The sequence below is a fragment of the Delphinus delphis genome, chromosome 9 (genome assembly GCF_949987515.2).
Source record: "Delphinus delphis chromosome 9, mDelDel1.2, whole genome shotgun sequence".
Lineage (NCBI taxonomy): Eukaryota > Metazoa > Chordata > Mammalia > Artiodactyla > Delphinidae > Delphinus > Delphinus delphis.
In genome coordinates, this window is record NC_082691.1 from 38,181,459 (window position 1) to 38,243,882 (window position 62,424).

The 62,424-nt window shown below is 37.0% G+C and overlaps 1 protein-coding gene across 1 annotated transcript; it reads left to right on the forward strand.

Moving 5' to 3' along the window:
- The first annotated feature begins 32,669 nt into the window (after positions 1–32,669).
- Positions 32,670–48,254, forward strand: AGR3 (anterior gradient 3, protein disulphide isomerase family member). Its single transcript, XM_060020415.1, has 6 exons — positions 32,670–34,759; positions 38,762–38,825; positions 44,785–44,837; positions 45,382–45,458; positions 45,702–45,765; positions 46,211–48,254. The coding sequence occupies exons 1-6, from the start codon at positions 34,651–34,653 to the stop codon at positions 46,339–46,341; spliced, it is 498 nt and encodes a 165-aa protein (XP_059876398.1). The 5' UTR covers positions 32,670–34,650; the 3' UTR covers positions 46,342–48,254.
- The last annotated feature ends 14,170 nt before the right edge of the window (positions 48,255–62,424 follow it).

Consider the following 62,424-nt stretch of genomic DNA (forward strand, 5'->3'; position numbering starts at 1 on the left):
CCATTAGGACAGCTCTACTCAAAAAAGTGTTGAAGATGGAGTGAAATTGGAACCCTCCTACACTGCTGGTGGAATGTAAAACGGCACAACCATCACAGAAAACAGTTTGGTGGTTCTTCAGTACGTTAAAGAGAATTACAATATGACCCGGCAATTCCACTTCTAGGTATGTAAGCAAAAGAACCTAGAAAACAGGTTTTCAAACAATAACTTATACATGAACATTTACAGTGGCACTATTCACAATAACTGAAAGGTAGAAACAACACAAATGTCCATCAGTGGATGAGGACGAAAACAAATTTTGGTCTATATGTACAATGGAATATTAGTAATCGATAAAAATGAAGAACGGATACATGCCACAACATGGATGAACCTAGAATACATTATGGTAAGTGAGAGGAGCCAGACACAAAAGGCTACATGTTGTATGATTCCGTTTGTATGAAATTCCCACAGTAGGCAAATCCACAGAGACAGAAGGAAGATCAGTGGTTGTTAGGGGTTGTGGAGAAATGGGAGTAACTGCTCAGCCGGTACCAAGTTTCCTTTGGGGGTGATGAAAATATTCTGGAACTCAATAGTGGGGATGGTTACATGACATTGTGAATGTACTAAATGCTGTGGAAGTGTACGTTTTAAAATAGTTACAATGATGAATGTCATGTGAATTTTACAATGAAGAATATTGGACAATGTATTTCATGTAACATTCATTTATTTGCCACATTTTATAGATAGTCACTTCAACTTACGGCTATGCTGGCAGACACCCCAAATCTTGCTCTGGCTCCAAGTGGCTTTGGGCCTCGGGTTATTCATTCACTCTCAAGGGTCCAGTCTACGATGTATAACACAAACATCTATACGATTTCTCAGAATCGGACCCAGGACTCCTACCACGTGGGCTTCTGTTGTCAGCCTAAAATCTGTTGTTGACGTATCGCTTGTTTTGTAAAAAGGAGTAGAAAGCTAATCAATGGCAACTGGCCAGAGTAACCTGATCCTGGACTAGCCTCTGAGTGAGCAGGAAAAGCCATACAAAATTCAGGCTCACACAGACCTTTTATTTCTAATTTTAATATGAGATCAAGATACCTTAAAGAAATTGATCACGTAGGGGAGGAAAAATCATTTTCCCTCTACACTTCTAGGCTTTTGTCTGAGACACCCCCCACCCCCCGACCACCAATAAAAGACAGATTAACAGGAGAAAAACAACAGAAGTTTAATACCATATATGCTTCCTGGTTGCATGGGAGAGACCCAGAAAAACTGAGCAACTCCCAGAAATGGCCCAAGCCATCACCTTAAGTACCTTCTCCAACTAAAGGCTAAAGAAAGACATATGGATGGGGACAGACAGGCCAGTTATGGGAGGTCACCATGAAAAGCACAATCGACAAGGGTTAGGCTGTCATGCAGATCTAAGTCTGTGCCTTCTCCATAGAGAAGAGTTTCTGGAGATACAGTCATTCTTCTCTTCCAGGTACAGAGAAGGAGACACCCTTATAAACGTAAATATCTCTTACAAAAGGGTAATTTCTACTTGGTTTTCATAGCTTCTCCCTTGTCTGTTGTTTCTTAAAAGTAACCAGGCTAAAATAATCCTTGTGCTAAGGAGGCAAATTTGGGGGTGGTAAATTCTGCCCCCCTTCAATCCCTTGGTAATAAGAGTCAGTCACTGAGTGGTTTAAGAAGTTAATGATGACACCATTAGAGAATCATTTTCTTACAGACAGTGACTGATACTTCAAAAGAATGTTATAGCTATATGTTATCAAGCTCTTCAATAAAATTAAATTTCCCAAGTGAAGAAAATGACAGATTGGCCCACCCTTGTTGAAAAAGATGCAAAAGAAGACGGAATTACATTTCTTGCTTCGCAAAATATTCCAGAAGTGCTTTTTTGATCAGCAGATGGCGCTGCCAACATATTACTTCACTGAAATTAAAAAGGTGACAATGGCCACTTTCTTTAATCCCTTTATTATATAGGAAATTTGGAATAAGTTATTAATTTCTTGTCAGTGTCATGCTTGGAATAATTTTTTTTCACTGTCATGCTTTATCACTCTTGGTATTAGCAAGATACCTCCAAAGTTCTAAAATCCTAAGAAATTTAATTAAATTGATACACAGAAAGGGCCTTTAAAACATTATCTTTATTAGTATAGTAGTATTAACTAACATGGATTGGGTATGTTCTACGGGGTAGACACTTTAGTGGGTCTTCACATAAGTTTCTTACTTAATCTTAACAAACAGAAAGTGTGTTATTTCCATTTTAAAAAGGAGAAAACTGAGGCTTAGGTAAGTTACATTCTTGGCCCAAGGCACACACTGCTTGTAAGAGACAGAAACAGGGTTCAAAGTGAGGTCTCGCCCTTTCAAAGTGCACGTCCTTAAGCACGTTGCCTCCATGCCACACATAGTGCCACAGCGCTATAGTATTGTCAACACTGTGGAAAAGACATCTCAGAGACAGGCTTGCTAGACGAATTTACAGTCAGGTCATCTTAAACCACCAAACACACAAATGACCTAATTCAAACCATTTAAAAAGCTAATTTAACTCCTAAATCCTGCTTGTATCCAGAATCCATTCAAAGCTTAAAACAAGTCTGACCCCATTTCTGTTTTGAGAAAATAAAGAATGAAAAGTGATATCCCACTGAGTCAAAGGGAACAAAGACCTTGAACAGCATTCAAAATAAAAGGCAACCTGAAAGAGAAATAATGCAAACTCCACTGAGTGTGTGAGCAGAAAGGAACTGAGGTAATGAGACAGTCTGTCCAGTACTGAAGAAAAGAGAAAGAAGTAGGTTGTTTGCATACTTAAAATTTGACCTTTTCATGATCAGATATTTTTCTGAACTGCGACAGGGAAAAACCGGTAATTTGCCTGTTGTGACAGTATTGATTACAAAGTTAGATAGGTAATGCCAAAGTTGAAGAAAAAGCAAGCAAGGGGCAAGCATAAGGATTCTATGTTTTTCTAATAGACAAATGTTATGTGTTGATTATAAAGGTTATCTGATAAAAATAAATTCAACACAGCAAGAGACTTTATCCTTCAATCTAAAAAAAATTGTTAGTCATGTCTGAAGTGAAGATAAATTGGGGACTTACACGCTAGTACTCCATAGCCCATTCAGTCACTTAATGCCATCACCCCTCGGGACAAGAAAGGACACTCCAGGGTCATGAACACTATTTGAATAAATTGAGTAAGGTTTTCTCCCCAGGCGCCTGGGATGGACCCTAGTGAGCTAGACCAGAGCCTGTTGTTTCTCTCATTTCCCTGTTGTAACACAAAAACCAAACACTCCCTTTATCAGAAGCTGTACCTAAACACTGGCTCTTGACATATACCTTTTCAGGAGCAAATCAGGACAGATCTGAGATGTGAGAAAACTCTCTTGGGCTTTTCCAGGACAGTAAGGCGCTTCTATGCCTGACAGATCACACAAATTGCTTGGGAGGAACTCGAGGACAAGGGCTCCCGGAGAGCCCGGCACACAAAAACGCAGCTTCTGATGTATTCAGCCTCACACTGTCCTCCCCACGCCAGCCTCAGAGCCCAGCAGTTTTCTTCCTTTCGATACTATTTCTGGTATGTTAACCAAGCATCAATCATGCCGTATTCAAAACACAACTGTATTTTGGGCTCCTTTCACACTTTAACATGTAGTCAGTGGGGATAACCCTTCTCTGCTCCTGGAAAACCAGCAGGTTCCGTGCCGTTTCTGCTCACTCTTCGGTGATACGCAGTTCTGCATACACACTGGAGGTCGCCTACAGACTCATTTCAAAAATTAAACTTTGAATTCAAAATATTAATCAAAACTCTTTTGATGGGCTTCCCTGGTGGCGCAGTGGTTGAGAGTCCGCCTGCCGATGCAGGGGACGCGGGTTCGTGCCCCGGTCCGGGAAGATCCCACATGCCGCGGAGCGCCTGGGCCCGAGAGCCATGGCCGCTGAGCCTGCGCTCCGCAACGGGAGAGGCCACAACAGTGAGAGGCCCGCATACCGCAAAAACAAACAAACAAACAAAAAATCTCTTTTGAATAAACGTCACAGTCTTCGCCCTTCCCCTGGTTTAGGCTAGCTTCTGGAGAAGCCTACACTGGGGGGAAAAAAGCACAGCTGGATTCTCTTTCTCCCTCAGGCACATCTCTCCCTCCTGTCTCCTCCCCGTTTCCTAGCTAGTTTCTTTTTCCTTCTGAGATGGGTAAGCATGCAGGAGGGGGGAATATGCGGACAAGATGAGGCAGTGCCAAGTATAGAAAACGGCTGAGAAATATTTCACTTGAACTGGGACTATTTTAAGCGGGCTTCCCACACTCTGGGGCTGGCAGAAGTTCAGGGCTAACTCTCTTGCAGGGACACGGACGTAGGCTCTTCAGAGGGGCTTCTCACTGGAGACTTCTCTGAAGTTCCCTCGACTACGGCAGGTGCTTCTCCATGCTGGGCTGTCACTCCCAACTCCTTCCTCGACCCTGAAGTGTTGGGTTTTTCTCCCCGTGCACTGCTGCTCCCCTGCGGGCAGCTCTCTTTGAACACAAGAGGTCCCCGTCGGTAAACCCCACACGTAGACCACAGGAAACAACTATGCACCCCATGTCCTTCCAGCAAACCTTGGGGTGAGGCTGAGCCTATTGCAGCTGCAGCTTCATCGTCAGCACAGAGACCCCATCCAGATACTTTATATTCATGAAGATACCAGGATTCCAGAATCACAGAGAAGATTCTGGCTTCTTCTGTACCCATAGCCTATGGTATATGTTACATCATACATTTTAACACTTTGTGACAATGCTTTGGGAAATGTTTTAACCAGTTCTACAATTCTTCACAGTAAATAGTCTTGGCTTCTCAGAAATTGTTGGAGTAACATCGTGGAGACTGAAACCATTCTGGCTTTCGGACTCATAAGTTTTATTTACTTCATGACACAAGCCAGCATCATCAGAGTAGTAAAGGAAACATCTTAATTTCAGCTCAGACAGTAATATTTACCAATCTTAACATAGTTTAAACCCTGTTCTACTTTACAGTATCTTTCATAAACATCCTTCCCCAATAACTTAGATCCTAAATAATCAGAACCTTAAAATAGAGACTTTGAGACTTATTGTACCCCAGGAGTATCTTCTGGTGATTATGGAGCCCTAGAAATGCTAATGCAAATAGCAAAAGGCAATGAACACTTCAGAATAGCTGAGTGGATCTAGGCACCCCAGTTTTCTTGATGAGGGAGACGCTGCTCAGAGCTAGAGGGCTTCTCCCCAACATCAAAAGAGGCTGTGATCATGGAACAACATGTGCATGGGGATGGAATGGAGGAGTGGTGACACTCATATAGTGTATTTACCATTGCTAATCTAGAAGCAGAGTAACAAGTCAACTACGCACAATGGAAGAGAGTCACTGTTGTCCTAGAGAAATGATTAGAGAGAAAACAGAAGGGAAAAAGGAAGACAGACTAGGTTTTTTGTTTTTGCTAGTTTAGCAATAAATCTTAGTTTTCACAGTTTCCCATCTGTAAACTCAAATGAACTTGAACTTGGAGAAATCTATCAAGAGATAACTGATACTGTCTTGACTACTGTAGCTTTGTTAGTATAGTCTGAAGTCAGGGAGCCTGATTCCTCCAGCTCCGTTTTTCGTTCTCAAGATTGCTTTGGCTATTCGGGGTCTTTTGTGTTTCCATACAAATTGTGAAATTTTTTGTTCTAGTTCTGTGAAAAATGCCAGTGGTAATTTGCTAGGGATTGCCCTGAATCTGTAGATTGCTCTGGGTAGTATAGTCATTTTCACAATGTTGATTCTTCCAATCCAAGAACATGGTATATCTCTTGATCTGTTTGTATCACCTCTGAACTCTTTCATCAGTGTCTTATAGTTCTCTGCATACAGGTCTCTTGCCTCTTTAGGTAGGTTTATTCCTAGGTATTTTATTCTTTTTGTTGCAGTGGTAAATGGGAGTGTTTCCTTAATTTCTCTTTCTGATTTTTCATTGTTAGTGTATAGGAATGCAAGAGATTTCTGTGCATTAATTTTGTATCCTGCTACTTTACCAAATTCATCGATCAGCTCTAGTAGTTTTCTGGGGGCATCTTTAGGATTTTCTATGTATAGTATCATGTCATCTGTAAACAGTGTATGGTACTGGCACAAAAACAGAAATATAGATCAATGGAACAGGATAGAAAGCCCAGAGATAAACCCATGCACATATGGTCATCTTATCTTTGACAAAGGAGGCCAGAATATACAATGGAGAAAAGACAGCCTCTTCAATAAGTGGTGCTGGGAAAACTGGACAGCTACATGTAAAAGAACGAAATTAGAACACTTCCTAACACCATACACAAAAATAAACTCAAAATGGATCAAAGACCTAAATGTAAGGCCAGACACTATAAAACTCCTGGAGGGAAACATAGGCAGAACACTCTATGACATAAATCACAGCAAGATCCTTTTTGACCCACCTCCTAGAGAAATGGAAATAAAAACAAAAAGAAACAAATGGGACCTAATGAAACTTAAAATCTTTTGCACAGAAAGGAAACCATAAACAAGACAAAAAGACAACCCTCAGAATGGGAGAAAATATTTGCAAATGAAACAACAAAGGATTAATCTCTAAAATATACAAGCAGCTCATGCAGCTCAATATCAAAAAAACAAACCACACAATCCAAAAATGGGTGGAAGACCTAAATAGACATTTCTCCAAAGAAGATATACAGACTGCCAACAAACACATGAAAGGATGCTCAACATCACTAATCATTAGAGAAATGCAAATCAAAACCACATTGAGGTATCACCTGACACCGGTCAGAATGGGCATCATCAAAGAATCTACAAACAATAAATGCTTGAGAGGGTGTGGAGAAAAGGGAACCCTCTTGCACTGTTGGTGGGAATGTAAATTGATAGAGCCACTATGGAGAACAGTATGGAGATTCCTTGAAAAACTAAAAACAGAACTACCATATGACCCAGCAATCCCACTATTGGGCATATATCCAGAGAAAACCATAATTCAAAAAGATACATGTACCACAATGTTCACTGCAGCACTATTTACAATAGCCAGGACATGGAAGCAACCTAAATGTCCGTCTACAGATGAATGGATAAAGAAGATGTGGCACATATATACAATGGAATATTAGCCATAAAAAGTAACAAAATCGAGTTATTTGTAATGAGGTGGATGGACCTAGAGTCTGTCATACAGAGTGAAGTAAGTCAGGAAGAGAAAAACAAATACCAGATGCTAATGCACATATATGGAATCTAAAAAAACGGTACTGATGAAGTCAGTGGCAGGGCAGGAATAAAGATGCAGACGTAGAGAATGGACTTGAGGACATGGGGGAAGGGGAAGCTGGGAAGAAGTGAGAGAGTAGCATTGACATATATTCACTACCACATGTAAAATGCATGGCTAGTGGGAAGCTGCTGCATAGCACAGGGAGATCAGCGCAATGCTTTGTGACAACCTAAAGAGGTGGGATAGGGAGGGTGGGAGGGAGGCTCAAGAGGGAGGGGATATGGGGATATATGTATACATATAGCTGATTCACTTTGTTGCACAGCAGAAACTAACACAACATTGTAAAGCAATTATACTCCAATAAAGATATGAGAGAGAGAGAGAGAGATAAGTGATAGATTCAATACAATCCCTGTCAAAATACCAATGATATTTTTCACAGAACTAAGACAAATAATTTTAAAATCTGTATGGAAACACAGAAGACCCTGAATAGCCAAAACAATCTTGAGAAAGAAGAACAGAGCTGGAAGAACCATAATTCCTGAGTTTAGACTATCCTACAAAGCTACAGTAATCAAAACAGTACGGTACTGGCACAAAAACAGACATATAGATCAATGAAACAGAGTAGAGAGCTCAGAAGGAAACCCATGATTAATCTATGAAAAAGGAAGCAAGAATATACAATGGAGAAAAGACAGTCTCTTCAACAAGTGGTGCTGGGAAAACTGGACAGCTACATGTAAAAGAATTAAATTAGAACATTCTCTAACACCATGTACAAAAATGAACTCAAAATGGATTAAAGACCTAAATGTAAGATTGGATACTATAAAACTCTTGGAAGAAAACATAGGCAGAACACTCTGACATAAATCATAGTTTTGTTTTGGATCTGTCTCCTAAAGCAAAGGAAATAAAAGGAAAAATAAAGAAATCAGACCCAATTAAATTTAAAAGTTTTGCACAGCAAAGAAAACTATTGACAAAACAAAAAGACAACCTACTGAATGGGAGAAAATATTTGCAAATGATATGATAAGGGGTTAATATCCAAAATATATAAATAGCTCATACAACAACATTAAAAAACCAAACAACTCAATTAAAAAATGGGCAGAAAACCTAAATAGACATTTTTCAAAGAAGATACACAGATGGCCAATAGGCACATGAAAAGATGCTCAACATCATTAATCATCATGGTAATGTAAATCAAAACCGCAAGGTATCACCTCACATCTGTCAGAATGGCTATCATCAAAAAGAACAAAAAAAACAAACGTTGGTGAGGATGCAGAGAAAAGTAAACCCTCGTACACTGTTGGTGGGAATATAAATTCATGCAGCCACTGTGGAAAACAGTATGGAGACTTATCAAAATATTAAAAAATGAACTACCATATGACCTAGCAATTCCACTCCTGGGTATATACCCCAAAACAAAAACAAAAACACTAATTTGAAAAAATATATGCACCCCAATGTTCATAGCAGCATTATTTAAAATTGCCAAGATATGAAAACAAACTAAGTGTCCATCAACAGATGAATGGATAAAAAAGATGTGCTATATATACATGGCAGAGCTGTTAGTCATAAGGAAGGAATATTATGAAGAATCATATATCAATAAATTTGATGTAAATGATGTGGTCAAATTCCTTGAAATACACAAATTACAACGACTGACTCAAGAAACAGAAAACCTGAGTAACATTATACCAATTTAACAAAACTGAATTCATAATTAAAACCTTTACATTCCACTTCTGGAAATACAGAATTAGAAATACTCTTTCCTATTATTTCCCCTAAGCACAACTAAAAACTCTGGATATTATACATAAAATGAAGATAAGATGACCCTGAAAGATGGAGAGATGAAAACAGACAAGCTAAGGAACTCAGGCCCTGAGAAATGACATGGTAATTAGAAGTTTCCTGGATTTTCTTTTTGCCTGTTATATCCCAAACTTAGTGCCAAAGAAGCCAGCAAGCCAAAAATACCAAAAGGTACAGAGCAAAAAGAATCCCAACAAAAGACAGCTCACTCTAGGCAAAAGCAATAAAGGGGAAACCTGGCTATAGAGAAAAAAAAAAAATGTTTAGACAATATCCACTTTACTCCAGCCAAACATCACAGAAAAAAAACCCACAAAAGACTTACTCCTACCAGCAGAAGTTGAGTGAGGAACTAAACCATGCCAGGTTGGAAAGAGGTACCTCACCTCACCTATTACAGTGATGTCAGAGAAAGCCAAAAAGGGACCTGGATTTTGATATCCATGAAGTGATAATGAGGCCCACTCTTACAGTGTTGGTGGATATCACACGGGGAGCATGGACCTCCTTACCCACCAGGTGCTAACACACTACTCTTCCCATTTCCTGTGGGGTTAGTGTCAGAGGCCCAGAGATAGACATTCACTATCACCCAGTGTAATGAGGCCATCTCCGCTGATGCATAAATGGAAGCCATATGGGGGGAAGTAACAAAGCCCTCCTACTCTTCCCAGGCAGAATGGCATTAGTGAAGGCATTGTGGGGAGGTGGTATTCTCAACTCAGTTGTCATTTGGGGAAACTGGACTTCCATCTTTCCCTGGAAATAATGGGCATTATTCCTCAACTCCTGCCCCTATCAGAATGGAGTCAGAGGAGAACAGCTAAAACAGAAAATTTAATATGGTGGAGATTCTCATAAAATACCAAATATGTCCAAGTTTCAGTGTATAATCACTCACCAACAAACAGGGAAATATCAACCTGAATGAAAACAAACAATCTAAGGGTGTCATTGGACGATAGAGATGTTATCTGAGAAGGATTTTGAAGCATTGAAGATTATTCAATGTGCAATAACTAACATGAGAAAACAAGTGGAAAAAGTATAAATCCTTAGCAAAGAAAGAGAAAGTCTCAATAGATAAATAGAACATAGTGATAACCAAACAGAAATTCTAGAGCTGAAAATCATAATAGCTCAAATAAGAACTAATTGGATAGACTCAATAGCAAAATGGAGAGAACAGAGGAAAGAATCAGTGAACTTGCTAACAGAATGAAAGTAACTACCTAATCTGAAACATCAAGAGAAAATGAGCTAGGAAAAAAAATGAACAGAGCTTCAGAGAAAGAGAGTGAGGCTGAAAAAATTTTCAAAGAAACAATGGCTGAAATGTTTCCAATACGGGTAAAAGACATAAACTTGCAGATTCAAGATTCTGAGTGAACCACAAACAGAATAGACCCAGAGAAATCCATCCCAAGACATATTATAGTCAAAGTTCTAAAAACTAAATACAAAGAAAAAAATATTGAAAGGAGAAAGGAAATTAAACATTACCCAAACGTGGAGGAAGAAAAAAACCAACCAATTCAAATAACAGATTTATTACTAGAAACCATGAAAGCCAAAAGGAAATGGACATTTTTCAAGAGTAGAAAAAAGAAAATTATCAGTTCAGAATCCTATATCTAGTGAAGTACCCTTCAACAATTAAGGAGAAATCAAGATATTCTCAGATAAAAGTAAAGTAAGAGAATTTGTTGTCAGTAGATTTATCTTAAAAGAATGGCTAAAGGAAGTTCTTCAAACAGAATTGAAATTATAAAAAATGGAATATTGGAACATCAGGAAGGAAGAGAAAACAACAGCAAGAGTAAGAATATGGCTAAATACAATAGACTTACTTTTTTATACTGAGTCTTCTAAGTTATATTTGAAAGTTAAAACAAATATTTCAATACTCCCTGAAGTAATTCTCAATTTATATAGAGGAAATATTTAAGATAATTATAAGTAAGGGAGAATAAAGGGCCATAAAAGGAGATTAGTGATTGTCATGGGGTATGGATGTAGACAAGGAGAGGGCAGGTTGTGACTACAAAGGGGAAGCACAGGGGAGATTTTTGTAATGATAGATTATTTCTGTATCTTGACTACAGTAGTAGTTACACAAATATACACATGTGACAAAATTACACAGTACTATGCTGCACACTTTATAAGCAATGTCAATTTCCTGGTATTGACACTGTACTATAATTAAGTAAGAAGACGTGACCAATACGGGAAGCTGGATGATGGCTACCCAGAACGTCTCTGTACTGTCTTTGCAATTTCTTGTAAATATACAATTAATTCAAAATAAAACTTTGAAACATTCTTCAAACTTTCCACTAAAAATATTCCAGGCCCAGGTGGCTTTATGTGAGCTCTACCAAACAGTTAAAATAGAAAAATAATACCAGTTGTTTGCAAAGTTTTTCAAAAAATAGAGAAGGGAACACTTCTCAATTATTTTTATGTTTTACTCTATGCCAATACTAAAAAGAAAACAAAATTACTAATCAATATACCTTATAAATATAGATGCAAAAATTCTTTAAAATATATTAGCAAATTGAATTCAACAATATATAAAGACAATAATGTATCATTACCAAGTGGAGTTCATACTAGGAATGCAAGTTTGGTTTAACATTTGAAATTCAGTGTCATTTTTATCATATTAACAGAAGAAAAAAGAAAACACATATGATCATCTCAACAGATGCAGAAAAAGGCGTTTGAAAAATTTCAACACTCATTCATTATAAAAAAATTTCTCAGGGAGCTAGTAATAAAAGAGTAGTTCCTCAATCTGATAAAATGGCATCTATAAAAAATTTATAGCTAATATCATTTTAACTATGAAAGATTATATGTCCTACCATAAGATAAAGAACAAGATAAACATCTCTGCTTTCACTACAAGCAGACAAAATTGTACTGACGACACAATAAGGAAGAAAAAGAAAAAATTGGAAAGGAAGAAAACTATGTTTATTCATAGAATCATAAATACATATGTGGAAAATTGTGAATTATCTACCAAAAACTACTAAAATTATTAAGTGAATTTAGCAAGGTCACAGGGGTATAAGGACAATATCTGGAATCAATTGTATTTCCATATTGTAATAAAAATAATTGGAAAGCTGATTTTTAAAATGTTTTTTCAATGTCATCCACAAATATGATATACTTCATAAGTTTAACAAAATATGTACAAGATCTGTGCACTGAAAACAGTGAAACATCACTCAGAGAAATTAAGGAAGACTTAAAGATATGGAGAGATATAAAATGTTTCTGGATTGGAAGACTCGATTTCTTAAAATGCCAATTCTTCCCAAATTAATCTGTAGATTCAATGCATTCCCAATCAAAATCCCCACAGATTTGTTTTGTTTTGTTTTGTTTTTTCGTATGTGTGGAAATTGACAAGTTGTTATTTATACAAAAAGGTAAAGTTTCTAGAACAGCCAAAACAACTTTGAAAAGAAACAAAACTTACAGTGCCTTGATTTCAAGACTTACTATATAGCAACTGCAATCAAGAGTATGGCACAGGTATAGAGATAAACATATAGACCAGTGGAATAGAACAGAGTCCAGACAGATCCACATCTATACGGTCAATTCAACTGTGACAAATGTGCCAAAGTAATTCAGTGGAGAAAGATTGGTCTTTTCAACAAATGATGCTGGAACAACTAAATAGTCGTATGTAAAGAACATGAATCTCAACACTTCCCTCACACCAACTCGAAAATTAATTCAAAATGGATTATAGACCTAAACATAAAAGTTAAAACTATACACTTTCTAGAATAAATATAGAAAAAAATTTGCAATACTGAAGTAGGCAAAGATTTCTTAGAACACAGAAAAGACAAAAAATTCAAAATGATAAATTAGAATTTATAAAAATTAAAACCAGTTTCATACGAAAATAAAAAGGGAGCTATGCATTGGAGACAGTATTCTCTCTGATGAAGGAGCTGTACCCAGAATATAAAACTACCCTTAACAACTCAATAGTAGGAACACAACAACCTAATTTTTTTTAATGGAGAAAATATTTTATAGACTTTTTACCAAAATAGATACATGAATAACCAATAAGTACATGAAAAGATACCTGACATAACTGATCATTAGAAAAATGAAAATTAAAACTACAATGAGACATTATTAAACATCCATGGAATGTCGAAAGTTAAAGATTCACAAGTGTTGACAAGTGTGTGGAACAACGTGGCGGTGTAAATTAGTACAACAATTTTGGAAAACAGGTTAGTAGTTTCTTATTAAGTTAAACATATACTTATCATACAACCCTGCAATTCCACTTGCAGATATTTGTCCAGAGAAATGAAAACATATCCACACAAAGCCTGGTACTTGGATACTTATAGCAGCTTCATTCATAATAACCCAATGCTAGAAACAACCCAAATGTTCAACAATAGATAAGCAGGTAAACACATTGAGGTATTTCCATATGATGGACTAATATTCAGTGATAACAAGGAATGATTTACTGGTGCATGCAACAACGTGCATGAATGTCAGAACCACTGTGGTTAGCAAAAGAAGCTAACACAAAAGCCTACATCGCATATAAATTTATTTAGAAAAGACAAAACTAATCTATAGTGACAGAAAGCTGACTAGTGGTTGCCTGGGACTGGGGGTGGGAGATTAACTGTAAAAGGGCATAAGGGAATTTTCTGGGCAGTTGGAAATATTCTGTATCTTAATTCTGAGGGTGGTTATATGAGATAAAAGTGTCCTCAAAATATCACTGAAGTGTAACTTAAAAATGGATGCATTTAATTGTTTGCAAATTTACTCTCAATTAAGGTGTAAAAATAGACAAATTTCCTAGGTTCAGATCATGCCATCTTCAGTTATGGCAACCTTAAATCAGTTACCCGTTGCTGACACTCAGACTGGTCCCTCAAGTTTTCTACCCCATACAGATAAAAGCCACTGCTATTTGGTGAGAGCTACTGGTCAGACGTTTTGTCCTGTCTCTTGGATAGAGCAAGCTGACTCTGAGCACCTTCCTTCTGCTGAGTCCCCTTGGCCATCTCCAACTTCAACGATCATAAACCTACCATTAGAAAAAAAGAGTGATACAGTAGAAAGCAGCAGGAAGTATGGATATTGTATAGCACATGATTTAGGTATCGTAGTCCTTTCCTCTCAGTATATAACCCATCCAAGTCATGTTAACCTATGCTAACTCCTTCTGCTTGCTTCCCTCTCTGTTGATTCAATAAACCGTGTAATCTGAGAATCTTAATTTGGTCTGTGAGACTTTTCTTACTCCAACCTCTTAAATAGTTTACTGGTAGCATGCTTGGAGCTACCATAGCATCAGGGTAATTTCACATCATGACAAGAGTACCACTAACTTATACTGTGAAATCCATAAATGTACAATGGGATCAACCTTATGAATTGGAACTGTCAAGACACTGGAACAAACTGTATACATGTATCAACGAAATTTAGAGAAAAACACCTAAGTCAAAGTGGGTAAAGAATGCTAAATGGTGGAATTAAAAGAGAGTAATTTCACATACAGAGAAAAAAATACACTTATTGTGACATCAAAAGGTGCCTGATGTTGGTGAGAAAAAGCCCTCCAACATCATGATAATCATTAATTCTTAAAGTCATAAGGTCAAAGTATATATTCATACTTGCTAAATTGTATGACACATCCACATTTAGGCAGTGAATATAACTGTTGAAACAGCTTGGCAGAGGCAGCATGAGACATCCGTAGATATGTCACACCTTCCTTTTATATAAAACAATCACTTCTAAGGCATGCTAATACAGTATAAAGGTTAATATAACCTGGATAATTTAGTTGTAAGTTTGCTTGTGATTCATCAAGATAATGATACAGGTATCCAGTAATTCAGTATTCAGTAATTATAGCAGATTCCAAACAATACTAGCATCACTGGTCTGAGATATGTCTTATGTCCCTTTCTTTTCAACAAGGACAATCAACAGAAGTATCAAATATCAAATAAGAGTTGGACAACTACTATGGACTCATAATCTAACCACTGCAAATGACACAGAAACACTTTGAACATGACAATGCCTGCCCTCTAAGCCTGTACAATTCAGTCTTTCCTGTCCATCCAATGTGAATGCAACAGTTTGCATATAATGCAAGCTGGTATATTAGCTACCAAGTAGAACAAAGAAAAGAGATCAGTGTTCAAGATACTTTAAAACAAATGAATATGTTACCAATACTGAGAACCTCACCCCTGTCCCCAGTATCAGTGTACCCCTGCAAACGCCAAGGTAATGTAGTTATGTCAGATATTAATGTGGCTTTCTGAATCTTCAGCAATGTTTTCATCATCATGCCATCAGAATCATGACAGAAGATGAATCAAGGCCTCCATCACAGCCTGAGGAAGGAAGATGTTGTAGAAATGAACAGACCAAGCTTTTCCCTGTATTTTTCAGTTTTTCCCCAGGTGTAACTTCCCACCACTAAGGTCATTCTTAACCAAAAATTGGCAGTAGAGACCATTATCAAGAGGGAAACAAGACTGAATTTTGATACTTGTATTTGGAGTCTAAACCAGAGGTCTTGTGGGCCCTTGATAAGCCAAGTTCCATACACACACACAAGGCTGATATTCAATGGTAGGTACTCATACAGCCATCCCAGTTGTTAAATTATTGAAATACTTCTTCCCTGAGCTGATAAATAGGTGCTGTCACCACTGCTCACCACCAAGTCCCCTCCGCCACACACATATGGAGCACCCTTCCCTGCCCTTGGAACCCCAAGCACTAATGTTAGCATTCATTAGATTTGTCAGTACCTACAGTGTATCAATTGTTAAACACTCTGAATCTATTCCAACAGTGTGTGCCAATTCATATACATGGGAAAATACATTTTAGTACACCTCTTGGGAGGATGGACTTTTCAGTTCACAGTGTTGCCTAACAATAGAAGAAAACATTAGGTGGGTACCATTGTCTTCAACTGTTTGTAGATATTTTGCTTAAATAAACAAATGTGAACATACCTGGTAACACAGAAATGTCAGTAATGTGGGAGAAACAAAAATAACTTCCTTCCAAGTATGAAACAAGTTTTTAATTTAAGCCCATTGAATCTCTTGATTTTTCACATCTTTACAAAGCAAAGGGAATTTTGAAACACCTGATAAGTTCTAAATATTTTTTTAAATATTTAAAGTTTAAGCTCATTAGAAGAAATAAACTCTCAGCGAGCAAGTCTGTGAAAATCTCATTTGTAACCTATTGGGATTATTCGGCTTTAAAACTCCTTGGAGGCCACTATCAGTTCCAGCATTTTTAGGGGACGAAATAGCAAAATTGCAAAGTAGTTACTAGTTGTTTCTAATCAACGTTTAGGAAAATGGGTGCTGTTGCCATCCATGTATTAAGATGTTCCTTCTTCACCATGGCAATGTGGATACATCGTTTCTTCTCCAGGTACTTCATACCACAATTTAAATCTGTATCTTTCTCCCTCCAGGTTCAAGGTCCACTTCACCACTCATTTGTTTGCTCTGTTTTTCTTTGATTGTAGTGACACCTAACGTCAGAATCAGAGATCAGCTCAACCTCCGTCAAGCTTCCCAACTGACGGGGCTCTTCAGATTACAACCTCACCTTCTAGTGAAGACAGACTGCACTAGAATAATTTGTTGGGCCATGAAAAACATGACTAAAACTGAGTTAAACTTGTTTAAAATGAAAATAGAATTAGTATTTGAAACTATATAAGAATGATACATTTTCAAAGTGGGCCTTTTCTTGAGGGAAGTCTCCCCTTTACAAAAGTGTACATTTTTGGAAAATAACTAAAATATTACATTAGTCCATCCTATTGATAAAGCATTTTCTTATTTAGTTTCTGGGTTTAGTGGGCTCATTTGAATAATAGTTATAATAATAAGTAAGGGAACTAATATTTATTGGGAATTCATCAAACAGCATTTTAAAATATTTATTTTTTCTTCCAAAAAAGAAAGCAATTCTCTATATTGTCTTATTGCCAGTAACTATAAGAAAGTCTGGTAGCCACATGTTTGGGAAGATACTATTCATTTTCTGTCCCTTTTCAAGTTTTCTCTCATGTAATTCTCACAACTCTGTAAGATGAACATTAACATTATTTCTATTTACATTAATAATTTATCCAGCTACTTATCAAGTATATGAGCTCAGACATCCTGTCCCTAGAGCAGAAGGACAACTAGAGGCTGGCAGGAGAGGACAAATTGTCCCGTGATCATTGTTCCTTAACTGACATCGTTTTGTCATGACAATTGTTAAGGCAATGATGAAAATGTTCGAGGAAGCATTATAAAACATGGGATTAAAATCAGTGGTCCCATTGTGAAGCATATAACAAAACAGAAAATTCCCCTTTCAAGTTCTTGATTTCCCTCCAATCAGCACTGGAGAATCAGTTCTCCATGGTGACCCATCATGGGGACCACCCTTCCAGCTGTTAGAACTTGTCTGCTCCCCTTCGCTAGGGCCCCCACTCTTCACCACCATGTATGATGCCTCCCTGAGTGGGAAAAACACAAAAGTTGTGTTCAAAAGATCTAAGTATGAAACCAGGCTCTGTCATCGTGAGCTTGGGCAAGTCACTGAACCCATTTTAGGCTCAATTTAAAGTGCAGTAAATGGTAGCTTTCAGTTCAAGATGGCAACTTAAGCCCACATGCTTCTAAACTCTCCTTTGAATACAGTAGGAAAAAAATTATACCTCCTTATAAACTACAGAAAGCTATACTTAGCCAAACTGAAAATTCAAAGAATCTCTCTAAGATAGCACAGGCAGGATCACTGTGAGAGAGGACTGATATGGCCATGGTCTAAAATTTATAAAGGAAAGCTTTCAGGGGCATAAATGAAGGGACCCCTCCAGCAGGTTTGCAGGGGGGCCTGAAAATAAGGCTAAGTTGTGGGAGTGAATTTCAATTTTGCTGGAATTTCCAGCAAGTGCAATAAAACTTGGAGCCTTCAAACAGTGGGAGCCACAAAGGCACTCACAGTGTAAATTTGGCAAAGACACTGGCCTAAGAAAGTGAGGTCACTCCCAAGGTTTAATATCTGGATGGACACACTTCTACAAAGGCATCTTGCCTCACATATACAGCAAGACCTGTAGTCATACACAGAGAACAATTTGAAAACAGAAAGGAGGTTTATAATTTAAAAGTGTGACTGCTAACTTTTTAACTGTAAAGGAAGCAATAAGTAATAAATTCAATACTACAAGAATCAAATCAGTTAGAAAACAATCTTGAGAAATTTAGGCCTCTGAGGAAAAGCCTAAAGAGATGAAAATTATCAAGGACACACAGATAATAGTGTCTGAAATCCAATATATACAAAACAAGTTTTCCAGAAAGAAAAAGGTGAACAGAATGAATATCAATAACCAGCTACACAGTAAGAGAAAACACTTCTAGGAACTGAATGCAGACTTGGGTGTTTACTTTAAACAAATTCATCGAGTTCTAGGCAAAATTAAGGAGCAGAAATTTATACTTTACAATATCTTGATTAATAGTTTTTATTTTAGGAATAAGCAAAAGACTCCCATAAGTATCTGGATAGAAAAATAAAGTCACATAGTAAAGAGTCAGATTGGCCTCGAATCTTTCTTCTTCACTAAACAGAAAATACTGTATACTAAACAAGCAGAACACTAAACAGCTACATCTAGAATTTACCACAAATAATTCAACATCCAAACTCTCACTCCCATGAGAGTGAAAGACATTCTAGATTTACACAGATCAGTAAATATCACCCACGTACCCTTGCTCTAAAATTCCACAAAGTAAAAAAATTCTGATGAGAAAGATATGACAAAAGAGAAATGTCAATAAGAAATGAAACCAATGTAACTAAATGCCAAAATGGTTGAAAGTTTAATTACAAAACAAGCAAATGCTAAAAAATTTTATCAATTAGGATGCTGTTGACTAAAAGTGACAGAAAACTCTGACTCAGCTGGCTTAAACAATAGGAAAAAAATTTTTTTTTTGTATAACAAGCCCTAAATCATGATGGTTCCAAGACGGGTTAAAACGGTGACTCTGATATTTAAACACACACACAGGTACACGCACTCTTTCCATCTCTCTATCAGGCTCTTTAAAGTATATCCACTTTGTCCTCCTTAACCACCCTCATGGTACCAAGGTGGCTGCCACAGTTGCATATATTACATCCAGCGATGACACTATACAATGGGAGAAGGAGCCATTTTCTTTACATTTATTGATGGCATTAATGAGAAAAAAAACTTTCCTTAGATTTCCCCTCACAGCTCATTGGCCAGAATCATATCACACGTTCATGCGTAAACCAACACTAATTTAGAATGGAGCCACCATGACTGGGTTAAAATAAACCAAGAGTTCTCTACCTCAGAACTACTGGCATTTAGGGCTGTATAATTTTTTGCTGTGGGAGCTGTCCTGTACATTGAAGCATGTTTAAAATCATCTCTGGCCTCTACTCACTAAATGCCAGCAATACCCTCTCCAGTTGTGACAATCAAAAACGTCTCTAGACGTTGCTAAATGTCCCCTGATTGAAAACCACTGGAATAGACCAATCAAGATTTCCCTTTAGGACTAGCTATGAGGCCCACCTCCCCTAAATATATAGCAGCACAGAGACAAGGGAATATCTGAACTAAATCCGTGTCTTTCAGAAAAGAGACGTATATGAAAGAAAAATAGTCTTCAGTAAGCAACCAGTAGTATTTAGTTCAGTAATTCTGTAAAAGGGATATAAGCAAATGTAAAATATGAAATTAAAATCCTGTATTGTCTGAAACAAAACAGAGAGAAGGTGAATGAAGAGCTTTAACAGGACTGAGGTCTGCTACTACATTGTTTACTCATTAAGCACACAAAGTATCAGTCCGTATTGAGAAGAATTATAATATGCAATTTACTTGATTTATAGGAATTTGTCTTTAAACATTAATTTTCATTGTGGGTCTGTATGTACAATAATTAGCCCCTAAGAACCCTGACCAAGAACTGCATTTGGCTGTGTGAAGGGGAAGATCAGCTGCAAGAGCAGTATCCTTTTCAGGGAACACTCCTCTGTTAATATCTTTTGAAGATATATACAAAGATGTATCATTCCCCTAGAAACATAATTTATTCTGTGTCTTGGTGCTTTCACAACTGCAGCTTATGAATATAATTTACTTTTTTTACAAATTAAACCATAAGCTTTGAAACTCAAATTTATCTCATTATGAACATTATAGATACCATCTTAAGATTCTTCATCCTCCAATCTCATGATAATAAGGCCATATCCACACTCTCTCCACCTATTTAAACAGAGCCAGCTGTCCTAACATCATCCGAGAGCCCTGTCCCCATTTATCCTGAGACCCACTGCTTTCTCCTCTCCTTTCCTCGTTCTGTGACTCACTGGCTCCGCTTTCTTCTTCCTACTTTCTGTATATGTTCTTCATCCATTTGAAAACTATTTTTAAATCCCTCTGAGGACTTGCCATGGCTGCCTCCCAGCTCTCTACATTCCATTTGAACGTCACCCACAATTTCCAAAATAGGCTCTCCCCAAACTGAATCTGGGGAAACTGAGTGGCCAGTCTAGGTCCCAGATCTCCCTCCATCAGAGGAAAAATGTGTTGCCTATTTGTAGGCATAGGAACATTTTTACGGATAAAAGGGAAAGGCTACAGGTAAGAGTCTAAATGAAGGACCGAATCTGTAGTCCAAAAATGACATTTGTAATTCTATTTAATCTTATGTAGCCACAGGGCAAGTACCAAGGAATAAATCCCATTTTTATCCATGTTGTGAAAATACTGCACATTTATCAAGTGTTTACTTGTAGTATCCTGAAAGTTAAGAGACTTAAGATACTTACTGCAAATGAAAGGGCTATTGTTTTGCATTGGGAAATGTAACCATTCGTGACAGAGCAAGAATCTGTAGGTTGCAGACCCTGAACATGAGAAGCTTATAAAAAAAGACTACGCTTTTAAATGTTTGACATAAATTAACACGGCTCAATAACCAATTCTGGAGATACCGATTCCTTTAAAGCAAAGACTCTCTTTTTTCCCAAAAATCAATATTTTTAAAATAAATATTTGCCTCTACAGGATTTAGAAAATAAAGATGGATAAACATTTTCTACAGTATATTCTTTCTCTTTCATTTACTAATAGTTTCAAAAATTCTTCTTCTTATGTGGTACAATATTTAATATTATTAAATGAAAAAGAGAGGATTAGAAATATTGATAGAATGGTGCCATTTGTTTTAAAATAAAAAATATAATATGTAGGTATATACAGAGATGATAGATAGATAGATAGATAATAAATGGATAGTGTCCTGTTTGAATATACAGAAAGTATTTCCTGAAGAAAGCTCAAGAAGTTGATAATCATTATTGCCCTAAGAAGGAGACTCACACACTGGAAGATAGAGGGATGCCTACTTTCCACTGTCAACTTTTTTGTACTGTTTATTTTTTGTATATTCTCAGTGAGAAACAAATTGAAACACAGACAGACAGATGGACAAATACACGTGTGCATGCGTGCACACGCGCGCACACACACACACACACACACACACACACACAGAGTGGATAGGTAATCCTAAATTCAATTTATGGTTTATGTGACCTATTAATCTTGTAAAAATATGGGTCACTGACCTTGAAAGAATTAACAAGTGTGGACTACCTTGACTTATTAAAGGAGTCTTTAATTAGATAATTTTGTATTCTATTCCCAAATGGAATGAAATGTTGAAGAAATGACTTTAAACAGAAACTAAAAGAAAGTATTTGAGGGCTTCCCTGGTGGCCCAGTGGTTGAGAGTCCGCCTGCAGATGCAGGGGACACGGGTTTGTGCCCCGGTCCAGGAAGATCCCACATGCCGCGGAGCGGCTGGGTCCGTGAGCCGTGGCCGCTGAGCCTGCGCGTCTGGAGCCTGTGCTCCGCAACGGGAGAGGCCACAGCAGTGAGAGGCCCACATACCGCAAAAAAAAAAAAAAAAAAGAAAGAAAGAAAGTATCTGAGAGCACTTTTCAATAAGATTAAAATTGATTATAAGATTAAAAATATTATTCTCCATTGAAATAAATTTTCTTGAATTTAGCAGGTAACTAAGCAACTACGGAAAGAGTATTTTATTAATTAAAAATAGTATGGTCTACAGAGGAATACCAATTGAAGCTGATGACAATTCTAAATATATTAACCATAAGGACAACTTTGAAGATGATTGCATGCAATTTTATAAAAAAATAATATAAGATCACACTGAAAAATAAAAACCAATAATACCAGAAAAATACCAACCACCTGGTATAAGAGACAAGTATAGTTAAGAAATTGATTAACATTAATATAGATACAAAGAATATTTTTTTAATTTTTGCCAAAATGTACATGAATATATTTTAAAGATTTTTATTCTTGAGAATAATCTTTTTTTTTCAACAACTTTACTGGAGTATAACAGCTTTACAATGGTGTGTTAGTTTCTGCCGTATAACAAAGTGAATCAGCTATACCTAAACATATATCCCCTTATCTCCTCCCTCTTTCAATTCCCTCCCACCCTCCCTATCCCACCCCTCCATGTGGACACAGAGAATAATCACTAATAGAGCTATTTGTGATCTATTATAGAATAAAACCAATTTTGGCTGACAAATATATATTTCAAAATACTATCTAAAATTACATAATTCCAATAGCTTTTACTACCTTCTTTTACTCTCAAAGTTGTCCTGGTTTACAGGATATATTACATAGTCACACTAGTGGGAAAAAAACCAATGATATTGACCAGTGCAGACACATTGAGACCTAATTTAACTACACCTTAAGTACTTGACTTTCTTATTCTCACTCACTATCTATTAAAATAGATAATCTGGAAGATGGCGGTGTGGGAAGATGCTGAGCTAGCGTCTCCCCACAACTAGGGCGCCTGCCAGCCACTGGTGGGGGGACCCTGATGCCCAAGGAGACAGGAGGAACCCCCAAGTGAACCAGTAGGACATACGGGACTGAGGGAGGAGGAGAAGTGGAGGCCAGACAGGATCGGCATCCCTGAGGCTGAGGAGATCAGGAGAGGCAAGCAGGAGGGGGCCTCTGGGAGGAGAGGAACAAAGGGCATCTGCCCTGCCCACTTGGACATGGGGAGCCTGCTGAGCTCCCAGGCTGATCTCCTGTCCTCCAAAGACCCCTCCAGTCTGCATGGGTCCTTGGCCGGGGAGAGCAGGAGAGGCAGATGGGGCCATCTGGGAGAAGCAGGAGAGGAGAGGAGTGCATTTGCCCCACTGGCTCGAGCCCAGGAAGGCTCTGGGGCTCCCACGTGAGGTCCCCCACCCTCTGATAACAGGGGATGGGGGCACACCTGGGCCCCTTCTGTTCAGGTGAGCATAAGTCCCACCCCTCCAAAGACCCCATGGCCTTTTCCAGGCCTGTGGGTCCTAAGCATATGCCCCATCCACCACCAAAACCTCGCTCTTGCTTAGGCCCCATCCTCCACAGCCAAGCCCTTTCACCCCCTTTTTTCTTCTTTTCCCTCCTCCTCTTTTTTACTATTGTGGTACTGTTGTACCTTCCAGTTGTTGTTTCATCTATATTTTTATTTTCATATTCTTTCTAACATATCTGTTAGTTTCCTAGTCTAATTTTATGCTTTACCTTGTTATTGTTCTTTTTTTTTTTTTTTTTTTTTGCCACCCCACGTGGCTTGCAGGATCTTGGTTCATGAGCTGGGGGTCGGGCCAAAGCTCTTGTGGTGGGAGCTCAGAGTCCAAGCCACTGGACCAACAGAGAACCTCAGACCCCAGGGAATATTCATCAGAGTGAGATCTCACAGATATACTCATCTCAGAACCAAGATCCAGGTCCACACAAGAGCCTATAAATTCCAGTGTTGGAAGCCTCAGGCCAAGCAACCAGTAAGACAGGAACACAATCCCACTCACAAAAAAACAGGGCTTCCCTGGTGGCGCAGTGGTTGAGAGTTCGCCTGCTGATGTAGGGAAAGTGGGTTCGTGCCCCGGTCCAGGAAGATCCCACATGCCGCGGAGCGGCTGGGCCCGTGAGCCATGGCTGCTGAGCCTGCGTGTCCGGAGCCTGTTCTCCACAATGGGAGAGGCCACAATAGTAAGAGGCCCGCATACCACAAAAAAAAAAAAGAAAGAAAAATGAGACGGCAAAAAAATATGTCACAGATGAAGGAGCAAGGTAAAAACCTACAAGACCAAATAAATGAAGAGGAAATAGGCAATCTACCAGAAAAACAATTGAAAGTAATGAGAGTAAAGATGACCCAGAATCTCAGAAACAGAATGGAGGCACAAATTGAAAAAATACAAGAAATGTTTAACAAAGATCTAGAAGAACTAAATAGCAAACAGAGATAAAAAACACAGTAGCTGAAATGAAAAATACACTAGAAGGAATCAATAACAGATAACTGAGGCAGAAGAACGAATACGTGAGCTGGAAGACAAAATGATGGAAATAACTGCTAAGGAGCAGAAAAAAGAGAAAAGAATGAAAAGAATTAAAGACAACCTCAGAGACTTCTGGGACAACACTAAACACACCAACACTCAAATTATAGGGGTTCCAGAAGAGGAAGAGAAAAAGAAAGGGACTGAGAAAATATTTGAAGAGATTATGGTGGAAAACTTCCCTAACATGGGAAAGGAAATAGTCACCCAAGTACAGGAAGCACAGAGAGTCTCATACAGCATAAACTCTAGGAAAAACACACAAAGACACATATTAATCACACTAACAAAAAGTAAATTCAAAGAAAAAATATTAAAAGCAGAAAGGGAAAAACAACAAATAACATACAAAGGAATCCCCATAAGGTTATCAGATGATTTTTCAGCAGAAACTCTGCAGGCCAGAAGGGAGTAACAGAATATACTTAAAGTGAAAAAAGAGAAAAACCTAAAACCAAGATTACTCTACCCAGAAAGGATCTCATTCACATTCAATGGAGAAATCAAAAGCTTTTCAGACAAGAAAAAGCTAAGAGGATTCAGCACCACCAAAACAGCTTTACAACAAATGCTAAAGGAACTCCTCTGGTGGGAAACACAAGGAAGAAAAAGACACACAAAAACAAACCCAGAACAATTAAGAAAATGGTAATAGGAACATACATATCAATAAGAACCTTGAATGTAAATGGATTAAATGGCCCAACCAAAAGACACAAACTGGCTGAATGGATACAAAAACAAGACCCATATATATGCAGTCTACAAGAGACCCACTTCAGACCTAGGGACACATACAGACTGAAAGTGAAGGGATGGAAAGAGATATTCATGCAAATGGAATGAAAAGAAACCTGGAGTAGCAATACTCGTACCAGATAAAATAGACATTAAAATAAAAACTGTTATGAGAGATAAGGAGGGACACTACATAATGATCAAGGGATCAATCCAAGAAGAAGATATAACAATTGTAAATATTTATGCACCCAACACAGCAGCACCTCAATACATAAGGGGAATGCTAACAACCATGAAAGGAGAAATCGACAGTGACACAATAATAGTAGGGGACTTTAACACCCCACTTACAACCAACGGACATATCATCCAAACAGAAAGTATATAAGGAAACACAAGCTTTCAATGATACATTAAACAAGATGGACTTCACTGATATTTATAGGACATTCCAACCAAAAACAACAGAATACACTTTCTTCTGTAGTGCTCATGGAACATTCTCCAGGATAGATCATATCTTGGATCACTAATCAAGCCTTGGTAAATTTAAAAAAACTGAAATCATATCAAGTGTCTTTTCCGACCACAACGCTATGAGGCTGGATATCAATTACAGGAAAAAGACTCTAAAAAACACACACACATGGAAGCTAAACAATACACTACTAAATAACCAAGAGATCACTGAAGAAATCAAAGCAGAAATTAAAAATACCTAGAAACAAATGACAATGAAAACAGGATGACCCAAAAACTATGGGATGAAGCAAAAGCAGTTCTAAGAGGGAAGTTTATGGCAATTCAATCTTACCTGAAGAAACAAGAAAAATCTGAAATAAACACCCACACCTAAAGCAACTAGATAAAGAAGAACAAAGAAAGCCCAAAGTCAGTAGAAGGAAAGAAATAATAAAGATCAGAGCAGAAATAAATGAAATAGAAACGGAGAAAACAACATCAAAGATCAATAAAACTAAAAGCTGGTTCTTTGAGAAGATAAACAAAATTGATAAACCCTGAACGAGACTCATCAAGAAAAAAAGGGAGATAATGCAAATCAATAAAATTACAAATTATAAAGGAGAAATCACAACTGACACCACAGAAATACAGAGGATTATAAGAGACTACTATGAACAACTATATGCCAATAAAATGGACAACAACGAAGAAATGGACAAATTCTTGGAAAGGTACAATTTCCAAGACTGAACCAGGAAGAATTAGAAAATATAAACAGACCTATCACAAGTAATGAAATTGAAACCATAATTTAAAATCTTGCAACAAACAAAAGCCCAGGACCAGATGGCTTCACAGGCGAATTCTATCAATCATTTAGAGAGAGCTAACACCACTCCTTCTCAAATTGTTCCCAAAAACTGCAGAGGGAGAAACACTCCCAAATTCATTCTATGAAGTCACCATCACCCTGATACCAAAACCAGAAAAACACATCACAAAAAAAGAAAATTATAGACCAATATCACTGATGAAAATAGATGCAAAAATCCTGAACAAACTACTAGGAAACAGAATCCAACAACATATTAAAAGGATCATACACCATGATGAAGTGGGATTTACCCCAGGAATGCAAGGATTCTTCAATATACGCAAATTTATCAATGTGATACAGCACATTAACAAGTTAAGGAATAAAAACCATATAATGATCTAAATAGATGCAGAAAAAGCTTTTGACAAAATGCAACACCTATTTATGATAAAAAACACTCTCTAGAAAATGGGCATAGAGGGAACCTACCTCAACATAACAAAGGCCATATGTGACAAGCCCACAGTAAACATCATACTCAATGGTGAAAAACTGAAAGCATTTCCACTAAGATCAGGAACAAGACAAGGACGTCCACTCTTATTCAACATAGTTTTGGAAGTCCGTGCCATGGCAAACAGAGAAAAGAAAGAAATAAAAGGAACACAAATTGGAAAAGAAGTAAAACTGTCACTGTTTGCAGATGACATGATACTGCACATAAAAAATCCAGCAATGCCACGAGAAAACTACTAGAACTAATCAATGAATTCGGCAAGGTTGAAGGATACTAAATTAATGCACAGAAATGTCTGGCATTCCTATACACCAACAATGAAAAATGTGAAAGAGAAATTAAGGAAACAATCCTGTTTACCATCGCAACAAAAATAATAAAATACCTAGGAATGAACCTGCATAAGGAGGCAAAAAACTTGTACTCAGAAAACAATAAAACACTGATGAAAGAAATCAATGATGACATAAACAGATGGAGACATATACTGTGTTCTTAGATTGGAAGAATCAATATTGTGAAAATAACTATATGATCCAAAGTAATCTTCAGATTCAATCCAATCCCCATCAAAATACCAATGGCATTCTTCACAGAATTAGAACAAAACATTTTACAATTTGTATGGAAACACAAAAGACACCGAATAGCCAAAGCAATCTTGAGAGAGAAAAACGGAGCTGGGGGAATCAGGCTCCCGGACTTCAGACTATACCACAAGGCTACAGTAATCAAGACAGTATGGTACTGCCACAAAAACAGAAATATAAATCAATGGAACAGGATAGAAAGCCCAGAGATAAACCCACGCACATATGGTCACCTTATCTTTGATAGAGGAGGCAAGAATATACAGTGGAGAAAAGACAGCCTCTTCAATAAGTGGTGCTGGGAAAACTGGACAGCTACATGTAAAAGAATAAAATTAGAACACTTCCTAACACCATACATGAAAATAAACTCCAAATGGATTAAAAAATGTAAGACAAGACACTATAAAACCCTTAGAGGAAAACATAAGAAAAACACTCTTTGACATAAACCACAGCAAGATCTTTTTTGACCCACCTCCTAAAGTAATGGAAATAAAAACAAAAATAATCAAATTGGACTTAATTAAACTTAAAAGCTTTTGCACAGCAAAGAAGACCATAAACCAGAAGAAAAGACAACCCTCAGAATGGGAGAAAATATATGCAAATGAAACAATGGACAAAGGATTAATCTCAAAAATAGACAAACAGCTCATGGAGCTCAATATCAAAAAAACAAACAATCCAATAAAAAATGGGCAGAAGACCTAATTAAACATTTCACCAACGAAGACATACAGATGGCCAAGAGTCAAATGAAAAGATGCTCAACAACACTAATTATTACAGAAATCCAAATCAAAACTACAATGAGGTATCACCTCACACCAGTCAGAATGGCCATCATCAAAAAATCTACAAACAATAAATGCTGGAGAGAGTGGGGTAAAAAGGGAACCCTCCTGCACTGTTGGTGGGAATGTAAATTGATACAGCCACTATGGAGAACAGTATGGAGGTTCCTTAAAAAACTAAAAATGGAACTACCGTATGACCAAGCAAACCCACTACTGGGCATATACCTTGAGAAAAGCATAATTCAAAAAGAGACATGTACCACAATGTTCACTGCAGCACTATTTACAATAGCCAGGACATGGAATCAACCTAAATGTCCACAGACAGATGAATGGATAAGGAAGATGTGGCACATATATACAATGGAATATTACTCAGCCATAAAAAGAAATGAAACTGAGTTATTTGTAGTGAGGTGGATGGACACAGAGTCTGTCACACAGCATGAAGTAAGTCAGAAAAACAAATACCGTATGCTAACGCATATACAGGGACTCTAAAAAAAAAAATGGTACTGATGAACCTAGTTGCAGGGCAGGAATAAAGACATAGACATAGAGAATGGACTTGAGGACACATAGGGGGAGGGGGAAACTGGGGAGAAGTGACAGTAGCATCAACATATAAACACTACCGAATATAAAATAGCTAGTGGGAAACAGCCGCATAGCACAGGGAGATCACCTCGGTGCTTTGTGATGACCTAGAGGGGTGGGATAGGGAGGATTGGAAGGGAGACTCAAGAGGGAGGGGATATGGGGACATATGTATGCATATGGCTCATTCACTTTGGTATATAATAGAAACTAACACAGCATTGTGAAGCAATTATACTCCAATAAAGACGTTGAAAATAAAAAAAACTACAATGAGGTATCACCTCACACCGGCCAGAATGCCCATCATCAAAAAATCTACAAACAATAAATGCTGGAGAGGGTGTGGAGAAAAGGGAACCCTCTTACACTCTTGGTGGGAATGTAAATTGGTACAGCCACTATGGAGAACAGTATGGAGGTTCCTTAAAAAACTAAAAATAGAACTACCATATGACCCAGCAACCCCACTACTGGGCATATACCCTGAGAAAACCATAATTCCAAAAGAATTATGTACCACGATGTTCACTGCAACTCTATTTACAATAGCCATGACATGGAAGCAACCTAAGTGTCCATCGACAGATGAATGGATAAAGATGTGGCACATATATACAATGGACTATTACTCAGCCATAAAAAGAAACGAAACTGTGGATTATGGACCTAGAGACTGTCATACAGAGTGAAGTAAGTCAGAAAGAGAAAAATACCATATGCTAACACGTATATATGGAATGTAAAAATAAAAAAAAGGTCATGAATAACCTAGGGGCAGGACAGGAATAAAGATGCAGATGTGGAGAATGGACTTGAGGACACGGGGAGGGGGAAGGGGAAGCTGGGATGAAGTGAGAGAGTGGCATGGACTTATATATTACGACCAAATGTAAAATAGCTAGTGGGAAGCAGTTGCATAGTACAGGGAGATCAGTTCAGTGTTTTGTGACCACCTAGAGGGGTGGGATGGCGGGGTGGGAGGGAGATGCAAGAGGGAGGACATATGGGGATATATGTATATGTATAGCTGATTCACTTTGTTATAAAGCAGAAACTAACACACTATTGTAAAGCAATTATATTCCAATATAGACGGTAAAAAAAGAAAAAAGAAAAAGATTTTTCTATAAACCACTACCAGTCAAGAAGAAAGTGAAAGCTGTGCCCCTCTCTTTAAGAGGAAAGCTTAGGGATGACTGCATAGCTGTTTCTTTGCTTTGTAAGTGCTGGACATAAAATTATAATTGTTGGTCAAGTTCCTTAACCTTCAGCAGGAGGATTCTAGTTCAATAGCATGTTCCAAGGAAGGTTCCCTTTAAGAATTCTACAGAAGGAAGAAAGCACAATTAAATGAATACATGAATCAGTAGTACCGTAAAAGAATAATACAACCTGGCTACGTGGGGTTTCTCTTGGGATCACAAGAAAGGTTCAATAGGAAAACTATAAATCTACTATATGAAATGAATACATTTACTATATCAATTTGCTACCCTATGTACATTTATCCATCTTTATAGAACAAAATCCAACATTCCTGCTTTCAAGAGACGTAGTATAGGAACAATGGCTGCCTTCTTCTGGTAAATCAAACCAGCTCTATATCCAAAGTTAAAATACTAGAAGCAAAGCATACTCTCTTTAATGTCAGAAGATAGCCACCACCTCCATTCTTTAGCAGTACATTTATTAATATAGTGAGTAATTAAGCAAAAAAAAGAGAAAGAGAGGGAAGAAGGGAGGAAGGAAGGGAAAAATTTGTTGAACAAGCACCTAAATTAAAGATGAGCCAACTTTTTCTATAAAAGACCTGATAGTAAATATTTTAGACTTCACAGACCATGTAGTCCTTGTCTCAGTACTCCACTTAGAATGCAAGAAGAACCATAGACAATAATAAGGAAATGGACATGGCTGCACTGCATCCAGTAATTTCTATTTACAGACACTGACATTTTAATTTCATACAGTTTTCAGATGTCACAGAGTATGATTCTTTTTATTTTTCACCCAGCCATTTTTAAATGTAAAAACCATTAGTAGCTCTTGGTCTGTACGAAAACAGGTGGGCCAGATTTGATGACCCTGCCCTAGATCACTTTAACAGTAATTAAGTCCAGGAAGTAGAACTTGTGTGTGTGTGTGTGTGTGTGTGTATGTGTGTGTCTTTGGGGGTGGAGTGATCAGAGAAAGGTGATGCTGGTGAAGGGGAAGAGAATTTTACTTTTTATTTTGACACAATTCCACACTTTAAAAATGTTTTGCCATAATCATGGATTAATTATACAATTAAAAAAATCTAACTATTAGATAAATATAATCTCTAATGGCCTGTTTTCCTATTTTTTGACATGGTAAGGTAAGGGGTTTTACAGAGAGACTATAAAGAATCATCAAATTATAAAAATGTTAACTTTTAAAACAGCATTTTTATTTATTTCTCTCTTTTCCTTTTTCTCTCTCTCAGGGAAAAAAAAAAGGGTGGGGGACCTGCTCTCTTTAGCTGTTAATTATACTCCTGTAAAGAGAGTAAACCTGAGGAATTTCTATTTGTTTTATATCTAATCTGCAAGCCTCACTGACCTTTCATCAAGAACAATGGTGCACACACAGTTCCTACATTTATACCCGTTCCTTCCCCACTCTTGCCACCATTTCTTTTTTTTTTTTCTGGGTGTTGAACTCCAGCCAAACATTAAATTACCTTGGGAAGCAAAAGGTAGACGAGAAAAAAGCACAAAGGTGGTATTTGGCCTCATTCTATGAGGACACTCAATCTTAATTTAGGGAAAGAAAAAGGACACTTTTTTTTTTAGTGTGAGAGCATGAGAACTGGAAAGAAGCACGGATTTTTCAGACAAGGCTGTTTTTTAAGTTCGCAGGTGGACTGTGCTCTTGTTTCAATGCAGGTGGGGCTGTAGATCAGGTGTGTGTGTGCCTGTGTGTGTCTATAAATCCACACCCATTTTTAACCAGAAATATCCAGAATACACTTCCAGCAAGAGCACTGACAAGTTCAGGTAAGCAAGCAAAATTTCCAGATTACTTAATCAGTGGTCAAGCTCAGTTATATTTAAAGGATCAAATTATTGCTGTACAAAAGTGAGGTCTTCAGTAAAGCAGAGGGCAAGTTCAATGAAATGATATTTTTCTTCTTTTAATGAACTAGATTTCCTTTGTTGGCTTCATACTTTTATTCTTTATGTGTATTAATGATATTATAATAAACTAACATTCACCAAAAGTGATCCTTTAAAAATTATGCTGCAAGTAACAGTTGTTCCTCCCTGTTATTTTTTTATTGAAGTATAGTTGATTTACAATGCTGTGTTAATTTCAGCTGTACAGCAAAGTGATGCAGTTATACATATATATACATTTTTTTTTAGTATTCTTTAGGGGCCCTCTTCCACAGGAAAGAGCACAAAGGAATGGAGTGAGAGTTTGGGGTTAGCAGATGCAAACTAGTATATATAGAATGGATAAGCAACAAGATCTTACTATATAGCACAGGGCACTATATTCAATATGCTGTGATAAACCATAATGGAAAAGAATATTAAAAAAGAATGTAAAATCTCACTCCCAGTTTTCTTTTATGGAGAATTTTTACATAATATTTAAGTAAATGACTTACATTAAATTACTTTTGAAAAGTGAAATACTGTGTCAGAAAATGCTAACTATCTGTGTTTTTAACACCTAATTGTAGACGTGTGGTTATTTGCCTGTGGAGGGCAATGTGAGCTGCTCCAGGGCCATGACCGTGTCATATTCATCCGTGTCCCCCAAGGAGCTTTACCCACGCATCTGATACTATAGGATCATAACTAACTCATGTTCTGTTTACCAGGGAAATTACTGTTCATCCAAAGATAATAATATATAAATTGATTGGCTTTGTCATAGAATATATTTACTATCTATTTTACAATTTATCAATGTCAAACAAAAAAACATTTTGATTTTTAAGTAGAACAATCTGACAATAATACATAGCAACTTGAAATTTGAAAAAATTCAGTTCCTATTCGTTCTAAATTTGGCAGCTTTAAAATAAGAAGATGGTGAAGTTATCACTTCTCTCTTTTGCTGTAGATTCTACCTACTAATCTCTGTCTCTCTCATAAAGAACTTTTCCTAATGCTTCCTCCAGATTAGCTTTTTCTTAACTCTTTACTTCCAGAGATCCCTCGGAGAATCTTAAGGCAATTAGGGGCTCTCTTCCCCAGAAAAGAGAACAAACGCATATAAAATGTTACAGACAATTCAGGGATTTTTGAGACTCCAGGAGCTCAATCATAGACCTTCTAGAAGCTCACCGGACCCAAGTTAAGACCCTACCCTAGATGGTTGCTTCAATTTTTCCACTGCAACTTTCACTCTGACAGAGTCTACCCTCCCCACGTTGGACTTTGTGTTCCAGAGTCAGCTGTCTTTATCCCCTACTGAAATCTACCCTTTCTTTGTTTCAGTCTTTATGGTACAAGATGACGCCCATAAGGTAAAAGATGGCATGCTGAAATGTTTCACAGTATTAATAAGTTATAGGAACTTAAACTGCGATCCTTATCAGCACCATGGTTATTGGTTAACAGGGTTTCTCAATACAAAATAATTTAAAAGTGGGTCCCTTGCAGATTAGGAACGAAAATAATTTAAATAGGACCAAACTAACCATTTTCAATCCAGGAGAGGGATGTACTGCTGGCTAGATAAAGATACTAAAATGAGAGGAATGAATTTTAAATAGGGCAGGGTTGTAAATTTAAGGGCAAAAGGCTGAGTAAATGATGGAAGGATAAAAAAGATAAGCAACTGTAGAGGAACTGAAGAACAAGAACCTCCATATTCTGATTTTCCTCAGTTCTAATTTAAGCAGTATTTGTTCATGCCTAATCTTACTGTCTTGGCAGAGTTAAAATGTCATCTTAACCTATCAGATCAAGAAGAATCAAAGGGCAAAGAATATTTATGCATGACAAACGTCACCTTTCCATTGCACTTAGCAGTTGCAAGGCCTTTAATCAATATCATCTTATTAGAGTTTTAATGCAGTTCTGTGAGCACTAGAATACCATCAGAAGTAGGCTTTGGGTGCCCTGGTCCAGTGCTCTTTCAACTTCATTGTACTGCTCCCAGGATGCCAGGAATGTGGCTTTTCATCAAGTGGACATCTATTGAGTTGACTGTATTTTTACAATAATTTACAAATAAAATGTGAAAGTTCTAGGTGGTTGTACCATGTCAATTCACACAAGCAGAGCAATCTGGCAGCACAGGTTTGGTCTCTTAACAAATGTCTTAATGACAGCCTGAGGTAACCTACCAGATTCTGACAATTATTTTTTACCATCCAGCTGCTTCTGAGGGATTCTTAAGAAGATATGATGTTACACTCAGCTTTGGTCGTCTGTCTCTTACTCATCACGGTTTCTTCTAACCTTGCCATGGCAATCAAAAAGGGAAAAAGACCTCCTCAGACACTCTCAAGAGGTACTGGAATCTCATTTTATTTTCTGGACTCAGTCATTTGGATTGTTTTAAAATTCATCATCTCTTGTCTGTAGTCTAGTTATAAAGCCAACTCAATTAACTGAAATTTTTTGTTGTGTATCACTTTAAAATAGGAGAAAAAAAAAACAACAGAAAGGATCAGTTAATTTTAAAGAGTGAGCCACATGAAATGAAAAACAACAATTTGCTGCATCTTCTATAGAAATAGTGGAGAACTGGTTTCATTGCCTATAACTTTGGTAACCAGAGTCCTGCAAAATGCTATTGATTGATACGTTATATTGATATCCTAAATGCAATCAGGATTCCCTCAAAATCTGTTCCAGTGCCCTGTCCTCTCTTTATTCAGGCAAGAAAATAATTTGGAATGATTTTACACTGGGGTCCCCAGAAAATTATACTTTATCTCCACCCTCCAAGAATTTTGGTTAACCAAGTGTTGGCTATGCTGACTCCAGAAAACAGCTGCAGTATTTTTAGAGGACATAATCTAGATTTGTCATTGGCTACACTGAAAACATTTCTATTTTGTACCAACTGTTTTACTTTGGCCTGAGAAACAATTATATCTTCATCTGCGAAGAAATAATTCATAAAGAAAATTCTCAGAATTGATTCCTACATTTCCAGCTACCAGAAATGGAAAGAAAATCATTTGTCTCCAAATAGCTAATTCTAAATTAGTAACACAAACCAAAAAACACTTGACTGGTACTTGGAATGGTAATGTGACTGGAGCAAACAAATGGAGATCAACTATAGCATAATTTCAAATTTTAAAATATTGACTTTCTTTCCAAGTTAATTCATTCCTTAACAGATGAGAGGTATTGGGTACCAGCCAATTGCCTGTCAGTCTTCAGCCAGTGTTCAGTTTAAAATCACAGAAGCTATAAGTCTAAAAAAATTGGTAAGTTTTGCAAAATAAATAAAAGAGGGAAATATTTTCCTAAGTGTAATTTATCATGTACCTCCATATATACATGCAACAGTTATAAAACAATGAACTCAGTAGCCTTAAAGTGCCAAAGATCAAAGTCACTGCCCTTAAAGACCCTCGAGGGCTGAGTTAAGCAGCATGCTGTAACTATAATTAAGGTACCAATATTCTGTGTATTCACTTCCAAATGTCCATTAAAACTGGTGAATTTTATGAAAAATATACTCAATACGTACAAGAAATTTTAAACAACGTGACGAGTCTGTTATTTCAGTTAAACTATGTCAATAGGGGAGATGACTGATAGCAGCTGGGAACTCCATTATTCAGAAATGGTTTGCATTTGGTTAAGCCTTTATCTTCTACTGGCACATAGAAAACAACTGAGAATGAGGATTTAAGGTACGGGTGAAAGGGAAATTTGTCTACAGTGTACCAAGTAGCATATGGAGCCTCTTAGAGGGCAGAGCAGCCCCAGTTAAACAGACACAGTGTTAGGGAGAAAAGGGAGTATTAATTGGAAAAAGGTAAGAAATGGTTCAATAAAAAAGTGAACCCCAAATCTTAACTTCCTTTTAAACCAAAACTGCTCTGCGTCCAGCACCTGGTCCAGTGCCTGGCATACAGTAAGTACTCAATAAATACATACTGGAGAATGAATAAAATCTCAGAAGATAAGTAAGCATAGCCAGTAATGGATTAGGAATTAGGAATCATGATAATGAACAGAGAACAATAAGACTGTATTGTCTTACCTGCATACACCCAGTGCTAAGTGGAGCAAGGCATATAGCAGATGTTCCTTCAATATTTGTGGAACTAAGTTAAACAGAAGCAGAGAACAGTAATTCTTCCCACTGCTGACATTCTGGCATTGAATGATATTTGCAACAGAATAGGGAAATTAAGTAGGAACACAGTCTCACTGGCTGTTTCCAAAGTAACTTTTATCTAATGCAAAACGTGGCATAAACTTACTACATGTGTTTGAGTAAAGTTGTAAAGAAAGTCTTTCAGGGTTATTACAGATAGGAAGCATTCCTGCTAAGGTTGGGGTACTAAGCTAATGTAAGATGTCTTCCAATGTTAGGATTCTAAGGTCAGGCAAAAACAAACCAACAACACTTCTGGTAAGAGTGTAAAATAATGCACTCACTTGGAAAAACTGTCAGAAAGTTAAAGTTATAGTTACCATTTGATCCAGCAATTCCACTTCTAAGGATTATACCCAAGAAAAATGAAAACATATGTTCACACTGAAGTTTGCACTCAAATGTTCATAGCAGTATTATTCATAAAATCCAAAAACTAGAAACAACCTAAATGTCCATCAACTGATAAATGGATAAACAAAATGTGGTATATCCATAAAATGGAATAATATTTAGCCCAAGAATGAAGTCCTAATACATGCCACAACATGGAAGAACCTTAAAAACATTGTATTAACTGAAAGCATCCAGTCATAAGATACATCGCATCTTATATGATTCCACTTATATGAAATGTCTGGAATAAGATAATCTATAGAGACAAAGTAGATTAGCCATTTCTTAGGGTTGTAGGAGATGAAAGAATTGCGTGGTGATAACTAAAGGGTACAGGGTTTCTTTCTGAAGTGATGAAGATCTTCCAAAATTGATTGTGGTGATGATTGCACACTATGTAAATATATTAAAAGAATGTATATACTTTCAATGGATGAACTGTATTGGCATATGAATTATATTTGAATAAAGTTGTTATTAAAAAACAAACAAACCAAAACCCAGCAGGCAGAAATCATGGGATCATATTTATCCTGCTTCATAATTCTGCTTCATAAGTCCTGGACATCTTTAAGCCATGGTATCAAAACCAGGAACTCCAGTCTGACAACATATGAAACTTATGAAAAAATCTGGGTCCAAAATAGCCTGAAACTATTTCTATTTTCAAATTAATTCAACCTTTTTCATCCATAGACTGAGACATTTCCTGAAAATACTTGGAAATATTTCTGGATGTTTTGTGCATTCTTCTCTTCAATGGTCTTATTCTTCAATCTCTAATACACATTCCCAACTACTCACATCATTTCTTTAAAGGCTAGTGGGGGGACTTCCCTAGTGGCGCAGTGGTTAAGAATCTGCCTGCCAATGCAGGAGACACAGGTTCGATCCCTGGTCCGGGAGGATCCCACATGCTGCAGAGCAACTAAGCCCGTGAGCCACAACTACTGAGCCTGTGCGCCACAACTACTGAAGCCCGTGCACCTGGAGCCTGTGCTCCGCAACAGGACAGGCCACCATAAGGAGAACCCTGGACACCGCAATGAAGAGTAGTCCCCACTCGCCACAACTACAGAAAACCCATGTGCAGCAATGAAGACCCGATGCAACCAAAATAAATAAATAAATAAATAAAATTGATTCTTTAAAAAAAAAGCTAGTGGGTTCTCTCTCTACTCGTTGTGTTCTGTTTCCCTCTCCTCCACTCTTTTGGATGCTTCCAAAACAAGGGTTTTATTGAGTCTCTCAACCATGAAATTCCCATGCCAGAATTGTTTTCCGTTAAAACTCAAAGCAAAATTTGAAATTCCTTTTTTTCAATGATGTGTTATGACTTCGAAGGAGTCAACATCTCTTGACACTCAAGATTCAAGGACGCTGTTCAGTATAGCCCAAAGTATTCCCGACAGATTTACAAAGTATGCAAAGATTAACTGTTATTTCCTCCTGTACATTCTGAAAGTGAGAGCTCTTGCATGGTCCAGAGATGTCCTTTCAATCACCACTAATCATAATAGCATCTACTGAACACTTACTGGGTTCAAGGCCATGGGCCTTAAGATTTAAAACATAGTCACAAAACCTCAGTAATATCACCTGAAAGGACACAACCTCTTTGTATCTAGTTATAATTATGTATCCTCCATACCTTATGTCAGACAACTGCTTGGTAGCTTAAATATCTGTAGATAGATACCTGGTTATCACACCCCCAATTCAGAACTCTTTGGTAGTCCTGAGTTAACACATTGATTTCTCTCTTCTGTTTAGGATGGGGAGATGACATCACTTGGATGCAGACTTATGAGGAAGGTCTCTTTCATATTCAAAAAAGGTAAAACACCTCTCAGTTAACTTTGACAGATGATACAGATACCTCCTCACAGGAGAGCCAAACACTAGCATGTTAGCTTTTCAGAGGATACAATAAGAATTTGCTCTGATATTGTATTCTGTTTGGACTAAGAGTTGCTATTAGAATTTTTTTATAAACAACAGCTCTAGACACTTCTGTATTAATTTCTTAATTATCCAAGCAAGCTTTTTTATCTGAGGAATAATTGACTTAACATTATATTAGTTTCAGATATACAACTTAATGATTGGATATTTGTATATATGCAAAATGATTACCACAATAAGTCTAGTTAACATCCACCAAGCAAACTTTGAATATAAATTGTATAAACAAAACAGCATCACTCACTGGGCATTATACAAGCTTAAACAGGAACCTGACTTATAGCAGCACTTCTCAAGGCTGTCTGATCATCAGAACGACTCAGAGAGCTTTTTTAAAAATCCATATTCAGGGTCAACTGCTTACTGAGTATCCACTTCTATGTGCCAGGCACTCAGTGACCAAGAGTGACGTGATTTACTAAAGATCTACTAAATCTTTGGGGATGGAGCTGAGAAACTTGTACTTTTAAAAGCACCCCAAGAATTTATCAAATATCTAAAGAATGTTCAATTCAACTCTTTGAAGAAAAAGAAAAGATTCCAAATAAGAACTGGCTAAAACACTGTCAACACCAGACAAATATTACCAAAAAAAAAAAAGTCTACAGAATAATCTTATTTCCAAATAGAAATGTAAAAAACAAACAACATATTAGCAAAGAGCAGACAGCAGAACACTAAAAAAATATACCCTGATAAAGTGAGATTCAGTCTGGGAAAGCCAAAAGATTCAAGATTAAGAAATCTATTAATTAAAATAATTTAATATTTATAAGGACACAAATCATACAAGTATCTCCTATCTCCACAAATGCTAAGAAAAAGCATTTAATACAATGCCAAATCCACATTTGAAGTTAAAAAACTTATCCATCCCAGCAAAAAAGTCAACATCATGCTTACTGAGGAAAAACAATTAAAGTATCCCACTGATGGATTCTTTAATCACCACAATTACTAACATTGTTCTGGAGATACTAACCAATGCAATTAGATGAGAAAAACTTACAAAGGAGAGAGTGAAAGAATCCTCATTTGCAGCTGATGACTGTGTTTGTGAAAAACTTGAGAATCAGCCCAAAGTATCAGAACTACGAAGATTCAGTTAAATTAGATGAGACTAAATTAATACCTAGAAACCGACAGCATTTATATATATATATATATATAATCAAAATAGTTAAAGGCAGTTATAAAATACCTTATATAAAATAGCAATAAAAAAAGATGAAATATCCCAAGATAAACTTGACAGAAAATGTACAAAATCTGTATGAACTAAATGTACTAGTGAGGAAAGAAATTACAAACCTATGTGAAGGGATATCATGTTCTTGGAGAGGAAGATTCAATATCGTAAAAATGTCAATCCTCTCTATAGCTAAAAAATTTGTTAAGACAATCACAATATATTAGTACAAGTTTTTAAGTGATTTTAAAATTGAAATGGAAACATAGACAGACTTAAATAGTTAGGAACATTCTGAGAAGAAATCAGTGGGGACTAGCCCTTAATCAATATGAAACATTTTAATAACACAGTATGTTACCGGTAAATGAATTGAATAGAATGGAGAGAACAGAAAACTGGATACTACAGAAATTGTTTACATGATTAAGTGGCATTTTGAATCAGGAGTAGGAGAGATAGAGTATGTAAAATAATTGTTAGAATTTGATAGCCATTTGTGAAAAATAAAAAAATTTGTATCTATACCTCATATTTTACATCAAAATAAATTATAAAGATTAATTATAAGGATGAAACCATTAAGGTACTAGAAGACACTATTACAAAACTGTTATTCCTTTAAATTCTTGGAGTAGGGTACAATTAGGGTGAGGCATGAGGGATGTCTAGGACGCAAAAACAAACACTTCATTTTTGTGCCCTAGATGCTACCCTTGCCTCACCCTAGTCCTCCTTTAGAGTTGAGTATGGCCAAAGGAAAAAAAAAGGAAGAAAGAAAAATCCTAAAATAAATGACTAATATTTTTGATTATGCAGATTTCTGCAAACCAGAAATTTATCATAAGCAAACGAAAAAGGCAAAAAATACAAAACTAACAGAAAACTATAGCTCATATTACAAGAGTGAACTTCTCTAATATACAAAGTACTCATATAAATTAATAAGAAAAAGGTCAAGGCAATGACCTTGAAAAAATGAACATAAGATAGGAAAGATAGTACACAGAATAAAAAAATTAGTAACCTAAACATATGAGTAAGATTATTTTTTACAGCTTTATTGAGATATAATTTACATAAACATTGTGCAGATTTAAGGTGTAGAATGTGATGATTTGATGTATGTATATATTGCACAATGATGACCACAATAAGGTTAATTATCACCTCACATAGTTAACGTGTGTGTGTGTGTGTGTGTGTGTGTGTGTGTGTGTGTGTGTGTGTTGAGAACTTTTAAGATGTATTTTCTTATCAGTTTTCAAGTATACCATACAGTATTGTTAACTCTGGTCATCACTACATTCCCAGGACTCACTCATCTTATAACTGGAAGTGTGTACCCTTTGAGCACCTTTACCCATTTTCCCCACCTCCCAATCCCCCACCCTGGGAAACCACCAATCTACTCTCTGTTTCTATGAGTTTGGTTTTTACTTTTTTTTTAAATTCCAGATTCTACATATAAGTGAGATCATATAGTATTTGTCTCTGACTTATTTTACTTAACATAATATGCTCAAGGTTCATTCACGTTGTCACAAATGTACTGAGAGTCACTTAGGTTGCTTCCATGTCCTGGTTATTGTAAATAATGCTGCAATGAACATGGGGATGCAGATATCCCTTTGAGATAGTGAAATAGTGATTTCATTTTCTTTGGGTATATACCCAGAAGTAGAATTGCTGGATCATATGGTGACTATTTTTTATAAGAAAGTAAAACTACATTAACTTCCCTCTTTCACCTACTGGGTAAAAGAATTAAAAGCTCAATAACCAGTTTTAGTGAGAGTAAATACTTAGTTCTCACATTATCAGAGAGAATATAAATTGGTACAGCTTCTAAGGAAAGTATATACAGTGCATCAAAATTATAAATGCACATACTCTGACGCAGAAACTCCGCTTCTGGAAATTTATTTACAAATATACCCACCCATGCGCAAAATTATATGTAAGTAACATCATGTTCACCAAAGCATCTTTTTAAATGTCTGAAAACAATCTAAACATAAAAGATTGAAAAGAATTTAAATATCTATTTTGAGGAGACTAATAAAGTAAAGATGATCCATATAATGGAATATTATACAAAATCACAAGGGAATAACATCCAAGATATATGATTATGCTAAAAAAGCCAAATGCAAATACATGTGTATAGCGTGCTAGTATTTGTATTTTTAAAAAAGAAAGGATAAATATATATACATATGGACATGCATATGAACATACACAATTCATAATCATATACATTTACATAAGTATATACACAAGCATATGCATATGCACATGTGTATTTTGTTATATGACCTGAAAAACTCTGGAAGCAAACTTAGAAAATGGTAACACTGCTTACTTCTTGAAGGCAGGATGGGAGAAAGAATTTTTACTTTTTTAACTTTTGAATTTTAAACCATCTGAATTTGTAACTTATTTTCAATGAAAAACATGTAGAATTTTAAAAGATAATTCACCAAATGATGCTGATAAGCAGCTAGGCTTGGAAGGCTCTGGTTTTAGAGCATCTCAGAAGTACAGCTCCCCAAAATTTTTACTCTTTCTCTCACTCGAGTTTCTCATAATCTGATGTGCTACTTCATAAGATTTTTTTTTCACAATTTAAAATGCTTTATTTTTTTTATTCTTTTTAAAATTCTTTTCCTATTTAGGTTATTACAGAATATTGAGCTGAGTTCCCTGTGCTATACAGCAGGTCCTTGTTGGTTATCTATAGTAGTGTGTACATGTCAATCCCAAACTCCCAGTCTATCTCTCCCCCTCCCCTTCGCCCCTGGTAACCATAAGACTAGGGACCACCTGTTTTATTGATAATTTGGTCTGTGAGCTAAGGATGATTTTTACATTAAAAGAATGTTTTTAATCAAAAGAAGAATAATATCTTGTGAAACATGGAAGTTACTTGAAATTCAAATTCCAGTGCTATAAATTAAGTTTTACTATAACACGGCCACTCTCACCTTGTTGCATACTGTCCATGGCTGCTTTCGTGCAATAACAGCAGAGGTGAGCGGTTGTGAACAAGACCACATGGGCTGCAAAACCTCAAATAACTTACCATCTGCCTCTTTGCTCTAAAAGTTTCTGAGCCCTTTTTCAGGTGTTCCTAATTCAGTGTCTGCCAGAAACAGAAGCTTTTCCTAAAACGGATTACTGTCTTGGTTTGACTGTCTGAACAACCCATTCAAAGCTGAACTATTAAGACTGAGTATTCTGTGGTCTTGATACATTTTTCCTTGGACTCCAGTTGGCCAGAAATCTGATGGAGAAATTAGTTTTCCAAGAGTTACATCAATGTCTTTCCTTACACAGAGCTATCCTTATTTCCAGCTGCTGTGCTGGGAAGAAAGGGTAGCAGTTCAGGAAATCAGAATGACTCATGCCCCTGAATTGCTCTCCATCGCAGGACACCTCTATCTACCTAAGTGCAATCAGAGAAAAAGTTATCTAGTAAAAGAATTACTACTTGGTGCTTAGGAGGTCTAAGTTCTCTATGTGTCTCTAAAGAAATGTCAATGAATATTCTTAGGCTCAGTTTTCTACTAATTAAAAAGAGGTAATAATATTTCATTCATTGGATATCTAATCTGCTCTTTCACCAGTAAATGTGAAGTTGTTGGCAAATGTTAGCTTTCTATGTTATAAATTTTAAGAGATAAGTTGTAGGATTTATTCTTACCTAAAATTAACTTATATTCTAAGTTTGAGGATTAAATGAAATTATTTACACTTCAAAGTGTGTTATTTAACACTTTTGAGACTAAAGTTTGAAAAAACAGGATTATTCAGTAACAAGTATTTCATATGATTACATCTGTTGTTTTTAAAAAGATTTATGCTTGATACATATACACTCGTCTATCTCTTTTTGTACCTAGCATCCTTGCAAAATTAAAGAAACATTTTTAAAAACATCTTATATACCCAAATCATAATTATTTTGTCCTTTACTGTAGTTAACATTCTAATTTTTCTCGTATTCTAAACAGCAGGGTAGTCAATGAGCTACCACCAAAACTTTTCTTCAGAGAGTTAAAATCAAAATGACACTGAAAAATATATAGGAAAGGAACTCTCCCTGAGACTGTTGGTAATTGTAAGTTGTGACAAGAATAAAAGGTTGTGAAAATGGTCAAATATTAATAGACTTTTTGAAAAACAAACAAAAAACCTAAGTAAAAACTTCGACAATTCCAAAATTTTATACCAGATGTTCATTGGAAATGAATACTACCTTGCTCATAATATCCTTTCATCTATGGAGACAGAATTGACTTTTATTTTTCTAACTGTACTACAGTATACATAAGAACGACCTGGTAAGCTTGTTAAGCTAAGGATTCCTGGACCTCACTCCCCCAGATGCTGACTGAGTGGGCCCAAGAGGGAGCCTGAGAATTTACATTTCTAATGAGCTACATTTCTGGTGACGCTGATGCTTCAGTGCTGAGGCCATGTTATGACTAAGAGGACTACACACTACAGCGCTGTGATTTGTCAGGCTGAGATGTTTACTTTACGTCTCATAGAAAGTATGAGAATCTTAAATCTAATTTCACTGTACATTTTAACTCAGATTAATCACTTGGCTCAATTCCACACTCTCTCTGTTTAGTAACAAGCCACTGATGGTTATTCATCACTTGGAGGACTGTCAATACTGCCAAGGTAATTTTTGCTCCTGAGATCTTATTGTATCTCCAATATGAAGTAGGAAAGTGACCTGGTTACAAATTGTTAAGAAGGCACTCAGGAAACTCTATTCCAAAAAAAAAAAAAAAAAAAAGGACAACTTCTAGAGTACCACCATTTTACTAAGGTGCTTAAAGACTACAATGATTGTTAGTAATCTATTGAATATATTCATATTACATGTCCTTTAGAATTTTATATCCTTCTTCCTCCCCTGTTCCCCCCCCAAAAAGGTAGGAAAAATGGCTGAAAGAAGATGCTATTTTAACCAATGAGTCAATGAATTACATGACATTGTAAAACTGGTGATTTCATCAATGTGATTCTCTCTTGATGTCTTCTTGGATAGACTCTGTCCCTCATTGATTTCCAGTTAGAGACGAAGTGGCAATGGGCCAATGAACTATTTACATCCAAGTTACAGATGCAAACAAATGCAAAATACTAGCTTAATTTTGCTACATTATATTGAAGGCGTCTTGATCCTTGAAACTAATTGACATTATGTTTTCTCCCACAGCACTAAAAAAAGTGTTTGCCCAAAATAAAGAAATACAAGAAATGGCTCAGAATAATTTCATCATGCTGAATCTCATGGTACCTGACCTCTACAATGTTTTCTTAATATCTCAATTCAGTGGAAAAGCTGAATCTCTTTTTTTGTCTTTTTTTGAAGACAAAAAGAGCTATAAAGTATTAGTGGATATAGAATGTTATATAGAATTGTAAGAGGCCAGAATATATAACTTACTGAAAGGCTTGTTTACATAAAATATTTTTAAATCAACTGTTAAAAACAATCCAATCCAATAACATTCTTTTTTTTCATCTTTTTGCTAGCATGAAACCACTGATAAGAATTTATCACCTGATGGACAATATGTGCCTAGAATCATGTTTGTGGGTAATTGTATAATCTCTTTCCATCAGATTTAGAAAATCAGTAGCCTTCTTGCTTTTATTTACTTTTAAATGCTAGTTCAAGTACTATTCCTTTTAAAGGGAAGTCATTAGTAACCCAGTCATTAACAGTTCTTGTTAGGTCAACAATCAAACTCATTATATCTATAACTTGTAACTTATAAATATTAAATTTTAATGTTTTAAATTAACTGATGCTATGAAATCAATATCCCAATGTAGTTTCAGTATTGTTCTCTAAACTATTATATGTTGACAGAGACCTGTGACACACTAAAATGAGAATTCAGATTAACTCACAATAAATTCACATGTATGAAAACTGATTTTGCTTATAAATTTGCTTAACGTTTGTTTTAGAGTAAGAGGCAAGAATGATTTTCAGAATATTTTAAATAATATGTAAGGTACTTATTTTTTCTTGGCAGATCCTTCTTTAACAGTCAGAGCTGATATAACTGGAAGATACTCAAACAGATTATATACATATGAACCTCAGGATTTACCGCTATGTAAGTATTCACAAATTATCTTGAACAGTGATACTAGCAACACTTGACTGTTAGAAGGGTCAGTGATACCCTACATGGGTGCTTCCCCACAAACAGTGCTACCCACACATCACAGTCCCTGGGGCTGGTAGTGGAGATAGTGGTTAATATGCAAACTCTTAGCTCCCATCAAGATCAGAATTTCTGGGGCACCTCAGAATCTCTTTCTTCAACAGGGATCTCTAATAGTTCTTATGAGCACTAAATGTTAACACCACCAAAAAGAATAGAGTACACATGAAAATTAAACCTTAAGAAAGCCAGTCCATTCTTCTGGTATGAAAGATTATATGTGATTTCCTCAAAGTGATCATAATTAAACCTTTTCTCTTCCTTTAATGCCTATAAGCAAGGAAATACAGTCTGACTTGGGACTTTCATTTTTGCAATATTCACTATCAACTATGTTTAACAAGAGAGCTATGCCTGTTATATCCAGCAATACTGCTACAAAATAATCAGTTAACGAAATAGATACTCCCTCAAAATCTCTTTGATAAAATTTTTTAACATTAAGTTAATTAACCAGCTCTGAATGGTCTAATCCTTAAATTTACATGTACACTTTTAGCATAATATTCTTTAAGGTTGCAGATAAATCCCCAAATCTTTATAGCTGTTAATTTTAATGGGTCAATTTTAGATTTAGGGGTTAATTAAAAAACTTGGTACTCTCATTTACTAATAGAATAATATATATTTACTTCTATTACAGTGATAGAAAACATGAAGAAAGCACTAAAACTTATTCAATCCGAGTTATAATGTATTACCTCTAAGAGGTCAAATGTCACGAAGAAAAACTTCTGGCTAATTGACTAATACTAATGGGCAGGTAAATGAATTTTGTAACATTACCATTTAGACTTTTAATGTGTTTGCATATTCTTAGGAAGGTAAAATGATATTTCAATAAATATCAAAACCAGAGCATGACAATATTGTGGTTTGATATCTGCCTGCATCAGTAGCAAAGAAAGCTTGCTGATAGTTATAGTGGAGACAGGAAGACCTAAATAAGAGGTGTCTACACTGCTTGTTTCTATTTCCTCATCTATCATCCATTCCACCAAGTAAGCTAATCTTAATTCTGATCCCTCTATTATATCGAACCTGCAAGTTTAGGTCATAAATGATCTGCATGTTGCCAAAGCAAATGGATGCATCTCTAGCCACTTATTATTTAACTTTTAGCAGCATAACTTTTAGAGTTAACCATTTATTTCTTTTTTTTTACTTTAAAACAGACACTTAAAAAGTAATTACAATAAATTTAAAATATATTTTAAAACTTTAAATATGTTTTGCTTGATTACTGGGTGGATATTTAACACTTTTAATCATTTTAAGAAGAATGTAACTGCTTCCAGAATATTAAAGAATACCTCCAGTTAACTAGCAGAAGAGGAATCTATCCATTCTGAAATTATTAAACATTCAACCACCAACTCAATTCTTCAGGGGAAGCTTTTGTAGGATCACATTCATGTCTTCTATTCCTTTAAATAACACACACACAAAAATCCTAATTTTTTATGAAAAAATTTCCCTAATCATTTGGAGTAATTCTAATTACTAATGGAAACCCCATAATCAGCTGGGAATAATTCTCAGAAATGAGAGAATATTTCAGATGGGAAAATGTTTCCTAATCCATAGGATTTGATTACATTTAAATAACTTGGTGTTTTGAAATATAAAGGTACACATTTATATGAGACAGATATACAACATCTATGATACTGATGTCTGATTAAGTCCAATGTTTCATGAGTCAGAGAAAGAAAAGTTTCTTCCAAGTTTTATCTGATCATTATTCAGTTCATTTTAAGCAGACTTTCTGCAACTGATCTATTTGGATATAAACAGTTTACAAGACCATCAACACTAGATATCCATGTATTCCCACTGCAAAAGAATATTAAATATCCTATTTTTTAATTTTAGATCAAAGTTTGGACTTAATTTTTTTTTTTTTTTCCGGTACGCGGGCCTCTCACTGTTGTGGCCTCTCCTGTTGCGGAGCACAGGCTCCGGACGCACAGGCTCAGGAGCCATGGCTCACGGGCCCAGCCGCCCCACGGCATGTGGGATCCTCCCAGACTGGGGCACGAACCCGTGTCCCCTGCATCAGCAGGCGGACTCTCAACCACTGTGCCACCAGGGAAGCCCTGGAGTTAATTTTTTAATGCATTCTAAGAGACCAAAGTGTACTGGCATACTCTAATAATATAATGTATGAAGACTAATATAACTGATTTCATTGTTGCATAAACAGTGCAGAAGCAGAAAATGTCCATGGTCATTGCAGTGAACTAAGAAGGAACCAGTTGACAATTAGGTTGCTGATTTAAGAACTAATAAAATAGAATATTCACTTGTTTTTCTTCAATTAGTGTAAAAATGTTACTAAATTGATTATTCTTTACCATGAAAATATATGTGCCTTTATATTTTTATCATATGTATTTAAATTACATATAATTCAATTATGCATATAATTATACATACACTAACATTTACTATACATCTAGTTTATATGTATATAATTTGAAAATAAGTTATGTTAATCAGGGTAGTCTTGTAACCAATTTAGTTTCCTTCTCTACTCTACTTTAACAATTAAATTCTATATCTTAGTTGATATTTCTATCTAATTTCTTCACTTTATAAAATTAGTGGCTTAGATTCCATCACTTCTGTAGTTACCCTTAGCTTTGAAATGCAGGACTAGGCACATAACCCATACGTGTATATATAACTTTACTTCTATTACTTTTAGCCTTGTAACCTCCAAAAAAGTATTTATTCTTTCTCTAACACATCCAATATTAAGAATTAAATTACTTACACCAGCTACCTGAAACAGTATGCACAATTCTGTGTGTATAGGCCTTTTCACAGAGGAGTTTGGGGAACTTTCAATTGCATTTCAAAGAGATAAAACAGTTTAAAAAGTTACATATTCAATGCAGAAAGCTATAAGACACTGATGACAGAAATTAAAGATGATACAAACAGATGGAGAGATATACCATGTTCTTGGATTGGAAGAATCAACATCAATGAAAACGACTATACTACCCAAAGCAATCTACAGATTCAATGAAACCCCTATCAAACTACCAGTAGCATTTTTCACAGAACTAGAACAAAAATTTCACAATTTGTATGGAAACACAAAAGACCCCGAATAGCCAAAGAAATGTTGAGAAAGAAAAATGGAGCTGGAGGAATCAGGCTACCTGACTTCAGACTATACTACAAAGCTACAGTAATCAAGACAATATGGTACTGGCAGAAATACAGATCAATGGAACAGGATAGAAAGCCCAGAGATAAACCCACACACCTATGGTATAAGGGAGGCAAGAATATACAATGGAGAAAAGACAGCCTTTTCAATAAATGGTCCTGAGAAAACTGGACAGCTACATGTAAAAGAATGAAATTAGAACACTGCCTAACACCATACACAAAAATAAACCCAAAATGGATTAAAGACCTGAATGTAAGGCCGGACACCATAAAGCTCTTAGAGGAAAACATAGGCAGAACACTCTGACATCAATCACAGCAAGATCCTTTTTGACCCACCTCCTAGAGGAATGGAAATAAAAACAAAAATAAACAAATGGGACTGAATGAAACTTAAAAGCCTTTGCACAGCAAAGTAAACCACAAACAAGACCAAAAGACAACCCTGAGAATGGAAGAAAATATTCTCAAACAAAGCAACTGACAAAGGATTAATCTCCAAAATATACAGGCAGCTCAGGAAGCTCAATATCAAAAAAATAAACAGGGCTTCCCTGGTGGCGCAGTGGTTGAGAGTCCGCCTGCTGATGCAGGGGACACGGGTTCGTGCCCTCGTCCGGGAGGATCCCACATGTTGCGGAGTGGCTGGGCCCGTGAGCCATGGCCGCTGAGCCTGTGCATCCAGAGCCTGTGCTTCGCAACGGGAGAGGCCACAACAGTGAGAGGCCCGCGTACAGCAAAGGGAAAAAAAATTTAAAAAAAATAAAATAAAATAAACAACCCAATCCAAAAATGGTCAGAAGATCTAAACAGACATTTCTCCAGAGAAGATATACAGACTGCCAACAAACACATAAAAGGATGTTCCACATCATTAATCATTAGAGAAATACAAATCAAAACTACAATGAGGTATCACCTCACACCGGTCAGAATGGCCATCATCAAAAAATCTACAAACAATAAATGCTAGAGAGGGTGTGGAGAAAAGGGAACCCTCTTGCACTGCTGGTGGGAATGTAAATTGATACAGCCACTATGGAGAACAATATGGAGGTTCCTAAAAAATCTAAAAATAGAACTACCGTATGACCCAGCAACCCCACTACTGGGCATATACCCTGAGAAAAACACAATTCAAAAAGAGTCATGTACCACAATGTTCATTGCAGCACTATTTACAATAGCCAGGACATGGAAGCAACCTAAGTGTCCATTGACAGATGAAAGGATAAAGAAGATGTGGCACATATATATAATGTAATATTATTCAGCCATAAAAAGAAATGAAATTGAGTTATTTGTAGTGAGGTGGATAGACCTAGAGTCTGTCATACAGAGTGAAGTAAGTCAGAAAGAGAAAAACAAATACCATATGTTAACACATATATATGCAATCTAAAAAAAAAAAAAGGTCATGAAGAACCTAGGGGCAGGACAGGAATAAAGATGCAGACGTAGAGAATGGACTTGAGGACATGGGGAGGGGGAAGGGGAAGCTGGGATGAAGTGAGAGAGTGGCATGGACATATCTACACTACCAAATGTAAAATAGATAGCTAGTGGGAAGCAGCCGCATAGCACAGGGAGATCAGCTCGGTGCTTTGTGATCCCCTAGAGGGGTGGGATAGGGAGGTTGGGAGGGAGGGAGACACAAGAGGGAAGAGATATGGGGATATATGTTTATGTATACCTGATTCACTTTGTTATACAGCAGAAACTAACACACCATTGTAAAGCAATTATACTCCAATAAAGATGTTAAAAAAAAAATATGAGACAGAAAATGCAATTAGAGGAAATTTGCTCTGGGCATAGAAATATTTGCAACTTAAATTTAGGCATAATGGAATCACATGCTAGAAAAAGATCAGGAGATCACAAGCCAGGAAATTCTGTGATGCAGCCAAACGAAAGGACGCTTTGCTCGAGTTCTGTGGGTTGTAAATGGTGTGTCGAGAGCATCCCCTGGCATTCTAGATATTCACCAGAAAAGAGTGTTCTGTGATTCTGTGCAGTCACATAGAGCTGGGCGGGGCGGGGTTGGAGAGTGTGGTTATGCGGTTCTGGGAAGATAGTGTAGGAGTTGGCTGGAAGAGGTTTTAAATAGACATTTTATGAGAAGGGAGAGTGAAAAGTCTATTCAAATTATATTTTTAAATCAGCAATAAAAGAAATTAATCATAAAAAAGAGTTACATATTGAAAAAGACATTAGAATAGGATTGTCAGTAAAGAACATCCAGTTGAATTTAAATTAGACATTAGCGACCATTTTTTTTTTAGTATAAGTACATCCTATGCAATATCTGGAACACAGTTATGCAAAAAATGTATTTGCTGTTTATGTGAAATTCACTTTTAACTGGGTGACCTGTGCTTTCATTTGCTAACAATGGCCACCCCAGTTTAGAATCACTGCACTAGATGCCCCTCCTTCTCCTCTTTCCCCTTATTTTTGCCTAAAATAGCAACATTTGTTTTGTTGGGGTTTTTTTGGCAACATTTCTTTATATTTCAAATCAATCTCTCAGTTTCTGAGTTCCAGAAAATAACCTCAATTATTTTATAGCATTTAATGTCTCCTAATTTAACTTCTACTCTATGCCAGACACTGTGTTTGATATTATACATCCAAAGATAAATTAGATAAAAATAAGGCTGTTTTGTTCCCGAGAGGAGTTCATAATTTAGTGGTAAGAGAGATCACTGAGGAGAAACAATTCCTTAAGAAATAATGTAATAGGACGATGTGGAAGCAGAGGAGAGATGGCCCGACTCCTAGTGGGGCTTCACACAGGATGCAGCACCCATGCGCCTTGAATAAGAATGTATTCCACCATTACGGAAATCCACATGATGAGACAGAGAATAAAGCACATTATAGGGGCTACAGAAATTCTCATTCACTGGTTTAACTCTGAAATACAAAAGTATACAAGGTTTTCTTAGTAACGCCTTTGAGAATTTTAGATTAGGCTTAAGATACTGTGTCAAGCTTCAGACAAACTTCTTTAACATATAGGATTACATACTATAGAGACTGATAGAGATGTGCATGACAGTCCTCAGTAGCACTCCTTAGAACACAACCGTACTTAACGTGACGCATAATACATAATCCGTGTATCCACGGACATCCTTACTGTGTAGAGAAAGATAAGCTTTTTTTCTGTTTTTAAAAATCGTTTCTTATGCAATGTCTGTTTTTTAGCAAAGTGAAAAGCCCTTGGGATTTAAAAATCAGTCTCTCTCTCTCTCTCTCTCTCTCTCTCTCTCTCTCTCTCTCTCTCTCTCGCTCTCTCTCTCTCTCTCTCACACACACACACACACATACACCGCCCCCTCACAAAATAAGCTGTGACTGCTGTGCGGGGATGCAGGATTGCGGCAAGCACCCACAGGAGGATGCCATTAAGTGTGTACCTCCCCCGATGTTGGCAGTGATAAACTTTATGAATACCAGTTTACGGACATCTTTTCTTCAAAGAAGAAATGAGTCCACTGCCCACAGCTTTGAAATCAGGCTACTGGATTTTTGCTGAGTATTGACTACTGCAACTTCCTGAAGTATATTATAGTGCAAGGATAGGATGCTGTTACAAGTTAAATTATGTTCCCCCAGAATTCATAGGTTGAAGTCCTAAATCCCCCAGCAATTCAGAATGTGACCTCATTTGGAAATAGAGTCACTGGAGATATCATTCATTAAGTTAAGATGAGGTCAGACTGGAATAGGGTGGGCCCCTAATCCAACATGACTGGCATCTTTATAAAAAGGGGAAATTTGAACACAGAGATATGCACAAAGACAGAATATACTGTGAAGATGAAGACAGAGATCTGGAGATGCTACAGAAGCCAACGAATGCCACAAGTTACCAGCAAACCACAAGAAGCCAGATGAGAGGCGTGAACAGACTGTCCTTCACAGCAATCAGAAGGAACCAGTCTTGCCAACACTTGGATCTCAGACTTCCAGCCTCCACAACTGTGAAACAATAAATTTCTGTTGTTTAAGCTAGCCTGTGTGTGGTACTTTGTCAGACAGCCCTAGAAAACCAATCCAGCTGCTTTCCCCTCTCCCATCCCCAGTTTGCATGATTCCCATGGTAGGTAAGGAAACACCAAAACTTCTCATCACACACTTAAAAAGAAGGCCTGCTAGAACTGAAGAATCATTTTTCACAATAAGTTTGTCTGGTTCTAGTCTACCCTCCAAACAAATTTCTGCCAAATTAGATGTTATTTTAGTACTCAGAGCTGTATATAATCAGTTAAGTTAGGTTTATGAAATATCAACATCTAACACTGTGGTTTTAATGCAGAAACAAAAGTCATACCTAGAGAAAGAGTTATTATATTTGGTATTTTTCATTATTATTAAAGCAAACATACTGAACTCTTTCTACGTTCCAGGCACAGAGCTGAGGTCCTTGCAGAGATTATCTTATTAATAGCTCACCACAAATGTGAAATACCGTGACCCTCATTTTACTTATGATTAGCTGGGGCCTGAAAATGTGCAATAACCTGATAAAAAGAGAAAAAAGAAGAAAAAAAATCACACAGCTAATTAGCAGAGCCAGTGCTCAAACCCAGCAAGTTTGGCTCCAGGGTCAACACGTTTCACCACCATATAATTCTGCTTTGGATTTGTATGTTGTAAAAAAAAATATATGATTTAATTAAAACTGACAGTGTGCAATAACTGAAAACATGTAGCGTATGTCCTTTATAAAGGAAGGGCAGTTCGCATTGATTCCAATTAACATTTTATAGAAAGATTGTACACGGTCCTGCCATTCTTGGCTTTGAGCCTCCACCCCCAACAGACCGAAGGACAAGCCTCTACCAGCTTTTGATGACTCTGCAACTGATTCTCAACATGAGCATCCAGGGAACCAAGAGAAGAGGGACAGGACGGTGTGATTTCAAATCCCAAACACACCTCCTCATTGACAATCACGAATCTAAGTGACCCACTATTCCTACTTTATCATGCTACGCGCTGTACCCATAGGAAAACTTCCAAGAAGACAGCTTACCTTTGGCAGAATTCTTCACATTCTCAAAGACCTCTTTTCGGGTTACACATTGCCCTCTTGAAATCATGCGCTACGCAGAGCCCCTCTTGTGGGACGAGCACTGCGTAAATTCTTACATCAGTGACTTTTGCTCTCCTCTGTAAGATATTTGTGATTAGTACTTCCACCTGTGTTCCCACCCTTAACGATGGAAAGCTGAAGCTATCTATTGAAGCTTCAGTGCCTCCAGGTACTAACAATTAATGGGCTTTCAACGACCCATTAAGACCACCTGTTCTGTCTACCTAAAACCTGGAAACCATATTGAAGCTACTCTCTTCTGACTTTATTCATCCTAAGGTGTTTAGGAATTTTATTTACACTAACCATAAACTTTTTGGTATCCTAAGAAAAAAATGCAGAGTAAAGCAACACACCCCAAAAGAGCAAGTTATGTAGCTTGATTTGCTTTCATGCCTATATTTGGCAAATAACTTGTATAAATCACACAGGAGTCTTAGACAATCATGTTTCTTGGGTCAGCCATGTTAATACCACTCTAAAACCTTTGTAAAAATTACGTGGTAGTTTGTTTCAAAATTTTCAAGCCCTAAAATATAATAATTAGTCATCTTTCTGTATCCACTGTGTATTAGTCTTTCCAAAGAAGGGCAATCTCAGAGGCAAGCCCTTCAGGGGAACACTGTACGTGATGTGATCATCCTGAAATTCTTGTTCTCTGGGGGGCTTCTTTAAAAAGCAATGGCACTGTGCTGTACACCTGAAACTAACATGATACTGTAAATCAATTACACTTCAATAAAAAGGGGTATGCAAAAACAAAACAAAAGTAAAAAACAAAGCAATGGCAGCTGCTTCAAGGAACACCGCTCCACTACAAATTCATTCTCCAGATTTTATAAGCTTATTGTTAAGTATCGAGAGCAACCTTTTCAGGGAGAACTCGAAGGTCAAGGGTCAGCCAAATAGGACTTCTGGTCATTTAAAAAGACAAACCACTGTGAGCAGAGTATCCTTTTCTTGCTATCATCCTCTCCACCAATGACGATCTCTTTCTCTCTCAGCTAATGTGGACCATCACACCTGTTGCTACCATGGCAGAACAGGAGGTGATTGATTGGTTTATTTCATCCCTTGCACTAGATCATTCCCCTGAAGAATTCACAAATGCACCCACATGCCCAAAGCTGACGGTAGTTTTTAGCCTCCGTTTGACCCCATTACTGCAAAAAGTTTTCTCTAACAGAACCTGAAAGCAATCCTTATGGGTTGTGACAAAGGTCCACACCCTTTGGAATCTGATCAGGCCATCTTGGCATGGGGCAGCTCAAACAAACCCGGGCTGCATAGCGTCAGCAGCCTTCACTTAGGAGCTGGAGGAACAGGATACCAGCCTGTATCCGCCTCCTTACAGGTGGGTGTTGGCTCATTTTAGGCAGATGGTGGGTTTACAAGTCTAATGTATTATATATTTCTCAATAGACAAATATTTGCACTGGGCCAGAATGAATAAGAAAACATACCTCAGCTTAGTTTCCAAAGTATATCCGAAGTTTTAGGGCACCTCAGCATTTAAACTGCTGTAGGAGGTAGGGGAATGAACCATGGGTCCTATCGTTCCTTTCTCTTCTGCTTAAAACCTGCCCCAGTCAATAAAGGAAGAGGATGGAAGGCAGACGTGTTGTGAGGTCTGTTGGGGATTTACTAGATTTCCCCCATTTGGAGAGCCCCTTGATGTGTAAGTACATGCATACTTTAGCTCTAATAAAAGGGTACAAGTCAGGTTCCCAACTTGAGCCAGAAAGTGTGGCCTATCTAGTCTTCTTTCTCTAGTAATTTATGTTGTTTCTTTCCACGGTATGATATGGTCATTTTTCATCGTAAATGTGAACCACACTGGTGAAGAAATTTAAGTAAATGTTCAACAGGTTTAACAGAATATGAGTTTCACATTACACCTTTAGAGCACGAGTATACATACTTGTCTCTCCCTTGTAGGCCTGTTTTTTCACTTTTGTTTTTGCTATACTTACTGAAAAGGGGGGAGACTGGTAATTAATTTGGCTTCCCTGCTGAACTTGAAAGAGCTGCCCCACTGCAGGGGGAAGGAGACAGATGGATTTCAATGGGATGGTGACATTATGGAAAACACATAACCTTCTCCAAAGCAGCAACCAAAGAAAAGCAAGTTGGCCATTGGAATGAAAATTAATTTCATAAATACAGTAAATATTTTAGGTCCTCTAAAATGTGGTATTTTGACTTTTGAAAATGAGTCACAGTAGGAAAACTTCTTTAAATGACTATTCCCCCAAAAAGCAAAATAGTTTGACCCATAAACTTTCTCGTCCAGGGTAACTGGAAAATTAGATTTAAGAAGGAAGATAATTTGATTCATCTGATTTTCACCACAGGGAGAAAGCAATCTGAGTGAGATAGAATTTCCAAAGGACTTCTTATATTTCCTTCCAGAAGGAAAGTCCAGAGAAATGCAGTAATTGAATTTTCTAGTCATGCAAGAGTGGCCTGACATGGCTTGGACTAGGACCACAGACGAGTATCTGGGGGAGATTTAGTGAAAATATTAGGGAAAGACAGTTTCTCTCTCTCTCTCTCTCTCTCTCTCTCTCTCTCTCTCACACACACACACACAAATTTAAGACAATTAGAGGGGGGAAAAGGGACTTAAGAGAAGTGAGTTATGACATGAATATCCATTTATGTTCTTTGAGAAGTGCAAGTAAAAATGGGAATAATTTTTAATTATTTTTGTTGGATGGAACCTATAAGACCTGAGAGTTACTTGAGTTAGAATCATTACTTTGATCAAATATTCTGCTTAATTATGATTCATGATCCATGAAATATCTTCAAAGCATAGATTTTAGAACATATCTGTCTTAAATAATAAAATTAATCTTTGATTATTTAGACCTTTCTAGTATCTCAGATTTTCATCACATGCAAAGAGACAGACATTTCCCTTTCTCCCTATTATTCAAAGTCTCAGGAGGATTCCATATGGCTGATGCCTCTCTTGAAATATTTCCCTACTTTTGTTATTTTAACTCTCCATACTGTAGGTTTTCTACCTGCCTTCCAGGCCAATCTTCTCTAACGTCCTCCCCAAATCTCTGATCAACCTCCAAACTTGGAAAGCACTAGGGCTCCATCCTAGGCCTTCCTTTACTTTTTACCTATAATCTCTCCACAAGTTACCTCATCTAATTCTATGTATTTAAAACCTACTGATAAACTGATGACTCACAAATATTACTTACAGTCCTGATTTCTGCACTGGGCGCCAGAGTCCATGTTAGTAAGTGGCGCCATCTTAATGGTTCAAACCAAAACCTTCCCGTGACTTTGGAAAACTCACCCGTGATTATTCCTATTTCTCATTCCCCACAGCCAACCCTTCACCAAGTCCTTCTGATGGTACCACCGAAATATATTTCTTTGCATATGACCTTTCCTCTACCTCCAATGTCACCCTCTAGACTTATTCACTGTAACATTTCGCATAGACTACTGCAGTTGCTTCTTTATTCTTCTTGCTCCAGTTTTTCCTTCATAAGCCAATAAATCTTCTTTATTATTTAACCTAGAATAACGTTTTAAAAAAATGGAACAAGGGCAAACCACTCCCTGGCATAAACCCACTTAATGGTTTCCCAGTGGACTATGTCTCTGCATGTTCAGATAAGAAAACCCAGTTCAAATGGACTTAAATGATAAAGGGAATTCACTGACTCACATAAGGAAGATCCAGAAATACATGGAGCCGGAGACGGGGTCAGCTTCTCACTGAAGAATATGGGCAATGCATGAAGATAGAAAAGATTCAGAAAATCAGAAAAATGGAAGAAGGATGTCTTAGTTCAGGCTGCTGTAACAGAATATCATAGGCTGAGTGACTTAAACAACAATCATTTATTTCTCACAGTTCTGGAGGCTAGAAGTGTGAGATCAGGGTGCCAGCACGTTTGGGGTTTTGGTGAAGGCTCTCTTCTTGGTCTACAGAGAGCTGTCCTTTCCTTGTATTCTCACATGTTAGAGAGAGAGAGAGACAGACAGACAGACAAAGCACTCTCTTGGTCTCTTCTTTTAAGGGCACTAACCCACTCATGAGGGCTCCACCCTCATGACCTAATTATCTTCCAGAGGCTTCACCTCCTAATATTATCTCATTTGGGAGTTGAGATTTCAACATATGGATTTTGGGGGAATACAAATATGTAGTCCACAATAAGGGGAAAATGAAAGTTAGGTAGGCAACCAATAATGTCCATGGTTCATGGCCTGTAAGGTGCCACTGATCCATTTCCTTTCTCCCGGCCTTCTATCCAACAGTCTTGTACCAGTCTTCTTCTTGATCACTGTGTCCACGTACACTGGCACTTATATTGCTCTCTCATGCCAAGAAGCTCTTTCCCATCTCAGATTATTTGCACTCACTGCTCCTACCTAAAAGAGTCTTTGCCAGGCAGCTTTTCAATTTATTCCTTTTTGTTCCTCTGATCTTAACTCAGAGCACTGCCTCTTCTGCTGTGGGCTGTTTAATAAACCATGGCAGTTACACACACCCCCTTTCTAACCATGTGACCTTAGATGTCACTACATCTCTGAGGGATTTCATCACATTGAGTGTAATGACCTAAAAGTTCATTTTACCTTTAATTACTGTAATTTATACATTATTAATTGAAATAGAGGTTTCATTTAATTTAAAAAATAATTAGCTATTTGCTATTTTCCCCTTTGAAAACAAGAAATTCTCAGAGGAGCATAAAGGAAACCAATCTTGAAAACCTTGCTTCCTCAGCGGTCAAGAAATTCTATTTTTCAAGCAAAAACCCCAATAAAAGAAGGAATATAAACTAACAAATCTGGAGTTATTGAGGCAGGGATCATATCTGCAATGGCCATAGTAGATGCAATAGTCCTGATTACAGGCAGCTGCTTTGCCAACCTGGTCAGTGAAATGCCTTCTTTTGAAAACACTGTCTATAAGAATCCCAACTCGTACTGTATTGTGATCATTCCTTCCGTGAATATGAAGATCTTAGACTGGTTTATTGTAGTGTACAAAATCACTAAGTTAAGTCTTTAGGAACATGACTGATCTCTGAAAATTAGATACGGTGGAGGAACAAAAACCAATAATATTTAGCCCGTTTACTACCACAATGACTTAAAAACTACAAATTGATATAAAATCTTGCAAACCTGCTGTGATAGATTAGAAAAGCTAAATTTATGATAATTGACTTATAAAAAATAAATTTTACAAGAGAAATGTCAGGATAAAACTAGGTACTGGAGCTCTTTGATGCAAGAGATGCCTTTATTTGCAGAAAAGGGCAGTAATTCGCAACACCATCAGGTGCCCCAATACATTTCACTGGGTTTTGGCTGTGTTCCTATGAAACTTGGTTCCAGCAGAGACCCTATTAAATACTGACGACCTAGTGTCTATCTGTGATGACAGTTCTCTGGGTAAAAATACGTGTATTTGCAAGACAATACTGGGAGGCTAATGCTGGTCTCATTTCAGAGCCTCCTAGACTTTTGACAGTCTTTGACTATTCAGTTTAACACTGCTGCATCCATCATTCAGAAGGATTCTTGAGTTATTTGTCATTTCCTCGTATGTGTATGCCATTGTTGCAACAACAGTGCCAGATTCCACCATCTAATAGGTTGAAAATGTAAAATATGTGCATTTTACCAAAACAAGACAGTCTATTGTAAGATCCTTATTTTATGTGTAACACTAAAAATGATTTAAAGTGTTGCCAATTCAACTATGACACATGATCAACTGTAAAAGGCATTCCCATTCTTGAGCTATAAAAATGTTGAAAAATGTGCATCTGAGAATAGAAGAAATATGTTTGTAAAGGACAGAATGTAATGTTCATCTTGATTTCTAAGGTTAGATTTACTAATTCACAGTTCCCTAGATCCCAGCAACTTGTTATTAAGTTACTAAAAGAAAAAGTAACCTCTTATGTTTTCTTTAAAGTTCAAAAGGAAATAGTTTTAAATGAATATTTTTAGTGTATTTGGAATCTAATATTTTCAATCTATGTACCTAAAACATAAACTGAGCTCTCTGACCTAGAATTATACATTACTGCTTTCACTTGCCTCTGCACTTTTGGATGTAAAGTGAGAGGTTTGGAGCCAACAATTAATAGATGTTTGACCTTTGAGTTTTTCATCTGTAAATTCAGATAACAATAATGGCGGTTCTCTCATAGTATAGTTGGTATTGTTTTAGTATTCTCTTATAGTATTTAAATAAGATGCATAAAGTGCTTAGAATCATTGGTGCATAGCACAGAGCAAATTATCATTTCACATCTACTCAAAATATACAGGTAAGTAACAGAATTAACTTCTATTGACATGCCATGGGAAGGGGGAGTAGGAAAGGGAAGGAAAGTGTTCTAGATACTGTTGCTAATTTTATAAAGCATCTCAAAACTTATTATCTTAAAAGAACTATTTTTTATTACTTGCACTGATTCTGTGGGTCAGAACTTCATGCAGAGCACAGATCTATGATGTTGGGGCCTCGGCTGGGAAGACTTGAAGGTAGGGGAGAGTAACTCAACAGCCAAGGGCTGTAATAATCATCTTAAGGTGTCTTCACTCCTGTGTCTAGAAGTTGATGCTGGGACCTCAGCTGGACTGTCAGTCAGAAAATGTGTATGTGTATTCTCCTTGTGGTCTACCAATGTGGGGTAGTTTGGGCACCCTCAAAGCATGGTGGCTGGGTTCCAAGGGCACGCATATCCAGAGACCAGGCAGAATTTGTATTGCTTTTATGACCTGGCTTTGGAAGTCACATAACATTACACAGTACCACCAGTGGGACAAAGAGGAAGCATAAAGCCCACGTTTTAATGGGAGGAGTGTCAAAGTCACATTGAAAGAAGAGCATGTGGAATGGGAGATGTTGTATACTGTTTGGAAAATACAAGCTTCTAGAGAGGGCGAGAGAGAGTAAAAGAGAGAGAGAGAAACTTTTAAGTTAACCTGAAGGATGAATACCTCTTATGGCATAGCTGTGCAGCAAAACATTTTGGAGAGGCACTTAATTTTAAAGTGTCAAATAGCCATTGCCTAAATACAGAAACTCATTGAGAACTGTCAAAAGTTTATTAGGCTCGGGGCTTCCCTGGTGGCGCAGTGGTTGAGAGTCTGCCTGCCGACGCAGGGGACACGGGTTTGAGCCCTGGTCTGGGAAGATCCCACATGCCGTGGAGCAACTAGGCCCGTGAGCCACAACTACTGAGCCTGCGCGTCTGGAGCCTGTGCTCTGCAACGGGAGAGGCCACAGCAGTGAGAGGCCCGCGCACCGCGATGAAGAGTGGCCCCCGCTTGCCACAACTAGAGAAAGCCCTTGCACAGAAACGAAGACCCAACACAGCCAAAAATAAATAAATAAACAAATATGGGGTTTAAAAAAAAAAAAGTTTATTAGGCTCATGTACTTTGAAAGAAAGCAGACTATAACAAAAATCGTCCAAGGTGCTTCTCAAACTGAGCAGAGCAAAGACAATGAGAAAATGAAGTTGTGCTTAGCTATATAGATACTCAGGACCCATCATAAACTAGGTAAAGGGAGAAATTCAGTAGAGTTAGCATGTACCTAGAAAAGGGAGTGAGCAAAAACAGCTCTATTCATAAAAATTCTGTTGGGTTTTAAGATTAAACTGTAGAATTCTTATGATTTAAAAAATAGTGGCCTTTTATAGTGCATGTATGTACAAAG

Excerpts from the sequence above, each read along its gene's own strand:
- AGR3 (XM_060020415.1), top strand. The coding sequence starts at position 34,651 with ATGATGTTACACTCAGCTTTGGTCGTCTGTCTCTTACTCATCACGGTT. Across the intron at positions 38,826-44,784 it reads CTCTTTCATATTCAAAAAAG|TAACAAGCCACTGATGGTTA; the intron begins GTAAAACACCTC and ends CTCTCTGTTTAG. Across the intron at positions 44,838-45,381 it reads GGACTGTCAATACTGCCAAG|CACTAAAAAAAGTGTTTGCC; the intron begins GTAATTTTTGCT and ends TTTCTCCCACAG.